General features: G+C 31.1%; 5 protein-coding genes across 12 annotated transcripts; all 5 read right to left on the bottom strand.

Moving 5' to 3' along the window:
• Positions 1-8,212: 8,212 nt before the first annotated feature.
• LOC109808860 (SKP1-interacting partner 15) lies at positions 8,213-9,715 on the bottom strand. Its single transcript, XM_020372021.3, is given in 2 exon segments — positions 8,213-9,403; positions 9,405-9,715. Coding segments are annotated over 2 exon segments (1,131 nt in total). The 5' UTR covers positions 9,561-9,715; the 3' UTR covers positions 8,213-8,428.
• Positions 9,716-20,510: 10,795 nt separating this feature from the next.
• LOC109807229 (putative F-box protein At5g38810) lies at positions 20,511-21,683 on the bottom strand. The gene has a single exon (XM_020369745.2). The coding sequence runs from the start codon at positions 21,681-21,683 to the stop codon at positions 20,511-20,513; it is 1,173 nt and encodes a 390-aa protein (XP_020225334.2).
• A 7,673-nt stretch (positions 21,684-29,356) lies between these two features.
• On the bottom strand, positions 29,357-32,906 carry LOC109807616 (abscisic acid 8'-hydroxylase 3). Its single transcript, XM_020370172.3, has 9 exons — positions 32,325-32,906; positions 31,352-31,670; positions 31,101-31,253; positions 30,611-30,874; positions 30,441-30,527; positions 30,272-30,350; positions 30,063-30,169; positions 29,861-29,979; positions 29,357-29,631 (listed from the first exon to the last, which is right to left on the bottom strand). Exons 1-9 carry the CDS (start codon positions 32,531-32,533, stop codon positions 29,541-29,543), a joined length of 1,428 nt encoding a protein of 475 aa, XP_020225761.1. The 5' UTR covers positions 32,534-32,906; the 3' UTR covers positions 29,357-29,540.
• Positions 32,907-44,980: 12,074 nt separating this feature from the next.
• On the bottom strand, positions 44,981-64,049 carry LOC109813813 (transcription factor VIP1). Of its 7 annotated transcripts, none has more exons than XM_083077271.1 (4): positions 63,358-64,036; positions 61,791-61,946; positions 61,200-61,275; positions 44,981-50,380 (listed from the first exon to the last, which is right to left on the bottom strand). In XM_083077271.1, the coding sequence occupies exon 4, from the start codon at positions 49,511-49,513 to the stop codon at positions 46,619-46,621; it is 2,895 nt and encodes a 964-aa protein (XP_082933397.1). In that variant the 5' UTR covers positions 49,514-50,380; positions 61,200-61,275; positions 61,791-61,946; positions 63,358-64,036; the 3' UTR covers positions 44,981-46,618. The 7 variants fall into 7 exon arrangements, 6 of the variants coding, with proteins under 6 accessions (XP_082933397.1, XP_082933418.1, XP_082933407.1 ...); XR_014434833.1 differs by lacking the exon at positions 44,981-50,380 and adding an exon at positions 50,398-50,586 and having other exon boundaries at positions 63,358-64,012; XM_083077292.1 differs by lacking the exon at positions 61,791-61,946 and having other exon boundaries at positions 63,358-64,049.
• Positions 64,050-67,681: 3,632 nt separating this feature from the next.
• On the bottom strand, positions 67,682-71,185 carry LOC109813797 (transcription factor VIP1). 2 transcript variants are annotated; one of them, XR_014434779.1, is made up of 4 exons: positions 70,637-71,185; positions 69,091-69,269; positions 68,508-68,583; positions 67,682-68,206 (listed from the first exon to the last, which is right to left on the bottom strand). XR_014434779.1 is itself a non-coding variant. In XM_020378050.3 (2 exons), exons 1-2 carry the CDS (start codon positions 71,164-71,166, stop codon positions 69,092-69,094), a joined length of 708 nt encoding a protein of 235 aa, XP_020233639.3. In that variant the 5' UTR covers positions 71,167-71,185; the 3' UTR covers positions 68,908-69,091. The 2 variants fall into 2 exon arrangements, 1 of the variants encoding a protein (XP_020233639.3); XM_020378050.3 differs by lacking the exons at positions 67,682-68,206; positions 68,508-68,583 and having other exon boundaries at positions 68,908-69,269.
• Positions 71,186-72,089: the final 904 nt, after the last annotated feature.

Below are 72,089 nucleotides of genomic sequence, written 5' to 3'. Positions count from 1 at the left end.
TTGATACTTCATTTCATTAATTCAAATTGACGGATAATCATAAAAATATTTTATCCTTCAATTTGAATTAATGAAATTAAGTATTTAACATTTTTTCAATTTTTTTAAAAATTTTACAAACTTGATTTGTGACAAGAACTTTTAATTCAACAGTTAGATCATGCAAATTTAATGTAAAATATAAATCATTAAATAGAATAAATCTAAGTAAATTTACTCTTAGAATAAATAAATCTTTCTCTCCCTCTCTCTCTCTCACTCTCTCTCTCTATATATATACAATAAATTGTTTTCTCTAAAAATTTAAGAATAAGCTTTGGAATGTTCATTTCAAAAGAATCTTCCAAGGAAAATAGACGGCCAATCTAGGACTGGAACATGGTTATCTTTCTTTCTATTTAATGAGAAACTTTGGTACCCATTTATTTGAATTTTAACTTGACTTGGTGTAGAGTTGATAATAAACGAGACAAAATTAGATCAATTAATTAATTTGTTTACATAATATATTAAATGCTAAATATTTTTTTGTGATTTTTATTTTATTAAAAAAATTATTGTGATCTTTTATCTTTTAAAAAATTATATTAAACCTTTAATATTTAATTTTTAGATAATGTCTGTTGTCTATTTGAAGCAACTATCATTTTTTATTTGGGACACAATTTTAAATATTTTTTACCTTATTTAAGACATGAAACTTGTCATGTTAAATACACTTATATGAAAATTATATAACCTAACTAATATTTAAAAGAAAAAAGTCATAAACATGTTAAAAAAACATGTGTAAAGTAAGTCTCCCACATAATCAGAAGAAAAAAAATTGATATTAAATTTTCAATTTTATGGTTATTCGGAACTCACTTATTAGTTATTACACAATATTTAGTATGTATATAACTCTTTTTTAGATAATTATCATAGTAAATTTAATAAGACATATTTCACATCTTGAATTAGTTAAGAAAGTATTTAAAACTATATATTCTATAATAAAAAATATATTATTATTATTTTAAAAAAAATCACATTAACTCAATTGAATTAAAAGATCAAAATAAATTTTTAAAAGATAAAGAATTTAAATGATTTTTTTTGAATAAGATAAAAGATAAAAAAAATAGTATATTTTAGCCCTTGGTATATTATATAAAAAAATAAAACTAAATTGATATGATATTATTATTTCTTTATCAAGTTAAGTTGAAATTTAAATAAATGACTTTCAAAAAAATTTATTAAATAAAAAATAAAGATTAAGAATGGTCTTAAATCCGATCTAATATGATGAATCAATGAATCGAATCTAATTCAAATAAAAAAATAAATTGGTTCAAACTTTAGATCAATTCATGTTTAAAATTTAGAAATTCAATTAGTTTGGATAAGATCTTGAATTTTGATTTCTAGGAACCATATCAAATTGATACATCTGATTAATTTTATTACTATTATTATTATTATTATTATTATTATTATTATTATTATTATTATTATTATTATTATTTTGAGTTATCAAATTTGAGAAACTAGTAACAAATAAAGAAGTGATAAGTAGCTCATTCAACATTTTTTTGTTGTTTGAAACTTCTTCATTCATTTAATATTAAAGGATAAAATTGAAACTCAAACATTTTTGTTTACTTCATTATGAATATCTCTCATTCATGAAACATTAAGGTTTTATGGTGTTAATATTTATTACTTTTTAAAGTTTATAATTTTTAATATTTTAAATAGTACTTTGTAATGTTGATAAACATGTTTATAATATTAAATGTTTTTGTCTGTTAATGACATAAAAATGTAATTTTCAAGTTATCAAAAGTAATTTTTATTTTTTTACGGATAAATCTAATAAATCAATCTAATTCAAACTGAATATGGTTGAATTAGATTGGAGACTGAAAAAAAAATAAAATCAAACCAAACTAGTCTAACATAACTAAAGATGATTGATGGACCAAAATATGCTTCAAATTGAATCCATATAAAAAGATAAATAAGTTCCAGGAATAATCTTAAGGTTTATGATATATACACCTCTTTTTTTTCTATAAGTATACTTCTTTTTTTTAAAAATAATTAAAATTTATTTTTCTTTAATTTTATATTTTGTATTTTTTAATTTTACATCCACAATATTTAATTTAATATTTTTTTTTTCATATTTTCTCTCCTTTTTTTCAATTTTTACATGCACCCCCTTACTTTTCTTTCATCTCACCTATTTTGGTAGCATGTGAAAACTAAAAGAGAAAAAAAAGTATGTGAAAAAAAGAAGAAAGTAGCAAATTAAAAGTTAAAGATATAAAATTAGAATTAAAAAAAAAGTTATAATATTTTATAATTTTTTTTAAAAAAATAAAGAAGATGTACTTATTAAAAAAAGGATATATCATGAGTCTAATCTTAATCATTGATAGGCATAACGGCTTGTAGTATGGAGTGTTTATTTCAACTCACCCGTTGTAAGCCATCTCAGTTTTGGGCTTTTTCTTTTCTTTTGGCACACAATAGTTTTGGGTCTTTGAATAAGCCATTTACTACTACAACCTGATTATATACGGGCTAAAAACATAAGTAATTTAATCAACCCATTAGCCGATTACTTTTAATCATTTTTAGAAAGAAAATTAACAATTGATTTTTTTTTACTTTCACTTTATTTTTATTTTGTATTCCATAGTTTCAGTCCAAAAATTAAAAAAAAAAATCATTTTTTACAATGTAACTTAATCTAAATGATAAAAGTGAAGATAAAACTCCTTACATGTCATATAATCTATTGTACTAATTATATTTGTATTTGCGCTTTTAAGAATGTTTCATTTAAAATATTAAAAAAAAGATATTATTTTAATGCACTTTTAGGACAAAATTATTTTGAGTAAAAAAATTACACTCAATCAGAAATCATATCAGGTATAAAAATCAATACTTTACATAATGTGATTAAGTCATAGTGCATTTAAATTAAATTCTTAATATAATAAAAATACATTTTAATGTTAAATAAAATACATACTTTAATATAATCAAATAATTTTCTTAGGTATAAAATGCTTGTTATAATAATAAAAGTTTAATACAATATTGTAATGATAAATAATATAAAAATAAAATGATTAATAAAAATAAAAATGAGTGACAAATACTTAAATTCTCAATGACGACAATAAGTAATATTATTATAATACAACAAATTATAGCATTATAATATAAATAACTAAATAATTTGTTCAACTGCTAAAAACATTAAAATAAAATATCTAATAAAAATTAAAATTATTGAAAGGTCGTAAAAGTTGGAGATATAATAAACTAATATTATAATAGTAAAATTTGATTAAAATAAACATTAAATACTTAAAAATTAATAAGTATATTGCATTGTTATGCTATTATAATAAATATTGTGATCATTTCTTATATACAATAGTAAAAACTAATTAGAATATATTTTGAACAGTGTCTTTGCTCAATAAATCTGTCATGTAAACATTTATGAAATTATATACATTATTTAATTTTTAAATAAATTATAATTAGTATTATTCTAATTATTAATAAAATAATCCACTGAACCATTAGGTCCAACCCACCATGATAGTCTTCAATGGATAAAAAAAATGATATTTTTTATTGTTTTCATCCACGTGCCACTCATCCAGCTATTTTGACACATTTAAATCACATTTTTCATACAATACCAATCATCACCATCCTCTCACTCCGTTCTCTTTTTATTCATTAAAACCATTTACTTATCACACATCGTGAAATCAAGTGAAAAAGCACAAATTATGATGTGAAACTTAAACTACACAAGTAGCGTAATAATAGCAAGAAAATCAGTGGTATTTTCTCAAACTTGTGGAAGATTTGCGACCGGGGAGTGCAACAGGGAATCATATCCTATATACAGTAAACCTAAGACAAATCAATATCAGATAAACATTCACACATTCCAGATGCTTACAAGAATCATGATAAGAATAAAAAGATAAGTAACATCGTTGTTCAAAGATGCTGTTACTTTCTTTCTTTTTTGCCATCAAAGATGCTGTTTCTAAAATGCCCAATTTGACCGCCAAATGTTCATGCTACCATTCCCATCTCCACCAACCATCCCTTTCCATAACATTGCCAATGCCAACCAGAAATAGACTAGTATAGTATAGCCAATTTCAAATAACCGACGTAATTGGAAAATACTAATGACCGAAAGGTTTTTATTCTGATAAACAGAAACACAAAAGAATGTACACTAGGGTCAAATGCTAAATGTTTATGGGGTAAAATTTGTAAATAGAAGAAAGAAAAAAAAAAGGTGACTCAATACATGAGGCTTTCTCACTTGGTGAAGTTTAGGGAATATGTGCAATCTTATCCTAAAAGTTTGGCTGATAAGTCATAAATGTACACAATCTTATATCCACACGCAAAGAAACAGTTTCTAAGATACAAGCCAACCTCCAACAAAAGCTTTATCATTGTGCATTAATGCTCCTTCTCTAGATATGGAAGTAGAATATAGTTTCAAAAACGACCAAAGGAGTTTGTGAGTGAAAAGGCATTAGAAAAAACTCAAGTTTCATGTCGAGTAGAGGTAAAATAATTAAAGAAGATATAAGAGAATAATAACTCTCACTTTATAAATAAATTTAATAGAGTTAAATTAGGTCCACAATCCACAATCTAAGAAAAGATGCCTTGGCATTTTTCCCAAGTGTAATCAGTGGTTCATCAAAATTATACAAAGAAATTCCTTACGAATTATTTTGCGGTCTTCAAGATAAGCAATTATATAACAATTTGGCCCTACTTTTTCCCAAACGGCTTAAATTCTACAGAAACTCCGCATCACGTTGTACAACCCTAATTTTCCTTCACTATATTAAAAACATTCTCTTTCATGATATTCTTCACTTCTATTAGTCATAGGTTAGACATCATGATTCTATTCCTTTTTCTTGGATAGAAAATACCATCATGATTATACAATACAGTAAATGCAAATCTCCTAATGAACTTTAATTTCATTAGAAGAAAACATACAGATTCTATTTAAAATTCATGTGCAGAATTTTCTTTATAAAATCCTTAATGATGTTCTTTATATTCACTATTCAATGTGTTTATAACGGTACATATCACTAGCAGTAGTGCAAAGAAGTACATACTTTTAAATCTTTATTTTTTAAATCCTTGGTTGGATATACCTGGCTTACAAAATAGACCCTAAAGTTGGAAAGAAAGGTAGTAATCTGCATCCTAGATGTGAAACAAATAGCAAGTAAGCATCCAGACATGGAGGCTAGATTTGTTAAGGAGATTCTCCTGAGCAATATGAGTAAAGCTGTTAAAGAAAGCTGCCAAAAAAATGTCACTTGACAACTGATCTAACTTGGAAGCTTGTTTACAACCACAAAATCAGTGACCTAAACCTAAAGAAAGCAGCTTTCTCCATACTCTGAAGCCTGAAATGAATTTAAGTTAAAGTTCCCACCAGCAATCTCGGTGGGACAGAGGTAAGAAGTCATAACTTCTAAGGAATCTTAGCTCATCAACCCCGTCAGTTTGGATGCGGAGGACCCAACATAATTTAGTAACCATCAAATACTATTCTACCTAACTATCTATATTCCATATTATATAATTATTATGAATTATACATCCTTTGAGATCGTAAACATAGAAGATATACATAATTAATTTATCCAGAGGCTGGAACTAACTAAGATACCATTTCTATGGATTTAAAAGTAAAACAGAACAAGAAACCAAAAAAAAAAAATGAACGAAATGCAAATGTTATTTTATATATAAAAACAAACAGCTTCCTTTTTCTTTATTTTTATTTTTTATTTTTTCCTGTTTGCTCCAGAAATATTTCTCGGTGATTCCCAAAGATAACAATAAAGTAAGACCAAAGAATGAGGCCAAGGAGATAAGGGGAGAACCTTTCTATGCCAGCCTCAGTGGTGCAATCTATGGCCCCTGCATACTGTTAGGTGCATGATTGTAATCTCCGGTCCACCTTTTTTAATATTTAAAATAAAATAAAATAAAATAAAAAAGATATCTGTTCTTGAACATTTGATGGTATTTTTCCTTTTAGGCCAATAATAATGTGGTAACAAATAATAACATATTTTCCAGATATTCCTTCAGTCAAAGGCCCGGATTATAAATATAAGAGTGTCACAAGTTCACATCTAAGGATTTAGATATAAATTTGAGGACAATTGCTTTGGTGTACGACTGTAGGTACAATATGATAGAATTTGACATTTTTTTATTTATTCAGACAACTTCGCAGAAAGAGACAGTGATACAGAGGTTTCTGTGTCACAAATTGCAAGGTTATCAATATGGAAGCAGAAATAAGGACAGGGCAGCAGAATGAAGAAAAAAATCCTTGCCTAACAGTTACACATTGAATCTATTTGGATAAACTTCTCCAAAAACACTTCTAGGAAAGAAAAATATAATAAGTTTCTCTATAAATCAAAACTAATTTATGCATAAACTAATCTGTAGAAACTTTTTCCATATAGTTTCTCCAAAAAATTACAAATCAACTTATACATAAACTAGTTTTAACTTATACAGAAACTTATTTCAATTTTCCTCCATATTTTATTTCTCCCTTAAATGCTTCAAGAGAAGTTTATCCAAATAGGTCCATTATAAGATATGTTCAAGCACATCTTTTGACCACATGTTAAAGACTAACTAAAGTTGAAATTTCTCCACGTATTATAAAAGCTTATATTCAGATTCTCAAAAAGGCTAAGGGCTTGTTTGAGTAAACTCCTCTAGGAACACTTATGGGAGAACAAAATAGTAAGGAAAAATGAAACAAATTTCTCCATAAACTGAAACTAACTCATGCACAAGCTAATTTCTAATTTTTTGGAAAAGCTACATGAGAGAGCTTTTACAAATTAGCTATATCCATAAGCTAATTTAGCTTATGAAAAAACTCCTAGAAGTACTTTTGGAAAAATTTATTCAAACAAATCCTAAATCAAATTCATACTTCTACTGCTAGAAATGTTGTTTACTCTTTGTATTCAACTTCAGCTTTGAAGTTTGAAGAAGTAAACTTAATGGGAAATGCATCAAGTTAAAGAAAATTTATTATGATTACAACAGCTAATCTCTGTCGTATTAACAATCTCATATACATTACACATATGAAACATGTAACCACAAAGACCAAATTGATTCCTACATCAATTTTCTATAAATCCATACCAAACTTCCACAGATTCTTTTATATCTTATGCCAAGACTTCAAATCTCGTGCTGAAATTTAACAGATGGAGGAACAGGCTCAGTTTCTTAAATGCAAACTTCTAGTGTAAGAGAGCTGAAAACTCTTGGGTGCCCAATGCTAGAAAGAAAAATTGTTCATGGCACATATCTAGACTTATAATTGAGTTATTACTGTGGGCAATCATTTTCCCTTAGGTAATTGTCTTTGCAAAATGCGAAAAATTGAAGTGAGCCATAAATTGCCTATAGGAGAATCATGCTTTCAACTATGAACAAGCAATCTAATTTAATTCCATAGTAGAGCTAGCCAATAACTTCAGAATAAGTGGTGCAAAACATGGGGTTGAAAGGGCTTGAACTTTTATTTCAATGATTAGATCATTCTAACAAAGAATAAACCAATAGAAGACTCACATCCAAGGTCATGCCATTCAAAATCCATCAGGAAATGATAAATTAAGTTTGCAGTTAACTTGGAAGGGAATGTGCTTAACTGGTCATTCAAATAATGCAAGATTCTCCTTGTTTACCACAGATCAATGCTAACTTCCTAAAACCTACATAAAATTAGGCTTTTGTGTTCAAGCCATACAACCCTTCCTTCACAAAACTCACCCTTTTCTTATTCATGACCATCCACCTCTGGATCAGTACCAGAGTCCCACCCCATCAAGACTTTCCTGCAGAAACCCACATAAAAAACTAAATCCCTTAAAGTGATAGGAACTACAATGACCCTATAACTCTACCAGTCTTCACTAAATTAAAGCATTCTTTACTATCCCACACTTCTGTTTAAATTACAAATAGTTTACTAGAATGACTAGCTATTGAGGTGTCATTCTGTTCCAGCATTTCAACTTTCAATACAAAAGACACCAATACAAGTATATAACAGCAAAATCTACCAAGATTGAGGAAGGAAACAACAAAACATATAAGAACATCATATATAGGAAGCCAGTATTGGTGTGTGCAGACTCCAGAAACAAAATTCTACAAATCAGTCAAAATTTGCATTGAGAAACAAATGGTACAATACAATTACAACAACATTGATAAAAAAAAACCAGGAACAACATTAATTAAGCTTAAGCACATTATTACCAATTTCGAAGCATAAACCCTAAATCCTGAGTCAGGGCACAGCATTGAGCCTCCCTTCGAACACGAACCCGCGGTAGAGCCCGTCGCCATTCCCAGGGAGGTTATCAATCCAGCGCCACTCAACGCCGTCGGCGGCGTGGCGGTCCCAGAGCGCGAGCTTCCCGATGCGCTTGGCGGAGAAGCAGACGCGGTCGGCGGCGCCGAAGGCCTTGAACTTGGTGGAGTCGCGGAAGCACTTGAACATGTCGTGCGGCATGCGCGCAGCCTCGTCCCAGCGGAGCGTGTCGAGGTCGAGGCGGAGGACGAGGAGCGTGGAGCAGGGGGCGTTGAGGGCGAAGGAGGACTTGAGGCCGCCGACCATGAGGATGCGGTTGCCGAGGCCGCGGACGAGGCGGGGGCGGCGGAGGACGTCGAGGACGTCGCCCCAGTGGGGGCGGTCGAGGCGGTGCCAGGGGGAGGCGGAGGCGGCGGCGAGGCGGCACGTGTAGAGCTTCCAGTGGCTGCGCCAGGGGGAGCCGACGTCGCAGAGGGCGTAGGCGGAGTCGTTCATCAGGAGAGGGCTACGAGGCTTCGAAGGTAGGTTGGAGGAGAATTTGAGCCACTTTGTTGAGTGTGGCTGGCAGTAGAGAGCGGCTAGTTCGGTTAGGACCATCACGCGCTGGTTTGAGTCCACCAGGACGGTGCCGTGGCGCGACCAGGCCGAGCCCAGGTGGGGGAGGAGCCGGAAGGTGCGGGTGAGGGGGTTGCAAGCGAGGAGGGATTTGGTGTTGGTGTTGGTGGGATGGGCTTGGGCTTGGGCTTGGGCTTGGGCCTGGGGTTGGGGTTGGGCCCAGAGGTAGAGGAGGCCCGGGGAGGAGGCGACGGGGAGGGGGGAGTGGAAGGGGAGGAAGTCGAGGGGGAAGTGGAGCCAGGTGTTGTGGTCGGGGTCGAAGAGGGGGAGGGGGGAGTGGTGGTGGTGGTGGTGGTGGCGGTGGCGGAGGGCGAGGAGGCGGAGGGGGGGGGAGGGTGGTGGAGAGGAGGTGGAGGAAGGAGGGGGTGGAGAGGAGGTGGAGGAAGAATTTGGAGAGGGAGCGGCAGAGGATGATCTGGCGGAGGGGGAGGGAGGAGAAGATCTGGTGGAGGGTGTCGTGGGGGAGTCGGTAGATCGGGGGCTCTTCCTCCATCTTCTTCAACTCTAAATTATGCCTCAGCTCCGAATTGGGGAAAAGCCTATGCTTTTACAAGGTTAGTGAAACTCAACCTTGCTTCAACTCTCTTTTTCTTCCTCCATGTACCTCACTTTCTCACACTCTCCACATGACAACAAACATCTTCATACCCTTCTACCTCTTTTTAATTAAGTTTAAATTTATTAAAAAAATATAAGAATTTAGTTGATCTCACCTTTTATTAATAATTATTTCTCTCTTAATTTTATTATTTTTAATAAATTTTAATTGATAAAAGTGAGTTTGTTGAAGAAAATATGTTATTAACACTTTTTATTAGATGAGAAATGTTAACAACACATTTTTATTATACTCTTTTAAACACATATTCTTTCATTAGTTGAATTTATTGAAAAACAAAATATTTAATAGGGCTGACATTTTATTTATTAATTCTTTCAAATTTAAAAAGAAAAAAAGAAACTAATAATAGTGAGTGTGTTAAAAGAAGTATGTTAGAAATTGTGTTCTTAACACTTATCCACTTAGATTTAGTTCTTAATGATTTTAGTGCTGATTTTTTTATTAAAATAGATTGAAATAGATATTGTTTTTACTTTATCCAATCAAAATTTTTAGGTTTCAATACACATTTATTTAAAGTTGTTATACACAAATTAATAAATACAATAAATTTTTCTATTTTTTTATAAAATGATTTTAATATTTTTTTATTATATTATTTTTCATTTTTATTTTTTAATAAATATATTTTAGTTCTCCATATATAAATTAATTAAAAATTAGATAAGATGAGTAGAAAGTAATTAATATGGTTTTAAACTTTGAAAACAATAAATAAATAAAAATAACATTTTACTACACACTAACGAATAAAGGAGATACATACTTTTTATAACATAATAAGTGTGGTACTAGGTTTCTTGTTATAAGATACCAAGAAAATGATGCAATACAATGATAAATTTATAAAGAATAACCTTGTTATTAATTTTATTTATTATAAATGATGTAATACAATGATAATTTTTTAAAACATATTATTAGATATACAAAGAAAAGGATATAATTAATGCAACATCAAAACTTGAAAAGTTGAATGACGCTTATTTTCATACTTAATTTTTCTACTTATATGATACTTATAGTAGGATGAAGAGAGTAATTTTTTTATATAATTTTTAGATAATTATTATTAAAATAAAAATTATAAGTAATTATTATCGAAGTCAACAAAACTTAATATTCATAATATTTTAAGGTTAAATAACATTAAAAAATTTACTATCGGAGCATATATTTTTTTCTTAATTAATTGTTATAAAAGCAACAATATGCGTGATAACAATTTCAAAAAGACATGCATTACTCATGTTTGTCTAATAATCATGTTACAATGATATAATAACATCAATATAGTTTAAGGTCCAAGTGAAATATAATTGTGTTTTCTTGGTCATTTCTTTTTATAATAGATGTGGAGTTTTCAGATTCAAAAATTGAAGGGGGGAAAATCTAATGTCATCCGTCATATAGCTTAAACATAAACAAAGAAGTTATATATTTGTTTAACCACAACAACAATTGCATTGTTGATCATTGTGTGATGCTAATACGTCATCTCCTTTCCAACTATGATCATTGTATGATGTAAATATATAGGCATAACTTCTAGGATTAATTTTAATGACAAGAGAATGAAGGAAGTTTTCAAACATTGTTACAATGCTAATTGGTAGGTTTGTTGAAGTGAAGTTCAAGAATGCAAATGTAGCTTTTATTGTATATGATCAAGTGTAATCTTCTGTTATTAACGGGCTTAGATGAATCAAGTATTATGGTTAGGTAAGATTAAGGGATAAGTCTTGGGTTAGGTTCAATCATGTAAAAATGAAAAAAAAAAAAAAAAAACATGATTTTTGAAGTTGGGTATTTATAATCAAATCTTGCAATTGTGATTAAGTTATGATACTTGATATTGTAAAAAATATATATATAAATAAATGCCCCTTAATTATAATTATAGTTGTAATGACTGAGTCTTTTTCTTTATGGCGGAAAGACAAATTTATAATGACTGAGTCTTTTTCTGGGGATCATTTTATTGGTGTGAAAGCGTTGTGGGGGGAAAATAATCTTGAATGCTCTTTTGTAAACATATATGCTCCCTGCGACCTGCAAAGGAAAAAAGAGCTGTGGCGGTGCCTAGTGGAGGTGATGAGGAGTCGTGGAGGTGATTTATGGTGTGTAGGAGGTGATTTTAATGTTGTAAGGGTTGAGGGGGAGAGGAGAGGGGTGAGTTCCTACTGGAGAGAAGATGATATGAAGTGCTTTGATGAATTTATTACTGAGGCTGAGTTGGTGGATTTACCGCTAGTAGGGAGAAAATATACATGGTACAAAATAGATGGAAAGTGTATGAGCAGATTAGACAGATTCTTAATTTCAAATGCTTGGTTGTCTCATTGGCCACATACAACACAATGGGGCCTTAGTAGAGGTGTGTCAGATCATTGTGCTATCTTGTTGAAAAATGAAGATATCAATTGGGGTCCAAAGCCTTTTAGAGTTCTTGATTGCTGGAGGGGTGATGCGAGGTACGCCGTATTTGTGAGGTCCCAATGGAGGGAATTAAACGTGGAGGGGAGGGCCGCATTTGTACTAAAGGAGAAGCTCAAGCTCTTAAAATGTAGATTGCGTCGGTGGAATCAAGAGACATTTGGTTGTTTAGACAGGAAAATAAATGAGGCTTGGAATATTGTTAACATGCTGGATCTTAAGAGTGAAGATTCTAATCTACAAGAAGATGAAGTTGTACAAAGAAAGGAGTGGAGAGCTCAGTTGTGTGCATCATTGACTCTTAAGGATAATCTGTTGTTTCAAAAGTCGCGTCTTAATTGGTTGCAAGCAGGAGATGCTAACTCAAAATTTTTCCATGCCTGTATCAATCGTAGAAGGTTAAAAAATGAGATCCGAAGCTTGAAGGTGGCCAATGAAAGGTATAATGAGCCTTCGACAATAAAAGAGGCAGTCAAAGGCTTTTTTGAAGGGCACTTTCGGGAGTGTTTGCATGCTAGACCTCGACTTCAAGGTACCAACTTTAAAACATTGTCAGACGAAGATGCTACAACCTTAATCTTGCCATTTTCTGATGAAGAAGTTAAGATTGCAGTGTGGGATTGTGAAGGATCCAAAAGTCCAGGACCTGATGGATTTAATTTCACTTTTATCAAGGATTTTTGGGATGATATTAAAGCTGATTTTTTGGCCTTCTTACATGAGTTTCATGCTAATGGGAAATTAGTTAAAGGATCCAATAGCTCTTTTGTGGTTCTTGTGCCTAAAACTGATAATCCTCAAAAAGTGGAGGAATACCGACCTATTTCCTTAATTGGATGTATGTATAAGGTGTTAGCAAAAGTATTGGAAAATAGAATGAAGAAAGTCGTTGGGAAAGTTATTTCTGAGAGTCAATCAACATTTTTAAAAGGACGGCTAATTCTTGATAGTGTATTGATTGCCAACGAAATTCTAGAAGAGGCAAAAAGAAAGAAAAAACAATGCTTGATGTTGAAGGTTGATTTTGAGAAGGCTTATGATTCTGTCAATTGGGAGTTTATTTTGTTTGTTATGGAAAAAATGAGGTTTCCAATTTTGTCGAGGAGGTGGATAACAGAGTGTTTAGCCATTGCTAGAGTGTCTGTTCTTGTGAATGGAAGTCCATCTAGTGAATTTGGAGTTGGTAGAGGGTTGAGACAAGGAGACCCACTGGCTCCTTTTCTTTATTTGATTGCTGCAGAAGGTTTGTCCTCTTTGATGTCTAAAGCAGTGCAAGAATGTGTCTTTACAAGCTATATGGTTGGTGGGGATGCAGTGCCGGTATCACATCTACAATATGCTGACGATACTATCCTAGTGGGCGATGCTACTCTGAGTAATGGTTGGGCTTTTAAAGCTATTCTACAGCTGTTTGAGTTAATAGCCGGTCTCAAGGTTAATTTCTTCAAAAGTCAGCTCTTGGGTGTTAACGTTGACCAGGTTTGGTTGCAGTCTTTGGCTCAGTTTCTAAATTGCAAAGTTGGGTCCTTCCCGTGCTCTTATCTAGGATTACCACTTGGAGCTAATCCTGCTCACTTGACGACCTGGCAGCCCGTGGTGCGGAAGGTGGAAAAAAAGTTATCAAAATGGAAGAGCAAATTGTTGTCCTTCGGTGGTAGGCTTGTGCTCTTGAAATCTATGCTCCACTCCATCCCGATCTACTTTCTTTCCTTCTTCAAGGCTCCCAAAGGAATCATCTCTCATCTTGAATCTTTGTTCTCAAATTTTCTCTGGGGAGGGGATGATGAACATAGGAAATTAGTTTGGGTCTCTTGGGCTGATGTGTGTCGAGAAAAACAGTATGAGGGACTAGGTTTGAGAGATTTGAGAGCTTTCAATTTTTCTCTATTAGGGAAGTGGAGGTGGAGACTATTAGTTGAGAGAGATAGGTTGTGGAATAAAGTGTTAACATCTTTATATGGAGTGCCATCCTTGACTTTGGAAGGTAGAAGGGGTAGTGTGTCCAGGTGGTGGCTAGATCTGTGGAGTATTGATATGTGTGATGGTATCTCTTGGGATTGGTTTTCTACAATGTGTGTACGAGTTTTGGGTAATGGGCGAAACACCTCTTTTTGGAAGGATTCTTGGTGTACGACAACTCCTTTTTGTGTCCGATATGGTAGGCTTTTTTCTATTACTATCAACTCGGAGGCAACCGTGGCAGACATGTTCTTTGGTAGAGGGGGTGGTGTTGAGTGGAATTGGAGGTGGAGAAGGCCTTTATTTTAGTGGGAATTGGAACAGTTAGATCTATTAGTTTCTGATCTTCGTGGTTTTTAGGTTCAAGAGTATACTCATGATTCTTGGAGATGGAAAGCTGATCCAGATGGCAAGTATTCTGTCAAGTCATCTTATCATGTTATTGTCAATGATTCTCTCTTCGCTGAAATACCATTACACAGGTTTATCTGGTGCCGTTTAGTGCCCCATAAGGTCTCTTGTTTTGTCTGGAGGGTATTGTTAGACAGATTCCCCTCAAAATTTAATCTTGTTAAGCGACATGTTCTTATTAATTCGGATAGTTCCTGTGCATGGTGTCAATATAGGATGGAGACTTCTTCACACCTATTCTTTGAGTGCTATTTTGCATATCATGTTTGGATGCTTTCCTTGGAATGGTGTGGCTTCACTTCTGTGCTGTCAAATAGCTTCACTGCTCATTTTGATCAATTTCTTGGGCTGCCTCTCTATCCTTCCAAAATGAGGTATAGATGGGCTGTGATCTGGTTGACTGTAATCTGGAGTATTTGGCTAGCAAGAAATGCTCTTATTTTTTCTGACAAGGTGCTATCTACTTTAGACGTGCTTGAATTGGTTAAAATGCGCACTTGGAAATGGCTAAAAGCGAGAGATAATTCTTTTTCATACTCATTTTCTTCTTGGGCTGAGTCCCCTGCCGTATGCCTTAATTTTTATTTAGTGATTTTGTTGGTGATTATTGCTATCTGGGTGTGTGATTCCGACTTAGTTGCGGCAATGCTTTTGACAATGCTGACTGGCTTCACTTTGCAGTTGATAATCTTTTTTTGGATTGATAGTTTAGCTGTTCCACCTATTAGTGAATGGTCTTTTATTGTATGATGTTTGCAAAGTGATTTTAGGAGGTATGTAATTATGGGGTTGTTTTCGTTAAACACCTCCTGTTGTCAGAGGTACACTACTTACTCTGGTTCTGTTGTGTATATGGGTTGGAGTACCCCTTGTATTCCTCTTATTTAATTCAATTTTGCTTAGCAAAAAAAAAATAACAAAGATCACCAAAATCTTGACATTACAATCTCAAATGAATTGTAATTTAGAATAATATGTTGATTAGATGTCTAAATGTAAATTATTTGTGCAACTTTAAGTTTCATGTGCCTATGAGACATATGCTTTATATGAGCATTGAGTATGATTTCTCTTATTAGTTCTTTAGTCTTTATTGTATATATCTTGTATAATATTTTGTACATAATAAATATTTGTATAGGTGTATTTTTGTCTTTGTATTTGTAAGATACTTTTATCTTTCTTTGTAGGTCATACCCTTAGGATTTTTTCATATTTTTAGTATGAGTAGTGGGGTACCAAATAGTAAGGGTGTAGGTAAAACTAGTAATTGGGCCTTTAGTGGGCCTAGGACAAAACTTTCATATTAGGCTTGTTTTCTTCTATTTAATCCAAGGAATTTATTTAGCTAGGTTTCACCATCATTTGGTGAACCTAGCTAAACTAATTTCAAGGTTTTTGGATTGGTTTAGATGGAAGGAAACAACCTTGGCCGCCTAGCATCTATCTTAGCCGAAATTCACTTAGCTTCTCCAACAAACTTGGCTCTTGTTAGCCAAGGAGACAAGGTGACACTTGGCACCTCTTGATTGGCGCTTCTAGATCTAGGTCTCTCTTCCTTGTCTTCTTAGGAGACAATGTGACACTTGACACTCTAGGATTGGCTAATCTAGATCTAAGTGTTCCTACTTTATCTCTACCTTGTCTAACTTGCTCTAGAAGCTACTCCACCACTACTATATATAAGTTGTTTCACTTGTAAACTTCACTTTTTGGATGCATTTTATGAGAATTGTCGAGTTATTTCTATGAATTCTCTCTCCCTAAAGGCTCAAATTTTCTTTGATTTGGTTCCAATTAATTATCTTATCCTCTTCCTAAAGAGTGTGGTGATAGTTGAAGTGATTTATCTTCTTCTTAGGAGTAGCACCACCTGAAGGGAGTTCTTCACCACCTAAGGTGAAACCAGAGGTCTATACCTCCATTAGAGACCTTGGAGAAGCTTGAAAAGTGTCAAGAAGCCAAAGGTCTAAGAAGGAACTTGAAAGAGAAGCCAAAGCATTTGATCACTTCTTAAGGTTTTCCATCAACATTACTTCAACTTGGTAGGTGGAGGATTAATTTGGTCTCATGTGTTTCATGAAGCTAATCAAGTAGTTGATAAGATGGTCAATTATGGATTGTCTCTAGAAGATAATATTTGTGTATTTGATAATGTTAGACCTTTCTTTTCTTCGTTTGTAAAAGCTAATATTGTTCATACTTTGTTCCCTCGTGGTTTTTAATTGATTTTGTGGGGTTTCTTTTAACCCTTCATTTCACAAAAAAAAAAACTCACTTTTTATAAAAAAAATATTTTTGTATATTTCATCTAAAGATAATCTAATATTGCTACTTTTATAAGATTTAAAGGCTAAACTGATACTAGTTAGCCTTAGTACACAAGTATAGGCATTTTGATAATTTTTCCAAAATTTTTTAAAAATTCAAGAAAAATTTACAAAATTATATTTTAATATATTGACATGTGTCTAAGCTAAGAAGAATATTTTATTGTCTCCTAAACCTTTTTCTCATGTCATCCCCTTTCATATAGAAAAATAAGGGCAAAATAGTCATTTTAATAATTTTTTGATCTCCGACTCAAAATAATTATTAAAAATTATGATTAAGTAGGACTCAAAATTTAGATCATAATGATATATATATATATATATATATATATATATATATATATATATATATGAATTTTGAGATTCCTTTTAGATAAAATTTAGAAAGAAAAGAAAAATAAATGTCCTAAAATTTGGGGTGTTACAAGAAACCCCACCTAACCAAGCTCAATAATCCCAAAAACTACCAAGCATTCCAAAATTTGTGAGATAACGTCCAATTAAAGGACTACAGATGTGTTCTATGATATTGATATATTGATATCTATTCAAAATTGTTATCACTTTACAGGTGGATGCGTATGCATTTCTATCACTTTCAATAGGGAAAAAGTATTGATCAACATCGAGTCAATGTCAAGTAAGTACAACTATAATGAATTTTATTTTAAACCTTAGAGTATTGGGTGTCTAAAAGTAAATATTGTTGCCTTTGTATTTAACAAAATCAATGTCAAGGGTAAGTATGCTTGCTTACCCTTAGTATGTACATAAGTCGAGATCATTAAATTCTCACTCCTTTGTTTCTATCCTTTGTGCTTGTACTTAATAGATATAAGCAAAGATAATGATCAAACACAATGATTGAGATTATTCACCATTTTAGTTATCAAGAAGATTGTGAAGATTGATAGTGAGATACAATACTTCAAGAATAGTTTCACATATGCTTGTGTATAATTTAGGATTTATGCACTTCTTTGGTGTAAATATAAGTTTTACATTATATAAGTGAGAATAGTTAATATATATTTTACCTATAATTGTTAATCATACGATTTTAAATTCATATTTAAGAAGATCATGGTTCTTTATGTTTTATGATATTAACATATTTTAATAATCACAAAAAATTTAACTTTATTTTGATATCAACAACAAATAAATAGTTAGTAAGAATTGTGTCTAATGTAACAAGGTATTACATTTTTCAACTTTTCATTCAAAATTTATACGATTGTTTTGAGTATGTTAGTTTATGAAGGTAGTTAAATGACTATAAAAGGAATTTATGCTAGTCAAAAAGGATAAAGTAAGAAAAAGTGCAAAATATGTTCAAAGAAAAGGTCCATAAACATAATAATGGGTGGAAAATGAGCAAAGGAACATGTTTTGATTCACGAAGTGCCACACTTACCCAACAATGGTAAATAGGTTTCTTGTCATGTCACTTTTAGGACATGTCCACTTGACATGTCACTTCTAGGACATGCCTTCCCAACACTAGAGGTGTAAAAAATGGTTTGACCCAACCCAACGTAGCACCAACACACGAACATTTTCTAAATAATATGACTCAACCTAGTAGGCCACTAATATTTTGGCTTAAATCGTACAAGGTGTATTTGGTTTTGTATTATTTTTACTTTTCTTTGTTAAACTTAAATAAAAATAGAAAAATGACCCAATTTGGCTCAACTTGATTGGCCAACAAACTAGGCCGAGTCATAAAATAAATGACCTCTAAGAAATTTGAGTCAAGCCAAGTTGACTAATTGATAGCTTTATCCAGTAGTGATGCATAACATTGTTTAAAATATATATCATCCAATGGGTTTTTACCCTCATCAAGGGTGATCAAGTTATGAATTTTTATTTCTTTTAATCCTTGATGAGCCTGGGCTAGTCCAATAATTGATTAAGCATCTTGCACCTTGATTCTGGAGTTGGAATATAAATAGTTGAGAGAAAGCCATAATGGACATAGTTTATGCTTTCATCTTTGATGTAGAGAAGGTTCTTGAATAAATAAGATACATTTGGCAAGACAAAAAGTGGTTCGTTACTATCTCCCTTTTTCTCTACATACTTTTGTAGAAATTTAGTTTCCCTTCTTGTCATGAGTAGCTAAATTCTTTATTAAGGTCATGGTGTACTTTGTGATTGGAGACCTAAATGATTAATTTCACTTAAATTATCATTTTATTTAGCCACTTAGATTGCTTTATTATTCATAATTTGTATTTGAAGTTGATTGCTCCTTGTATGCTTTTAATTAACATATAGAGGTCTATTTCAATTCATGACCAATAATTGACAAAAAAAATTTGTAAGAAAATATTGGTAATTGATGTTTATTAAGGAGTTAAATTAGAAATAGATATGAAGGAATTTAAGAGCGTAAAAGAAACCACAATTTTAAGCTTATTTTTTGTTGATTTTTTCCCACCAACCGTTGCTTATTTTTCAATTTTTATCATATTATTTTTTCTTATCGAAACAACCATACTATCTAAAAGCTTATAATAATCATTTAGCCCTTTGGGTTTGATATTAGGGTGTACATCCTTTGTTATTACATTTGTTCTTAAGCACATTTTTAGTGCATTATATAACATGTATAATTGAGAAAAATAATGAATTCGGTAGGTATAATAGGAACATCTACTTAATCAAATTAATTACTGAAATTATATATTCAAATATATTGTTTTCACATCAAGGTGGTATGTTTTGGTTTGTGCAATATGATAAGATGAAAAATAATCAAAGTTATACAATTTAAAATAAGAAGTTGAAAAAGATAAGATAAAAGCAATTAAAATTACACGATCTAAAATAAAAATTTGTAAACACAATATTTTTCATTTGGTCTTCTTTTTTGCATCTTTATTTTTTCTTCCTTTTCTCTTCGACTATCCATTTTTGTTGTCATCTAATATCATCCTCTCGATTTTTATATCACTTTTTCTTATCATTTTCAATTTCATCATCATCTTTCTCCTCTACCTTTTTTCGTCAACAACTTATTGTATATGGAAGAACTTGAGTCTTTGTTGAACAAGCATAAACAGTTCATCAAACTCTTAAATCCAATGTTGATAAAGATCATTCATACATTGTTTAAAAGTATCCATTGTCATGTATGAAACGAAATCTATTGTTTAGGATCTTATGTGCGGTGTATTTTTACTCTTCAACATAATATTTGACTTCAATATTGAATACATAGGTTGTTAGGTAAGTAAAAGAGATAAGAGATAGAAAATTATATGAAAATGCAAAAGGTTCAATTTCAATAGATGAATAGTCAAATAGATCAAAGAGAGTTTTTCTCTAGGGAACATGGAAACTTTTGGTATAAAATAGTTTTAAAACTACAAAAACCTAAAAACAAAAAAAAAACACAAATGTCTACGAAAACATAAAAAAAAGTAATTAGGAAAAGGTGAAAAAAACACAAGACAAGTTTGGAAAGTGACAATTGGGTTGGGAAGAAAACATTTTCTCATAGCCATTAAGATTGAACAATAAGGCATGTGTTTTTCCAAGTCTCCCTGCAAGAAAAACAATAATAACATAAGTCATTCGTCTCTAAGAAAGTACAATAACATGTTCAAAACATCAAAATAGGCTAAGCATCAAATTGAGGTGGGAGTTTTCAATTACTTATAGAATAACATTAATTGTCTGCAGATGGAATCAGGGGTGGGAGTGGGAGCTCTAGTTGGAAGGGACTAATATCAAGTTTGTCATGACCAGGAATATGCTCAAACTTGTTAGTCCTTAGGTTGGCAACAAGAATCCCATTAGCATAAGAATGCAAATACACAATGTCTCCATCATAGGGATGAAATCCTGCTACACGCTTGAAGTAATTGGCACAAAACATAGCAGGGAGGTGTGTGGAAAGGTTTGTCTTATGCACCAATTGCCATGTTGGGTAAAAGCTTTTTGGGGTGGTGTCCTTCTCTATCTGTATCAATTCCCACACTCTCAAATTATTATCATTGTTAATATCTGCAATCTTCAAAGTCCCACCAGAGCATCCCAGGTATCCAGATCTCACTATATTCATAGCATCAACATCTTCAGGATAATCAATTGTATAATTGACCACAAAAAGGTGATCAATCACAAAAACACCCTTTGTGCCCATGAAATAAAGGTTTCCTTTATGTGCCAAACCAAGCTTCCAATGAGGAGCAAAAGTAAATCCCTTTATGCATCTCACAACCATTTGTCTCCATATACCAGTATGCGAGAAGAAAACCTCCATACTAAAGTTATCTAGGCTTTTTATAAAAGAATTCACAATCACCACCAAAAAACGACGAGTAGAATTTGAGGTTATGGAAAGGAAGCCAATAGCATATATGCGTTCTTTCTTATTTGTGTCAGGAAAGGGAGCTATGTGGGTGCATACCTTGGTGAGTGGATCATACACAAAGTAACCCCTACCTGATGTGGATCTGTTGTTGTAGTACAAAAATAAGCCGTTGGAATAGCCACACACATTCCCTTTTATGAGCATCTGATCTAGTGAAAAAGGAGCCTTGTGGGCTTGAGGATTGGAGTCTAAATCTGGAGGTGGGAAAGTGAGCATGAGTTGGCAAGGTGAAATGAAGGTGAAGATGGCCTTGGAAAGAGAGTATTGGCGAGACACAAATTGTTTCAGAAAATAAGGGATTGAAAGCAATTTCAACCAACGCTTGCACACACACTTGCATTTCACAGTGGATTTGTATGGCATTCGAAAGAATATTTCTACCAATATATCATCTTGTAAATTGTTTATATCACTCAACAAAGAAGAACAGTTCAGAAATGATAAGGCAAATGAGATATTAGCCATGTTTGTTGATTCTAATGTCTCTACACAAACCAAATGATACACTAATCTACAAGACACTGTTGACGAAGGAGGAGTGGAGAAGGAGGTAATTGTTGGTTTGTTTTGGTTTGCTTTTCTCGATCCTCGTATCTTAGCCCAATTTAAATATGATTTAACTTTTTATTTTTTTCTCCATTTTTATAATATGCGTTACGTTTTCCTTCAAAATTTTTAAAACTATTATAAATTTAAAGTTTAATAAATTAATGAATGACGACTTTTATGAGATAGAATAAGATACATTGAAAAAAGTGTCTAGAAAAAATAAATGCTGGAATTCATTACAATTAACATTAAGGAGGGATCAACTTACTTCAAGAGTGTGTCTACTTAAACTTACTCTACTCAATAACTCATGTTTTACATTACATTTTTTAACGATTCAACCATTAAATTAAAAATTCTTAATGTATAGATCAAGTTTGCAAATTTTTTTTAAAAAATTGAAAACTATTTAATACTCCATTTCATTAATTCAAAATGATGAATAATCATAAAAGCATTTTATATGTTGATTTGAATTAATAAAACACAATATGAAATAATTTTTAATTTTTTTTAAAAAAATTTGTAAACTTGATCCATGCATTAAAAACTTTTGATCATATAGTTGCATTGTTGAAATTTGATGTAGAAAAAAATGAGTTATTGAGTGGAGTAAGTTAAAGTAGACTTACTCTTAGGAGACGTTAGGTTGGAGAAAAGTTTTTTCATACTTAAGAATCATGAATCTTGAGAATCTTGATTCTTGGAAATAGGTAAAATCTGTTTAGAAACTCATAAAGGTTCTTGGAAATATTTATATAAGATTTCCACGAATTAAATTTTTTTAAGTTTGGTTACAATAATAACATATTCCTATATAAATATTTTTTACAAAAATATTCTTTATTAAAATAATTTCATTAGATGTTTTTATTTACTCAAATCTTATTACAAATATGACATTAAACTTTTTTATAATTTAATTACATTTTGAAGATAAGGAAAAAATAATTACATATATAAACAAATTTCTTATTTAATAATATTTGCATTTGATAAAACTTAAACTATTTTAAAAAGTTAAAAACTGATAGCAAAAATTATTTAAACACAACATTCAACAAAAGAAGTAAATAAAGAAAGTTGCTACCTTATAATTAAGAAGGATAAAAATATATTATTGCATTTCATTCAAAAAAAATTAAAAATAAAAAATTTGACAAATATCATTAAATTATAGAGACAAAATAAACTTTAATAATATTATTAAAATTGATAAGGTCAAAAAATAATGTGATATAAGAAAGAGACAAATAAAGATATAGGAAGAAGAGAGAAAAAAGGGTGGAGAGGGAGAGAGGGAGGGAGGGAGAGAAAGAGAGAGAGCAAGAGAGAAGGAGAGTATGAGAAAGAGAAAGAGTAGGAGAAAAAGAAATAGAAGGAAAGAGAGAGAAAGTTAGATAAGTTAGATAAGAAAGATGAAACTCAACTATATATTTTTTATTTTAAAAAGGAATATTGTGATTTTTAAATAATTAAAATATTCTCGTTTAGCTAGTAAACTTAAATTTTCAACCCTCCTCATGAAAATATTTTTGTGTAAAAATGGGATAAAAATATTCTTGGGAAACAATATTTTTTGGATTTTTTTTAAATAGATACCAAACATGGAAAACTAACATTTTGCGTCTAAGATTCTCTGAAAACTAAAAGCTTCTCCCTTACCAAACATCTCCTTTTAGAATAAGTGAATTCATCCTTATTAATATTATATTATTTTTGTTTATTTATTAACTTTTTTAGCGTATCAATATCTATAGGAAAAGAATAAAGATAAATTACTATTATGTTGATTCACCAAGTGCATAAGCATGAATAAGTTGTTGGTTTTGAATTTAAGTTTTAGATATACAAATTTCCTATAGATCATAATTGTAAAAAAATATTAAATCAAGCGGCACCGCCATATTTACTTAGCAACTAAGCATTAAAAAATAGTAAAAAAATATTGCACGTAATTTGCTAACTTACCTATTAAGATATGTACCATTCTTAGCCACTAAGTTCTATTATTTTAATAGTTTGTATCACCTATAAAAGGCAACATGCTGCATCATAGTTAAGTATCATATTTTTAGTAAAATCAAAATGAATCAAGATATTGAGTTATAGAAGAAAGATTCTTCCTCCCTTCTTTATTTATTTATATATATATATATATATATATATATATATATATATTTCATTACGTATATTTATTTTTTGAGTGATAATAATTCAAATAAATAAATATACGTAATGGAATATATATATATATATATAGAGAAAGAAAAAGAAAGAAAGAAAGAGTTGTTATATCTTTGAGAGAGATATGACTATCGGTTACAATATTATTTGGTCTAGTCCAAAGTTAGATGAGAAATTAGATTTTAGTTATTAGAAAACTTTAATGGCCAGATACTTGAGAGCTTATAATATTTGTAGCTTTGTTGAATTGAGATTAGTAGAAAGAGTTGGTGATACAATTAGGAGGAGAGACCAATTAGTGTTATCACAAATTCACCAAGGAGTAGATTATTCTACTTTTAACAAAATTGCAAATGCCAAAACTGACAAAGAAGCGTGACGTATTTTGAAGCTATCACATAAAGGAGTAGAGAAAGCTCAAAAATCCAAGTTGCAATCTCTATGAAGGGATTACAAACACTACTAGAATTTCTCTAATTACATGCGATTTTTTATGCGGATTTTGCATAAAAATTCGCAGGAAATGTTGTTCCTACAAGTTTTTCTGTGAAATTTTATCTCTAGGTAATATCTTTGTGAATAATGTAATTTTGTGAATTTTAAAATTTGCAAGAAAGTTTCCTGCGAAAAAAATTCGTAGGAAAGTTTCTTATGAAATTTCCTGCAAATTTTTTTGCAAGAAATTCTAAAGGAAAAATTTTTACGAAAAAAATCAAAGAAATTACTATCTAAAGCATTAAGAAATTCGCTTTCATGCCTCTAACATGTGATAGATAACATTTTAAACTTTTAGATTGTAAATTATAAGTCTAATAGTTAACCATACAAAATCAACTTATAAGGTGAGTATTACCACAACTTATATACTCTTTAATTATTTTATTTCTAATCGATGTGAGTCTTGAGAAAAATATTTTAATTCTTAAACTTATCAATTTATATATATATATATATATATATATATATATATATATATATATATATATATTATTTTTCTTGCAGATTAAAATTGGTATAAAAATCTGCAAGAAAAGTTACCTTTAAATTTTTTACCATTTAGTAAACATTACTTGCGAATTTATTTTTACAAGAAATTTTGTAAGAAACAAGATAAAATCCTTTACAACATTTTCTACTAATTTTTATCATGAAATTTTTTTTCTATGATCATTAAATTGTAACAAAATTTGTAAAAAAACAAATTATAGATTATTTTTCATAAAAAGATTGTAAGAAATTTCTATAAATTATTTTACGCAAATAAATTTGTAAATTTTTTTTATAAAATTATTATTGTAAGAAAATTCGTAAAAAAAATCTGTGAATATTCTTTTGTAAGAAAATTCGTAAGAAAATGACATTTTTTTAATAGTGAAAAGATATGAGATGTCAAGTTCTGAATTTGTGGAACAATGTTTTTCACGTGTTACAAATCTTATCAAAAAAATGAGAGTATATGGAGAAGATGTTCCTGATAGTAAAGTGGTGGAGAAAATTCTTCAAATGATGTTGATGAAGTTTGATCATGTGGTGACTACAATAAATAATAGATCCAGTCAAGATGCAAAAAGAAAAGGTCGTGATAATTATAATAAAGGAGGAAGGGGAAGTTATAGAGTAAGAGATCAAGGAAACTATAAAGGTAGAGGACGTGGAAATTTCTATCAAGGACGAGATAATAAGTTTGTATCATTCAACCAAAGAAGAGGGGAAAATAATTTTGGCGCTACCATATGAGGAAGAAGGCGTGGTAACAATTATCAACAAAAAGAAAATTTTAATTCTTTTTACTATGGAAAGTTTGGGCACAAAGCTACAAATTGTAGATTTAAATAACATATGAATGTGGTAGAAAGTCATCAAAATATTGGTGAGAATTCATACAACCCAAAAAGTTTATTTTTGGCAAGCAATACATTTTTCGAGGATGAAAATATTTGGTATCTAGATATTGAATGTTGAAATCATATGTGTGGGAAAAATGAGTTATTTTCATCTCTAGATAAAATAGTAGAAGCTACCATGAAATTTGGAAACAACACAAATATTCTTATTTTGGGGACTTGTAACGACCGGCCGTGGCTGCTACACTACGAAACAACACTATACACTACTGGAATATATATACTAAAATAGTATAATAAAATATTTACAGCACAAGTTGCTAATCAAGCAACCAACAACAATCAATTATATACAACAAAGTATGCTACTATAAGGTAGCCTACAAAAAAATATCCATCTCCAGGCATCTCTTGTGGCCTCTAGCAGCTATCTCCCTGCCTATCCCTACTCTGCTCCCATACAACGTATGATCATCACAGTCCAAACCACATGGAAACATGCAAAGGGTAAGCTAGAGACAACAAACAACTCATAAATATCAAATATGAAACACAACTATATAATCACCTTCACATCCGACACAAAAGATAAACAACACATATATTATACATCTTAATATCATTTCAACTTGATTCCACATATCAACGTTGTATCAACACCTCAACACAACTTACAACATAACAACAAATCAACTCATTAACATAGATACAACTCTTATCAACAACAAATCAACTCATTAACAACTTATGCGTCGTCACGCATTTCAACTCGAAGATCTCTAACAACTGAGATTGAGCAGTCTAGGTGACATAAACCCTACCGAATCCAGCATTTGACCTATTTCAATCATGTCAAGTATAGAACAGCGTTAGGAACTCCGAAGAGAACTAAGTATAGACAATAATAGGCGATTTCTCAGGTGTGCTACTTAGACTCGGAGGTCCAGTACTACTCCCACTTGCAGTTGTTTAATCTGCCTTGAACAACTCCCTTGGTTTGCCACTATCAATCTCAAACAGTCAACGAACAATGATCATCCTCACTGATGAAATGGTGAGCATCAAGTTCACTCATCATGTTCAAAACTATGATAATTCCTCCCCCTGGATGCTAGTCATGGATGAATCAGCCAATGTGTGGTACGTGGGCATTGGCAATATAGCAGATTACCCGAATCATCAAATTAAGATTGTCAGGTTCCAAATTAAGGAGGATAATTTTGATTACAACTTAGTCTCTTGTGGTGATGACAACACCACATCTTGTGAAGATGTTGGAATATATGTTGATGGTGATGAAAATTAGACGTTTTGCTCTCTTTGGAGTAGAAGTTGTTGTTAAGTTCAAGAATGCAGATAAATCTCTTGTAGCATTTGATTGAGTGTTATTTTCTGTTATTAATAAGGTTAGATCAATCAAGTAATTAATAAGATTCAGATCAACATAGGAATAAGTCTGGGGTTCACAAGGACTACAAGAAAACTCAAAAAGAAAAATGTATATATATTTTAACTGTAAATTAAATACTGAAGCCTTAAATTAAATATTGAGCTATATATTATCATATTTAAAAATTCAAAAAATGGTGTAACTAAGTGATAATATTAATATTGTGGATGAAAAGAATCATGCAAAGTCTGAAATTTGAACACTATGAATCCGAGTTAGTGACGAGGGAAGCTTTGAGATTAACGCAGAGGAGAAGCTTACGGAGAGATTCCAGATTCAAGACATGTCCATCAATTACTTCATCTTAGAGTTGTACTCATCGCCGTTTCTGCGTTCTTGTTTTTTTGCTGCAGTGTTGCCTGCTGTGACGTGCGATCTTGATTCTTCTTGCTGCAATGTTGCTATGACGTGTGATCTTGGTTCTTCGTTGTCCTAGTGTTGTTGTCACGTGCGATCATGGGAAACCAAGTTTGTAATTTGGTTTGGGCTTTGGTCTTATTGGGCCACATTTTTTTTGGTCAATTTTCTTATATATTTTGTAAAAAAAATATTAGAATTTTTTTCATTTTTATGTTTTTTGTTGTACATAATTCAAGGTGATTGTGGTAATACCACTTATCGCTTTTTGAGGGGTGTTAAGAGTAGTTAATTAGTTTGTAAGAAAAATCAATTAATTGTTATTAGTGTTGTATAATATGTTTGTAATGTTGTTTCCTTTTAATTCAAGTGCTTCTTGCAAATTCTCTCGGATAACAGTTCTAAAGCAATATATTAGCATCCCTTGTGTTACAGCCATATCGATACAAATACAATTATGCTTTGCCAAAAATTCCAAGCATGTTATTTAAACTAGATATTCACGCCTTGAGTGGATTTATAAATAAATGTATAATTGAATGGTTTGAGTTTTCATCTATCAAATTTAGAGTTTCTATACATATCTTCACTTATTATGTCAAACGGTCATTTCATTTTCTTCCTCCTCTGTAACATTATATTACGGTTGTTCCCAACGCTGCTATTGGAATTGACAGGAGTTTCATAGCTGTAAAAAAATGAGACTTGGCTTTTAATTTGAGTTAATAGTAATTTTGGACATTCCAATATGATGAACAACCTCAGAAAAATCAGTTTATTTGAACTACAATTGAGTGAACTTAATGATGGAAAAGATACCATACATAATAATCTTATATAAGACAATTAATAATTACACGATCAGACTTTTCTCATATCATGTATAATTACAACAAGATAATAAATATATCTTCCATTATAAATTAATGGGATTACAAAAGTTGTAATAATAATCTCACTAAAATATTGGTGACTAAACTCTCTTTGGATTTTTCTCTCAAAAGAATTTTTCTCATCTACAAACAATGAGATTCTCTTTTTCTCAAAACCTTCTATGTTTTGATTTCTCTTGCAGCATATGTACATAGAAATGAAAACATGGATGATTTTTATAGTCAAAGTGTGTAACAAAATAGATAACCGTAGTTTAAGAAGAGTTTTTCTCCTTCTCTCTTTCTTTGAGTTCCTTACAAATGTCTCATACTATCTTTCTTTCTATTTGTTATTTTATTTTTATTTATCTCTTCTTTTTCTCTCATCCTAAAAAGGAAAACCCATCACTTAAACCATTCCAATCTTGTGTTCATCAGCCTAATCTTCTTGTTTTGAAGCTTCAATCACGAATTGACTTGCAAAGACTTTAACAGGACCAGGATATATACAACAATGTGTATATTGAGCATCAATATAATCAACTTTTGAAATAGCTAACAATATACATTACAAAACAAGGCCTCAAAATCCTTGATGGGTGGGTTGAAACCGCAGTTGTGATTGCGGACTGTGATTTAAAACAATGTGTATTGTGTGTGTTAGTGAAATTTGAATATGCCACTTTCAGTTTCTTGTACCAATTTTTAGAATTATTAACCGCGCTTATACGGTCTGTTAAATTATGTAGTGTCTAATGACTAATGATGAGTAAATATTAATGACAAGGGGAGAGAAATAGAATCAACAGGCATTTTGTCAATTTGAAAATGATCATAATTATTTTTAGTTGCTCTCCATACTAGCATTACCAACATACGGAAAAAGGAAATGCAAAATTATTCATTGAGAATTAGTTTCTTTCTTTACAAGTGACAAAACACAATTCAGTTCATTCTCTCTGTGATGTAACATTAATGGGACAATGATTCTGTTCATATACAAGAGATTTTGCTTTGCTATCACTTCTTCCGTTATTTGTATGTAGTTCCTGGAGGAGTGTTCTTATAGTGCCTCAACTATAATAGGATACTTATTCTTTGGCATCCTTACAAGCGTTGGTTGGACAGAATTTTCTTTCTCCAGAGTTCTCCACCTGCAGCAAATGTTTTTGTTACTTGCAATGGAATATTTAGTTTAAACAAGCAAAATGATTTCAGAAGAGAAGATGGTGAAGAAAAACAGAAAAATAAAATATAATGGAACAAGTGTTATTTTGGAAAATCCAGCAAAAAAATAATATAAAATTAAGCCATTGTGTGATTATTCTTTTTTCTGGATGCAACATGATTCTCTACATTATTCAGAATTTGTTCTCATCTTACTTGTATCTGTTAACAAGGTGATGGATGAAGACACAGATTTCAATCTTGGCAAGGTTCATTCCAGGACACATACGTGGTCCACTACCAAATCCAAGAAAGCTGAAAGGCCTCAAGGGTCCCTGCAATTGAATTAATGAAATATCAGTATTGGATCCTTAGCAAAAGAAATGTTTATTTGGAGTCTCGTGAGGATAAAACTTACATCAAATCTAGAGGGATCAAACTTTTCAGGATCTGGGAAAACTTCTGGGTCATGATGTATAGAAACAACATCTAGGTTGATAGACCAACCTTTCTGAATTTTACAACCTGTCATTTTAACAAAATCATTGTCAAAAAAAGAACAACATTTTCAATAGGCACACACTCACACATTGTACAATCATGTTTGGCCATTTTGTATTGTCATACCATCAATTTCAAAATCCTGGGATGCCTTTCTTGAAAACCAAGGTAGTATTGTGGCTCTCCGGAGAGTTTCACTAATCACCTGAAATTTTATTAAATGACCAATAATCTTGGTGAGCTGTGAAAACTTGAAGATGCAATCAAACTAAAACATTGTCAAATTGATGCTTACTTTGGTTGTGTAAGGCATATTATTAACTTCGGACCATGTAAGATCTGTTCCACTCTTTCTGTTTGCAACAATTTGTCTATGTTCCTCCTGCAAAACATCATAATTCATGAAGCTATAACTCATAATCTTAACCATGGAAAGAAGAAGAATACAGGATCATTAATATTTACTCTCAATTGTTCCAGAACAGATGGATTTTCATCAAGAAATTTGATAAGCCATGTAAGAGCAGCAGTTGTGGTATCATGGCCAGCAACCAACAAAGTCAATATATTATCCTTCAGTTGTTTATCAGTGAGTCTATTTTCATCTTGTCCTCCATCTTCTCTGCTGTGTTTCATAACTAAGGATCCTAAGAAATCCTGTTGAAAGTCTTGGCCACTTCTCCGCCGCGAAATTATAGAATCCAACATCTCATACATACTATCCCGAGCCTGCACACATGCATAGCACAACATCAGTGTAAAGAAGAGTTCAGTTTTCTTCATAATTGAATCAGTACACCTACTTAGTTGTGTGTGGCTGATTATGAACATGTTCGAATACAATTTATAATGACTTAAAATTCTCTACCGAAAATAAATAGTATTTTTCAGTAAAAAAATCTTAAAAGTCCTTTTAAACTTATATCCAAATATACCATAAGTATTACTTTATTACCTTGATACCACGATGAAAAGCTGTTCCTGGAAGTTTAAAAGGCAATGAGGCAAATGAGGAAGAAATGATCTTAAAATTTGACCTAAACTTTTCTTGTTCCTCCCCATAAGGCTCTAAACTCATGATCATATGTCCAATCACTTTTAGAGTAAACTGTACAAAGTTCACAATTTCAAGTACTTAGTATGCAATAATAATGTGTATAACCAAATATGAAATTTTCTTTATTTGATAGCTTAGTGTAACTCAACTGTAGAAGCCTCCTCAAGAACCAGGACTTTCCTTCCTTGCCATTGATCTAATGTTTCCATTGCCTGAGTATTGATGAAATGGAAATATTTTTTGAGGCCATCAATTGATAAAGGTTCAGCTATCAGTCTTCTTAGCCTTTTGTGTGCCTCTCCGGTGGTTTGCAGCAAGCTGGTGGGGCCAAGAACTTGTTGGCCAGTGTAAAACAGATTCAAACTCACAATCCCATCCTTGCCCGTTAACAATATCTTACTTGCTTCTCTTCCAGTCATGAAGACTGTGAACCTCCCCAGCACAAAGCTCTTGAAAATCTTTCCATATCTGTGAGAAAATAAAAGTGATCAAAGAAAAAGAAAATTCTTCAAATTCTTTAGCACCCAGCACATAATTATGAATTTAATTGAAATACATTGATATTTTTTATACTGTGATGCAATCATGAATTGATATATAAAATTAAATATGATTTTAGTCTTTAACTTTTGTTGATTTTTATTTTTAGTCTTCGAATATTTTTTTTTTCTATAACTTATAGTCTTTTAACTTATAAAGATTTTCACTATTAGTCCCCTAAACTTTTCTTATATAACATTTTTATTCTTGACGTCAAGATTTTTACTCATTGGAGAAAAACTTTATAAACTAAAATCAAATAAAATTTGTTTAAAGATTAAAAGTCTATTTAAATATAAGTTTAGAAGTATTTTTAACAATTTTTCTACTAAAAAATTAGTTGTCTACTAAAAAAACTCTAAAAAACAATTCTAACTTATATCAAATTCTAAAAGTGAAAATTGACAAAAATTCAAAAATTACAATATTTAATCATAGATATAGTTAAATATTTGTAGACTTTTGTAAATAAACTTTTAAAAGTCATATCAAGCATGATTCTTAATTGGTTTACACAAACAGTATATCAAAATTAAACTTTATAGTCACACAAGGTTCTGAGTTTTGGTGTTAATTTGCTACCTCTTTTGCCTCTTGTTCATAAAGCTAAAGATCCCAGAAGGACTTGAAAAGTCAGAGAGAAATGAGAAACTCTCTCCCACAATAGGCCAACCAAGGTTGCCAGGGATGCCTTCCATTGCTTTAGGAGAACGAGTAAGATACATCAAAAAGAGAACTGATAACACTAATAAGCAAAGGATCAATGAAAGCAGCACATTGATAAGCTCCATTCCCACTTACAGCCACCACCAAATAGCACTAGTAGTTGATTAAAGTGTATCTCTTTCTTGAGCACCTTGTGCTTAGGACATCTATGATATGTTTATATTTATATTTATAACCAATTAAAATGCAGGCCTTTGTTACTTAGAAAAGGTGACGACATGTATTGTGAACATTTTGAAGGGTTAAATCCAAAAAAAATCTTTGGTTGAATCTCATGGCATTCTTTGTTCTTGTTGATGGTGTTATGATGTTGAGTGGTGGGTTGACACATGTAGTGCATTTAGACATTTTGAAACAAACAAAATGTTAATTTGCCGTCCTTGGGCTACCTTGTCTGCCTTTAACTGCATAGTTATCTGAATTTTGTATTAGGATAAGAGACGAAAGCAATGTATTTTAATATAAAATTTCAAGATTCGTTTGTCATAAGTATTTTAGCACCTTTTCTATATATACCCTCGATGAATTCCTTCTAATACAATCTCGTTTAGAGAGTGTATTTTACATGAATCTCACTAAAATATCCTAGCTTATCTCATTTTGGTGAAAATTTCTAATAGTGTGTTTGGATGAGGAATTTTGATAGGGTAATTCATTTATTTGAAGAATTTCAAATTCCTTGAGGTGAAATGCTTTGTTTGGATGAGAAATTTACAAAGAATTTGAAATTCAAGCATTTGTGAAATTTCTTAAAATAGTAAAATTTCAAATTCTTCCAAAAATGAGAGAATTTGAAATTCCTCATATTTATTTTTCTTATTTCACCTATATATTTTATCTTATCTCTTTATTCTTTCAATTATTGGATATTCAAAAATATTTTTAAAATTATTAAATATTATCTTATATTAATTTTTAAAATTATTAAATATTATCTAATATTAATTTTTAAAATTATTAAATATTTAAAAATGAATTAATATTTATTTTTATAAAATTTAATTTAAAAATCTCAACATATAAATATATTTTTAAAATTAGTTTTACTATGATGGAATCAAATTATCATATTCAACCTAACAATTTAAAATTTAAGAAATTTGAATTGACTCATCCAAATAAAATATTTTAAGAATGATAGAAATTGAAATCAAAGTAATTCAAATACCAAGAATTTAAAATTTCTTAAATTTGTAAAATTCATCATCCAAACACACCATAAAGATTTGCTTGATAATAATAGGATGCGTTGAAAAGTGAGTTTTAAAATGTTACTAACATATTTGGATACAATTTTAGAAAAAATTGTAACAAATTTTTTATTAAAAAATATATTTTTATTTTTAGTAAAAAATCTTCAAAAAAATTTCTAAACTATATCTAAACAGGTTCTAAATTTATTTATCTAACGATTGTATAAGCATTCAAGTTGGATTTAGATATAAGTATTGTTGGGTAGAAATGTACTATCTATTCTTTTAAGACCCTCGATGTCTAGAAATCACTTGGGTGTCGATCACTTCAAGTTGAGTAAAATGAATTCGTTAAATACTTTCCAACACGTTTTTGTAAATTCAGAAGATCAAGCAATCCACTTCACTCATACACTTTAATAATCATTAATTAGATTTCAAATTATAAAGACAAATAAAGAACTTAATAAAATATATATATATATATATATATATATATATATATATATATATATATATATAAAAGACAAATAAAGAAAAACGTACTTTGTCTTTTAAATAATGATTAAAATTGAAAATTCTATTCATTTTGAATTGGTTTAAATTGAATTGAATCAAATAAATCAAAAATCTATTTAGACAAAATTAACATTATTTTCAGAATCAATTCAATTTATAAGCACCCTTTTTCCAATTTGTCAATAAGTTGCAGCCCCCAAATTTCTCTGCGTATATAAATTAAAATTGTTATCTTCAACAAGAATGTTTCAAGATATTATTTTTCAACTAAAAAACATTTTTGGTAGATTTTCTTTAACAGACAAAACAAATTAAGTTAAACACGACCCATTCATTGATGATAGGGATTAGCAAATTTTGAATCCCCCTCAAATTCATTTGTTCTATTTTATTTTCCACCAATTAAGTGTTGAGGTTTGATATCCTCAAAAAAAAAAAAAAAAATTGACCCCAAAGTACTAGAAGCTACTGTATGCTTATCTAAAAGATTTTGTACAAGATCAATATGCCCGTCTTAGATTGTATGATTGGTGTTTTCTTTCTTTTGGAATCGAAGAACATTAGGTAGCATAGAATCCAACGTCAATGAAAAATCGAAGGATAAAGTTTAACGTACGTGCATTTATATAAGCCCACCACAATAACAAGGCCATTAATTTTTTATTTTTTTTATTTATGATTACCTTCCCTTCTAATTTTCTATACGATTCTCTCACTATATCAAAGTTCATTTTTTAAGATCATTATTTTGTCTTTCAAGAATTATATAAAAGTTATTATTATTTTTCTACCAACAATTAAATAATGACCAATATATTCAAATTTACTAATATTATTATTGACATTTATATAGAATGTTGGTAAACATCATTAAATTATATATATAAAAAAATAATTAAATTGATTACATATATAAAATAATGACTAATAAATAATAAATTTTAATAGTTAATATTTATTGATCACAAAAATCATATAATTTATAATTAACTTAGTTACAATTACATTTTTGTTACCATAATATCGTCACTAAAAATTGTTATGGTGTACCGGTTGAAAATCAGTTTTTTTTTTTTTCCTTCTTATTGTAAGATAATACCACAGCTCATTAATTTTATTAACTTATAATTTCGGTTTATTGTGTTTTTATGTTGAAATAGCATCATTCAGTTTACGAACAACTTATCACTTCGGTTTATTGTGTTTTTCTGCTTAAATAGCACCCTTCAATTTACGAACAATTGTTTTTTGATATTTTAGAGTGTTTCAGAAAAATAATTAAACCAACTTATGAATTTTATATTTTTTAGTTCCCTAAACAATGGATATTTGGGAACTCCTATCTTACCCATGATAATTGAAGGGTTTTGGTACCTTAAATTATGTGAATAAATAAATTTTAAAAAATAAATTCAAAATAACATAAATTTTAGATTAAAAATTTGTAGAAGATGAATCAATCAAAAAGACTAATTCAAAAAAATAATTAAAAGATCAATTTTCATAACAAATTTTATTTATATGTGACAGAATTAAAAAATTCAAAACAAAAAGAATAATAATACTATAAAAATATTAAAATAAGAAAGAAAAATAATAAATAATACAACTGAAAAACTAATTTATATTATAAATTCAAAAAATTAATATAAAAGAAAAATTAAAATGTATTAATAAAATATTAATATTAAATTATTTAATTATAATAAATACTACATTAAGATAAAAGTTAAAAAATATAAAAATTTAGAAAATTTATAAAGATAAATTATTAAAAATATTAAATTAAAATATATAAAAGAATTACAATAAAAATAAATAAATAAACGACTATTCCAGTACCCACAATTATAACGAGTACCGTAAAATTTTCCACATATACAATCCAAGAACCAAAATAAACTTCAGAAGATAAACAACACACTAAAAACACATAACTGCATATATAATATCATTTCACAACTCAAAAGTCTCACATTTCCAAACATTTACTGCTGCAATTATAAGCTACATATGCTCATTAAAATTCATGAAAAGGGAAAAGGAAAGACATGCCAACATGAGGCTTGTGTTGTGCTTGCTCAGGTGCATAATCAGATCATGTTTGGATAAGAGTTTATAAGAATTTTTAAGAACTTCTTTACTGAAAAAATAGTCTTTGTTTTCAGTATAAAAAACTCTCAAAAATCTTTCTAAACTATATCCAAACATGCTCTTACTAACCATTCCACCACTAATTGTGAAGCCATTTTAAAAACATTAATAATAAAACATCCAAAATCCTATTTTCTTCCCCAAGGCCCTGCGCTTCTTCCTTCAGTGCCTCGCTAATGTCTACAATCATATAGTGTAGCCATCTTGATATTCATGTTTTAAAGTTAAAACAAGCAAATGGAAACACATTCAACATTTTAAGGCATAAACAAATATTAAATGATGTATACCGTTTCTATGTTGTAGTTCTTGTCTCAGCATTTGCAAGCATTTTGAGCAGCATACACATTGCAGCCAATTCTTCATTCTCTCTCTGCATCATGAGATATTAATCAATAAGTTTGCTGTTTTTTTTTTTCTTCATCATTCCCTTACTATACACAATACTACAGTTTCATTAAATTTAACCAAACTTTGTTAAGCTTCATGATAGGCCATAGCAGTAGGTCAACAAAGCTTTTACTTTATGTCTCTTTCAAAAAAAATTGTTTCATTTTAATATTTATATAATTTTTAAAGGTTTTATAAAAGTCATTTTTTTTACATTCTTAAAAATTCATTTTAAAAGATCAATTTCTAAAATATATAAAAAAAATAGTTATTTTTTTTGAATGCACATCTTTAAAATATTTATATTTTTTTAAAGTATATTATTATTAATTTTAAGAAGCATCATTTTAAAATTTATTTTAAATCTAATAATATGTTAGTTGGATCATCTTGATTATGTTCATGTGGTTATGGGTACACCCATTTATGCAAGAGTCACATGCAAAAGCACCATATGACAAAACTAAAGATATAGGATGCATGCAACTAGTTTGGTTCTATAATTATGTATGCATAAACAATTATACCCAACCCACTCGTACTAAAAGCTCATGCAGATTTTTTAAAACGCTATTAACAAAAAAAATACAAATGAAGGAAAAGTAAATGTTATACCTTAAGCATGGTAATCTCGTCTATTCGAGCCACTGAACCTTCTTCTTCAACTCAATTATGCGAAAACACATCCTCTCATCAACATATTTCCTAGCAAGTATATTAATTCAAAATCCAAACCAACATCAGTGCATCAATCCAAACACCACTTCTGCAAAAGTTGAAGGAAGTATTGGCATTAGAGGTGCGTGACGGCAATATGCCCGATGACTATGTTCAATTTGATTTTTTTTTTAAAAAAAATCATACTTTTATAATTTTTAATTGAAATAACAAGGATACTTTCTTTATCTAATTTTTTCTTTATCAAATTTTATTTGAATTTTAAAGTTTTAATGTAGAAATTAAGATATTATATATATATATATATATATATAACTTTAGCGTGTTGAAAACAAAATCAATTGTTTATCTTTTCCTCAACTAGTTGAAGGGTGGATTTTCATCTAAATTTAATATTAAATAGGCTTAATTACATTTTTGATCTCTCAAGTATTGTAATTGTGCAATTTTAATCCCCAAAGTTTTAATTGAGTAATTTTAGTCCCTTAAAGATCAATAATATTATTAGTATATTTATAGATAAACTAATAATTTGATAAATATAAATTATTATATATTAATATACTTTTACAAAAATATAAATATATAAGATAAGTTATATTAATTTATCAGAAATATATATCTTATCTTATATATTTATATTTTTGTAAAGTATATTAATATATACTAAGCTATATTTATATAATTATTAATTTATCTATAAATATACTAAAAATATTACTGATATTAATTTATCAGTAATATTAAAATATTAATAATATATAAATTTTATTTATTTAGTAATAATAAATATATATCATTTGATACATTAACAAAAATTATAATATATGTTAACTTAAATAAGTAAAAAATTGTATAATTTTAAAACATTATATATATATATATAAATTTTAAAATTATTAAATTTTTAATATGAAAGACTAAAATCACATAATTATGATATTTGAGGGACTAAAATTGTTCAATTAAAAATCGAGGGACTAAAATCACACAATTATAATCTTTTAAGGACTAAAATTACTCAATTAAAATCTTGGGGACCAAAATTGCATAATTATTGTTATACTTAAAGGATCAAAAATGAAATTAAGCCTATTAAATATAAAAATAGTGAGAGAAAAAAATACTTTTATAAGTAATCAAACTAATCTGGTTATTTTTCTTTTACAAATGTAGTTTGTTATGAATAAAAGAAATAAATCAAAAGGAAACAAAGATGAATATGGAAATAAAAGACTGAAGAATATTGTCTTTGCTTTTACAAAATCAACAATAACAATAGAGAAAATAGGTAATGCACATACAATGTAAAAGAATTTTACAATATTCTCATTTGATCACAAACTATTGTTTATAAAAAGTTGTTAAAATTTATTATAAATAAGAAAAAATTCATACCAATAATAATATATAATTATTTAATAATGTGAAATTACCTAATCTTGATAGTGCGTCACAACAATAATAATAATAATATATGTAACCACATTTTTTTTATAGCAAAATCAACTTGTTCAAAAACTATCAATTAACAAAAACCAATAAATAAAAATTAAATCAAGTTTATGACAAGATTTAGGACACAAAATCACAAATAATTTAATTAAAACTTAGGTTTATTACTATTAGTTTCCTTTTTAAAAAAGGAAAAGAAAAAAAAGAATCTCTGAGCTCTTTTTGATCAATAAGAGCAAGCTTAGGAAGTATGTTAAGGGTCATAACTATGATAAAACTAGCCCTCATTGCCATCACCAAGTTTTCGTTAAATGATGTCATATAGGATGTGTCCATTGAGTTGCTTTGCTGGTAGTGCCTCAATACTCACTCATCATCACTTTTCTTGATGTCTCTCTCGACATGATTGTCATCAAACTGAGTTGCTTTGAATGTGCTCTATAGAAAGCGCTCCCACTTGCCATGGCCACCCACTAAACTTGTATGAATCAAGGGTTGGGGAAACGATGTTGAGGAATAATTCAAAGATCAATATCCATTCTTGTTCCTAAGTAAATTTATTTTTGAGGACAAAAATTCTTATTTGTTGAGGGAAATTGTAACACAATACATTTTCGTCAATTATTGTGTTTTATCAATACATGTGAGTTGTGTTAATTATGTGGTGTGTATTATTTTTGGAGTAGCTGTTAAGGAACTCTAGGAGTTAAGAAACTCTTGAAGAGTTTTTAAGTGTTTAAAGGGTTTCTCTAACCAGAGGTATAGTTTGATCATAAGGGGAGGAGTACATAAGGTTTCTATTAAGAATTGAGTTTCACAAGTTCAGTTCTTCATAAACTTAGAGACAACTAGAGATAGAATCTCTAGATATCTAACTTCCTATTCTTCTACTATTGTAGATATCCTTAATAAGGAGAAGAAAGGATTCACACTAGTACTTGAATAATAGCTGCTCACAACATATGACAAGAGAAAGTCTATGTTCCTAGACCTCTAACCAAATGAAGGATCAATCTCCTTTGGAAATGGAAAAGGAAAAATCAGAGGTATGGGTAAGATAGGTAAAGACTTTATACCTACTGTAAATAATATTTTATATGTTGAAGGTCTAAAGTACAACCTACTTAGCATAAGTAAATTTTGTGATAATGGGTATATAGTAGTCTTTGACAAAGATGCATGTATAGTCAAACAAGATGATAGATCTGTAGTTTTTACTACTCAAAAAGAATAATCTATATAAGATCAATCTGACTAGTTTAGACAAATAGAATGTAACATGTCTAATATCCAAAAAAGATGAAAAATGGATTTGGCACAAAAAGCTTAGGCATGTCAATATGAAACACATTTAAAAAGTAACCAAAAAGGGTTTAGTAAATGGACTGCTTGAAATTTCTTGGAAAACCCATATTCTTTGTGAAGCATGTCACAAGGGGAAATAGATTAAAACATCTTTCAAAGCCAAGAAAATTTTTTCCACTTCTAGACCACTAGAGTTGTTACATATAGATTTGTTTGATTCAACTAGGACACTCAATATAGCATGTAAGAATTATAGACTTTTCATTGTAGATGACTATTCTATATATACATGGGTATATTTCCTAGGCCACAAACATGAGTCAATTAAGGTCTTTGAAATATTTTGTAAATGTGTTCAAATTGAAAAGGGATTTTGTATTGCTAGCATCAGAAGTGATCATAGAAATGAATTTGAAAATTCTTATTTCAAAAGCTTTTGTGAAAAACATGGTACCTTGCACAATTTCTCCTTATCGAGAACACCTCAACAAAACAAGGTAGTTGAAAGAAAGAACCAAACTTTATAAGAATAGGTAAGAACACTCCTTTCCAAAAATAATTTGCTAAAACACTTCTAGGCAGAAGCAATGAACAGAACATCTTATATTTAAAATAGAATATTGATAAGACCATTACTAAACAAGACTCCCTATGAATTCTTGAAAGGAAGAAGACCCAACATATCATATTTCCATCTTTTTGGATATGAATGCTAAATCTTGAATACTAAGGATCAACTAAGCAAGTTTTCTTCCAAAGTAGACAAGGGTATCTTGGTTGGATATTTGGACACCTAAAAGACCCGTGAAGTCTACAACTCTAGAACCTTTGTGGTAGAAGAATCTATTCATGTAAAATTTAATTATGTATTGAAGATTGGTCACAAACTATCAGATCTAGAAAAATACTTTGTAGATTTATAGATTAAAAAAGATTAGACAAAAGAACCAAACGATACAAATCAGATGATAGACCCTTCAGAAGAATATATGAATCAGTCAAACGAATCCACATAATCTCAAAGAAATTAGAAGTTCGTCAACTATCATCCTTAAGATCAGATCTTAGGAGATAAGACTAAAGACATCAAGATCATATCTACTCTCTGAGATAATGCTTCATGTGCTCTGGTTTCTAAAATAGAATCAAAGAACATAGAGATGAAGCATTAGGATACACTGATTGGATTATAGCCATGGAGTAGGAGCTCCATCAATTTGAAAGAAATGATGCATAGACTCTTTTACCAAAGCCGGAACACCAAAGTGTGACTGGAACTAGATGGGTATTCAGAAACAAGTTAAATGAACAAGGTAAAGTGGTAAGGAATAAGATTAGATTGGTAGCTCAAGGCTACAATTAGCAAGAAGGTATTGATTTCACTGAAACATTTATTACTATTGCTAGAGTTGAAGTTATTATAATCATGTTAGTTTTTGTTGCTCACAAAAACATAAAGCTTGTTCAAATGGATATAAAGAGTTCCTTTTTGAATGGAATAATTAAAGAGGAAGTGTATGTCAAACAACCTCCAAGTTTTGAAAATCCAAATTTTAGATAACATGTTTTCAAACTCAAAGTTAGTTATGGTTTTGTGAGAGGTAAAGTTGACACGACCCTTTTTAGAAAAGCATTTGGAATATATTTTATTGTTGTTCGGATATATGTAGACGATATAATTTTAGGTGCTACTAATAAATCTCTATGTGAGTACTTTTCCAAGTTAATACAGATAGAATTTGAGATGAGCCTGATGGGTGTTGGAATCCAAAAAAATTTGATCTTTCTCACAGATGGTTTAGACCTCCGTTTTGAAAATCTCATCGGTTAGGGAATGCTTGAAAACCAAACTAATCTCTAATCAATGATTTTTGAAAAGGTTCGAAGAAGTCGTCACCGATGTTTTACTTAAAACATTGGAAAAAGAAAAGGTTTTTTTAAAACACCATAATGGTCTTCATAGCCAGAATTGGGCTCGGGGTCGGTTACATATAGGGAAGGTATTAGGCACCCTACAACGCCCTAAATTGGTACCCTATGATGAAATTAGCCTAATAAAGAATAATAGTTTGAATATATTATTCCCTTTTTTAGTGATTATTTACATGTTATTTTAAATTACAATTACTTATAAAATAGGGTTTTAAACCCCCATATGTTTAAAAATAGTACTTTTACATGATTTATTGTTCGTGACAACGGTATTTGAATGAAACAAAGAGAGAGAGAGTCAATAGTAATACCTCTGAAGTGAGCTTTATAAAATTCCTCTTCAAATGTGGGGTCTAGGTACTGTTTGGCAGCCTTTCACACTACAAATATCCTTAGAATACTCAATAAATACAAAAGATAGAGGGAGAAGAGATTTGTGAACTAGAACTACTAAAAACAAGTTAAAGATAACAACTTTTCTCTGATTTTTCAGTCAGAATTCTGTCTCTTTTGCATTGTGGACAAGACACCTATTTATAGGTGTTAGAACCAACTAGAACGGTCATTTTGATCAGTGGAACCAGCCGTTCCAAACTGGTTTGTTATGGCAAAATTTTGAATTTGGAACGACCTGTTTCAAAATCGAAACGGCTCGTTCCAAATTACTATTTTGCTCAAACCTAGGTCAAAACGAATCGTTCTAGATTAAGAATGGCTCATTTTGACCTAGGGTTTTTAGGCCTTTTTGGTGGTTTGGAACGGCCCGTTCCTAGCTCCTAATTCATCCTTTTTGAGCTTCTGGGCCTCCTGATGTTATTATGGTCCATTCTCAAAAGCCTTCTGTCTTGTTTTATTAGTCCCTTGCCATGTTTGGATATCCCAAATGAAATTGGGTGTCTACAATGGGCGAATTGAAGTTCTTCTTGGAACTTCAGTTCAAGTAAATAGATGAAGGCATTTTCATCCATCAATAAAAGAATACTAAAAAACTTCTTCTAAAGTTTAGAATGAATGACTGCAAGCCAATCCCCACACCCATGCATTCGTATGTATGTCTAGTAAAAGACAGATCAGGTAAACCAGTAGATCAGACGAACTATAGAGGTTGATTAGATTCTTACTCTACTTGATTGCAAGTAGACCTGATATCATGTTCAACGTTTGTCTCTATGCTAAATTTCAATCTAATCCTAGAGATTCACATCTAAAAGTTTTTAAACGAATATTTAGATATCTTACAAGTTCTACTAACCTTTGTTTGTTCTATAAAAAAGAATAATAATTTCAGGTTAGAAGGATTCTGTGATGTTGAATATGCTGAAGATAGGATTGAAAGAAAGAGTATAAGTAGTGCTTGTCAATTCTTAAGAAGTTGTCTTATTTCTTAAGAAAGCAAGAAACAAAACTCCATAGCTCTTTTAATTGTAGAGGCAGAGTATATCTCAACAATTGAATATTTTTCACAATCTTATGGATCAAGGATTAACTGAAAGACTACTCGGGTCTTAAAAACAATATACTTGTATTCTGTGACAACACCAGTGCCATTAATATGTTTAAAAGTCCCATACAACATTCCATGGCAAAGCACACTGAGATAAGATATCATTTCATTTGTGATGGAGGACCATCCTTGGTGCTTCAAGTGACACCTATCACATATGGTTCATGGCTAGGAGAATGGAGGAAGATAAAAGAGATACCATGTATGGATCCATCTCCTAGGCCCAATTTGAGTAATATAGAATTCTATTGATTTATTCCAATTTTACCCTTGTACTTTGGGGTATTTTAGTCATAGCATTCATTTTATTTGTATTTCCAATTTTACCCTTGTATTTTGGGGTATCTTAGTCATAGGACTTATTTTCTTTTGTATTTTCCATTTTACCCTTGTATTATAAGGTGCTTTAGATAATAGGATTTTAATTTTTTGGGCTAGGGTTTTAATTAGGGGGGTGACGCATTTTTGGTAGCTTTGGACCTATTTTTGGACTTAGAAAGGCTTAGGGTAAAGTGGAGGGCAAAGGTTGCATGGTCTTATCATGCACTTAGATGTAACCTAACTAAACCCAAAGATTCCATACTTGGCCACCAAGTTGCATCTAAGGTTAATTTAGGTTTCATTTGGTGTGCATTTGGCAAGGTGAATTTCGGCCAAGGCACCCTAAATGCAACCCTAGATGCCTCCCACTCCTATAAATACCCTAGGCACCACACCTTGTAAATACTTTAGATTATATGAATTTGAGAGAGCATTTCTTTGCCTCAAATCCTATCCTTAGTCCCTAGGTTAACTTCAGCTAACCTTCTTCATTCTCCACCCTTGGAGAGTGAAACCCTAGAGTGGCCTCCATCTTCATCTTGGAGTGAGCCAACCTACTTGAGCACCAAACACTTCCACCTACCCCTTCACCTATCTTCACGCCTAAAACTTCCTCCACCTTAACACCTCCATTTCTTGTCCTTTGGTGAGCCTAGATCCTTAGGCAAGGTGACCCTCTTCAAGACGCCAAAAGCATCCATGGAAGGGAGGTCTCCATCAATTTGTGATTATGTGCAAAAAGGAGTTTTTGATATAAAATTTATTGACATTGGTCTTCAATGGGTTGATATCTTTGCAAAGACTTTAGCTGAAGAATGTTTTAGATTCGTTAGAAATCATTTGCATTTAAAAAAAAATGTATGTCAGACTAAACTCGCATCATCTTACTATGTATTATCTAACTCATATCATCTTATTCTTACATGTCATCTCATTAATCTAACCTAATATCTACACTATGTGACACCCTCTACCCCAACATATATATATAATAATAAAAAGAAATATCTTATTGGATAAAAAAAATATTTAAAAATTGAAACAAAAATTATAATAATCATGTGAGTAGAGAATTTACATTCATGTACTTAATCTAAATAGCAAATAAAATTACAAAGAATAAAAATTGAATTTTCCAAAATATATGCTTTAATAAAACATAAACAACATCGTATTCTAATTCTATTTATGTCCCGATGTCACATGTCCTATCATAGCAAAATCCCACATAGAAGCCTAAGCTTCATCGTCCACATCCTCAGCCTCATGCTGCTGATGGCCTCCTGTATATCAAACAAGAGAAACAACACAAAAGAAGGGAGTGAGAAACATCTCACTCTGGCTCACGGTGTAGGAACGTACACCGGATAGCCAAACACAAGCAATACAGTTACCTCATAGACCAATCAACAACAATAGCTTATCCAATCATCCAAGTCATACAAATAGTAATTTATCATCATTTAATAATAAGAATGCACATGCATGGACACGGACTTCACATTATCATGCATGTGGCGCCAGTAAAACATCACATGGCATATTGCCGCTAGCAATACACGAAGAGTAGTCTAGGAGTACATGCCGGGTCACACCCTCTGCTGATGGAAAACTTGTAGGAGGATCCGGATTGATGTGAATCCTCTTCAAGTTCCTCCCTAGACCTTTGGCTCCTTGATTCTTCTTAAGCTTCTCTAAGGTCTCCAATGGAGGAAGAGACCTTAGAACCACCACGGTTTGGTGGGGAACTCTCTCAAGAGACGCCGCTCCTTGGTGAAGAGATAAGTCTCTTCAATTCTCACCACACTCTTCTATGGAATGGATAAGAGAATTGAATGAATATCAAAGAGGTTAAAGACTTTTGGAAGAGAGAATTTTCGTGCAAATTCTGATCTCACTCAAAAATATCATCCAAAAGTGTTTTACAATGAAGGAAAAATGAAAATATAGGAGTAGGAAGCTTGGAGAGCAAGCTAGCCTTAACCATGGTTCACTAGGAACCATGGTAAGGTCTAGCTAACCATCCATGGTCTAGAGGCTTGGAGAGCAAGCTACTCACTTAGCTTTCTTGGTAAGCAAGCTAAGTAGAAGCTTGTGCTTCATTCAAGCTTCTAAGCTTGAGTGTGAACAAGCAATGTGAACACAAATCAAGGTGGGCGGCTCATGGACTTTTTTCTACTCCAACCGGTTTTGAAAAATGTTGATTTGCTTTAGTTAGGTTCATCCAATGTGAATGGAACCTAGCTAAATCAAATCTATGAAAAATTAGGAGTAAAATGAATCTAATATAAAAAATTTAGCCTAGGTCCATCTCTTTGTCCAATTGCTAGTAACACTCTCTAACTTGCTAGTCACACTCTCTAGCTTGCTAATGCCACTCCCAATCCTACTACTAGAAAAATAAGAAAATAGTATATTTCTAGATTAGGTTAAATGGAGTTAAAGTGCCCAAGTAACCTTCCCTAGAAACAATATACAATAGCTAATAAAAGGAAATAAAGTGCCTCACAAATACAAAGGCAAAAATACACCTATACAAGTATCTACTATATACAAGGTACAAGAAATCAAACTATACAACATATGTACAATAGAGACTATGAGACTAAAAAGAGGAATCATACTCAATATTGATATTGAGCATAGGTCTAAGAAGCATCTCCTCTCTAGAAGCCTCCTCTAGCCTCCTAACCATGGACCTAGTTAAAGGCCCAATGGTCTTCAAGTGTGAGCCTCCTTGGATCAACCTTCACCCTTCTTGGTCTTACCTCTCCAAAGGGATCCTTGGGGATTAGATTTCCATCATACCCTCCCCCTTCGAAAGGATTTGTCCTCAAATCCCGTGGTCCTTCCACAAGGATAGGATCACCTACAAAAATAAGAAACAAAGTTTTAGTAATGATATATGCATATAATACATGTGGAAAGTGCACCCTATGAGGAATCCTTTCTACAGTCCTAACAAGGGTTCTTATTCTAGGAAGGATGGGTTCTTTAAGTATAAGAATAGGATCCTCACTATAGTGTACTCTAAGTGTAAAACTAAATCCTATAAATGATAAAGTACTAAAACTATAAGAAACTAGTGAAGTACTCCTATATACTAAGGTATCTTGCCTAAAGTACCATATGTAGTAACCTCGGCTTCTACAAGAAAACAAAGTGAATATGATAAGGAAACTACCTAGACAACCCTTGATCATATTATATGTTAGATACATCATGGAAGAAGGTGTAAGGAGTTTAGAAAAGTCATAGAATCTAATTTGGTCTTGAAGGAAAGTAGTAAAGTTAAGTTCAAAGAAGTTTGAACTTCCCTTAAGATCAAAAATAGAAAATAAGACACAATGAGATGTATCTAGTAAACAATATAAATCAAAGGTTGGGTGCTTTATTAGAACAACTAAAGTAAGAGAAGTCCTAAATAGACAATGGTTGTCTACTTTGGGCACCACCAAAGTAGTAGCATAAGAAGTAGAACTAGGTGAAGTCCACTCCTTCTTCACAAGACTAAGAACTTGAGATCCTTTATTTTCAAAAATGTTTAGGTTGTGGATCTTAAGCTCTAAGGTTGTGGCAGCAGTAGAAAAAGAGTTAAAATCTTTGTGAAGAAGAAAAGTCTTTTTGCAATCATTTTGAATTAAAAAGTGACTTTCCTTTTGCACAAGATTTTTGGAGGAGACACTATCCTCCTTACTTTTTTCCAAGAGTAGTGTCTTTTTAGTATTAAGAAGGTGAAGAGGTTGTTCAACTAGAAGACATTTCTTGATAGAATGTTTTATTAAAAATTGACTTCTAGGAACAACTTCCTTGGAGGAAATACTACCCTCCAACTCTAGAACCTTCTTTTTCTCCTCTTTTCTTTTTTTTGATTTCATAAATACTTGATCCTCCAACACTTGTGAAGGTGAAAGAGGAGTCAAGGTGTGTTTCTTGCCTAGGTGGACTAGGCAAATTTTGTTTGTAACACCATCATGAATGGCCTTCCTATCATGTTTCCAAGGCCTTCCAAGTAAAATGTGGCTTGCATCCATTGGAATTATATCACATAAAATTTCATCTTTATATTTTCCAATGGAGAAAGGAACATTTACTTGGTCCTTAACTTCTATAGGTCCATCCTCATTAAGCCATTGAAGTTTATAAGATTTAGGATGGGCTATAGTAGTTAGGTTAAGCTTATCAACCAACCTTTGGCTTACAAAGTTATTACAAGATCCACTATCAACAATAAGAGAACAAGTTTTCTTAAAAATTTTGCATCTAGAATGGAAAAGGTTCTCTCTTTGTGATTGGTCATTGGGTTGGTTGGTAAGTAACCTTTGAGCAATGAATAGGTCACCTTCACATGGTGCTTCCTCACTAGAACTAAGACTAGCATCTTCTTCACTTGAGGATGATGAAGAAGATGAAGTGCTTTCCTCACTTAGGATCTCATTGCCCCTAATGATCATGGTATTTTTTGTTGGGCATTGGGAAGCTATGTGTCCCCCCCCTAAGCACTTAAAGCACTTAATGGAACTAGTTCTAGGTTCATCAGAAGGTTTTTGTTTTTCTTTTTCTTTTTCTAGTGGTCTATCCTTTGAATAAGAGGAGTAACCCTCCTTCTTGAAGTCCTTTTTAGGGTAGGGGGTAGTTTCTTTCCTAAAGCTAGGCTTTCTTCTAAGTTGTTGCTCTACCCTCACACAAAGTTGAACTAGTTCATTAAGGTCTCTATAGGGTAATAGTTCAACCTTGTCCCTAATTTCTAGGTTAAGACCACTTTGGAACCTAGCAATGGTAGTTCTCTCTTCTTCCCTAATTCCAGCCCTTAGCATAAGCAACTCCATTTGTTGCCTATATTCCTCCACACTAAGGTTCCTTTGTTGGAGTCTTTGGAGCTTGTCCATTAACTCCCTCTCAAAATAAGGGGGAATGTGCCTTATCCTTAAGGCACTCCTAAGTTCATTCCAATATTTAATGGAAGGCTCTCTCATAATTTGTTTTTCTCTCATTAGGGAAGTCCACCAATGCATGGCACTCCCTTGAAAACTAAGGGTGGCCATAGGAACTCTTTTCTCTTCACTCACATTGTGGCAAGTGAAGAGTTGTTCAACCTTCATCTCCCAATCCAAGTAATCATCCACATTGTCTTTTCCATAGAAGGGAGGAAGGTCAAACCTAGGTTCTCTAGAAGAGGTTGTTTCATGCCTAGGCCTATGTTGCCTAGTGGGTCTTTGATAGTAGCCATCATCATGGTGACTACTATAAAACCCTTCACTTGAGGATGAGTGAGTGTGTGAATGGTGACTATTGGACCTAGATGTTTCTTCTTCATGTTTAGGCCTATGGGACCTAGAAGGCCCTTCACCATCATGTCTTTTGGGCCTAGTAGGCCCATGACCCTCATTGTCATGGGGTTTGCTAGTCTCACCCCCCACCACAAGCTTATTCAACAACTCTCTTATAGTTTCATTATTTTTTTCATTTTCTATCTCTTTTTTCCTAATATAATTCCTAAGTTCTCTAAGTTCTCTAAGTTCATCTTTAGTGCTTTTATGACTTCTAGGAGAATGATGACCATGCACACTACTTTCATGAGAATGATCACTCATTTTTGCAAGAGAAAGGTTTTCACAAATCTTAAAGAATTTTGCAAAGTGAGTGATAAAGATTTTCACAAAAGATTTTCTCTTTTTGGTGTAATACTAAGTACTTGGAGGTCTAAGTATACAAGTTGCACTATCAAGGGAGGTGAGCTACAAGGAGCCACTTAATAACCAAGCCTTTTCAAGTGGAAATTACTAAACCCCCTTATACCTTTCTTACAAAACAAATTTTTCACACAAGTAAGTCAAGTAGTTGTGTGCGTGTGCACGAAACCCCTAGTAGGCAAAGGAAGCCTTCTAAACGAACTTAAAAATTAAACAAGTAAAAGGAAAGCAAGTAGAGCATATACTAGTCGTAGGGTCCTAGGGTGGAAGTCCAAGTGACACTTGAAGTCTTTTGGGACACTTCCACAAGTTCTAAACGTAGTATGAAAGCTAGTAAAACTAGGCGTGTCCTAGTGGAAGCCCAAATGGCACTTGAAGCCTTTGGGGACCCTTCCACAAGTACTAAACGTGTCTAGGAAGATTTATTTAATACTATTTAGGAAGTGTTGAGACTTAATCAATTTCCCCAAACAACCACTCCTAAATGTAGGTTTGTTTTAACAAAGGAAACTAAAAGATTAACCCAAGGTAGGGTTAAGAAGTTACAAACAATGGAAACAAAACTAATCAAGAATGCTTGAAGAACTTCCACCAAGGGTGTTTGGAGGCAAGCTTGGACAGCCTTGGAGTCAAGTGAAACGTCCCAAATTGGTCTCCACCAATCCTTCTCTAAGTGTCCAAATCCGTCACCAAGTTCTTCAAATCCGTCACTAATTTGCTTCCAAAATCCGTCTCTAACTTTTACCTAAAAATCAAAACAAGTCTTGGCTGCAAAAAGAACAAACAAGTGAGCCTTTCCAAGGTGTTTCACTCAAGTAATTTGTACCTCAATCTCCTTCAAGTGTAGACCCTTTTGAGATTAATCCAATATGCCTCAATTAGCCCTTCCTTCCAAGTGTAATGGCTTGAAAAGTATTATATCTCACCAAGGCTTAACAATCAATCAAGAGAGAGTAGAGGCCAAGAAATGAAAACTGAAAAGCACAATTATAAAAAGGCTACAATCTTGTAGGAATTTATGTGACAAAACAAAGAGAGCCCAGAAGACACAAAGCAACAAATAAAGGCTAATTTCAAAAGCTAGCACACAAAGGATTAGTCCTAGGAATGGCACTAGAATGGATTACAAAAACCAAAACAAAATTTGTGCAATTGTTTTGAGTGTTTCAAAGTCTTTTTCCAACCACTGGACAACAAGCAAACCTCAAGGAAAAATCATACAAAATTTCAGGGCCAAGTGCTACTAAAAATGTTTTGTTTTACTTTGCTTTTTCTAGGCTTTTCTCTTTTGTTTTCTTTTCTTTTTCTTATATTTTTGTCTCTTTTCTTTCTTTCTTTTCTTTGAATACAGAGAGTAAGCACTTAAAACAGAGGCCACACAATTAATAAAGAGGTGTCCAAGTGGTGGAGAAAAGAGAAGTAAGAAGAGTAGAAGTGTAAGTGTACTAGTCAAAATTTTCAACACAAAAAAGTTACTAGTTTTGATACTAGTTTGTTCTTATCTTTTGTACACTTTGATTTTCGTTTTTAATACACTTCTAACTCTATTTTTTTTTTCAAAACAAGCACAAGACACACAAGGAATTGCTGGTCACAAATTGCTAAGAAACAAATAGCAATTGAAGTTCACAAAAAATTGACTCTAGAACATGTTAGGTCTAATAACATGCATTGGAATCATTTTATGAGCACACTAAGATTTAATAATGTTCAACCAGAAATGACACCATATATGAACAGAGGTTAACACATTTAGATTCAAATATAAAAAGGCACAACAAGGATTTAATGACAAGTAAAACAACTACACATGACTCTAAGACAAAACTAGTAGATTAAGAAATGTAAAATGCTTGTATTCTTGTTTCTTTTTAGGAGTTTCTTTTTGTCCAAAATTTTTAGGAGTCCAAAGGAAGATAAAAGAAATCCTAAAACATTTAAAAAGACATACAAAGAATACCTAAGGCACACACAAATATTGATTCACAAGAATTTAGAAGATGAACCAAAAACAAGCAAGACAAAGTGAGTGTGTTCTATAGATTTATAGTTATGACACAAGAACCACTCAAGGCACACAAACACAAGACAATAAAAGGAAATACATGTAGGAACAGTTTAGACACATATTAACATGATTTGAACCGAACAAAAAAAGACAAGACAAGAAGCTTAGGAACGAATTTACCAAGGAGACCTAGTTCTTGATACCAAATGATGGAAAACTTGTAGGAGGATCCGGATTGATGTGAATCCTCTTCAAGTTCCTCCCTAGACCTTTGGCTCCTTGATTCTTCTTAAGCTTCTCTAAGGTCTCCAATGGAGGAAGAGACCTTAGAACCACCACGGTTTGGTGGGGAACTCTCTCAAGAGACGCCGCTCCTTGGTGAAGAGATAAGTCTCTTCAATTCTCACCACACTCTTCTATGGAAGGGATAAGAGAATTGGATGAATATCAAAGAGGTTAAAGAATTTTGGAAGAGAAAATTTTCGTGCAAATTCTGATCTCACTCAAAAATATCATCCAAAAGTGTTTTACAATGAAGGAAAAACGAAAATATAGGAGTAGGAAGCTTGGAGAGCAAGCTAGCCTTAACCATGGTTCACTAGGAACCATGGTAAGGTCTAGCTAACCATCCATGGTCTAGAGGCTTGGAGAGCAAGCTACTCACTTAGCTTGCTTGGTAAGCAAGCTAAGGAGAAGCTTGTGTTTCAAGCTTCTAAGCTTGAGTGTGAACAAGCAATGTGAACACAAATGAAGGTGGGCGGCTCATGGACTTTATTTTACTCCAACCAGTTTTGAAAAATGTTGATTTGGTTTAGTTAGGTTCATCCAATGTGAATGGAACCTAGCTAAATCAAATCTATGAAAAATTAGAAGTAAAATGAGTCTAATATAAAAAATTTAGCCTAGGTCCATCTCTTTGTCCAATTGCTAGTAACACTCTCTAGCTTGCTAGTCACACTCTCTAGCTTGCTAATGTCACTCCCAATCCTACTACTAGAAAAATAAGAAAATAGTATATTTCTAGATTAGGTTAAATGGAGTTAAAGTGCCCAAGTAACCTTCCCTAGAAACAATATACAATAGCTTATCCAATCATCCAAGTCATACAAATAGTAATTTATCATCATTTAATAATAAGAATGCACATGCATGGACACGGACTTCACATTATCATGCATGTGGCGCCAGTAAAACATCACATGGCATATTGCCGCTAGCAATACACGAAGAGTAGTCTAGGAGTACATGCCGGGTCACACCCTCTGCTGATGGAAAACTTGTAGGAGGATCCGGATTGATGTGAATCCTCTTCAAGTTCCTCCCTAGACCTTTGGCTCCTTGATTCTTCTTAAGCTTCTCTAAGGTCTCCAATGGAGGAAGAGACCTTAGAACCACCACGGTTTGGTGGGGAACTCTCTCAAGAGACGCCGCTCCTTGGTGAAGAGATAAGTCTCTTCAATTCTCACCACACTCTTCTATGGAATGGATAAGAGAATTGAATGAATATCAAAGAGGTTAAAGACTTTTGGAAGAGAGAATTTTCGTGCAAATTCTGATCTCACTCAAAAATATCATCCAAAAGTGTTTTACAATGAAGGAAAAATGAAAATATAGGAGTAGGAAGCTTGGAGAGCAAGCTAGCCTTAACCATGGTTCACTAGGAACCATGGTAAGGTCTAGCTAACCATCCATGGTCTAGAGGCTTGGAGAGCAAGCTACTCACTTAGCTTTCTTGGTAAGCAAGCTAAGTAGAAGCTTGTGCTTCATTCAAGCTTCTAAGCTTGAGTGTGAACAAGCAATGTGAACACAAATCAAGGTGGGCGGCTCATGGACTTTTTTCTACTCCAACCGGTTTTGAAAAATGTTGATTTGCTTTAGTTAGGTTCATCCAATGTGAATGGAACCTAGCTAAATCAAATCTATGAAAAATTAGGAGTAAAATGAATCTAATATAAAAAATTTAGCCTAGGTCCATCTCTTTGTCCAATTGCTAGTAACACTCTCTAACTTGCTAGTCACACTCTCTAGCTTGCTAATGCCACTCCCAATCCTACTACTAGAAAAATAAGAAAATAGTATATTTCTAGATTAGGTTAAATGGAGTTAAAGTGCCCAAGTAACCTTCCCTAGAAACAATATACAATAGCTAATAAAAGGAAATAAAGTGCCTCACAAATACAAAGGCAAAAATACACCTATACAAGTATCTACTATATACAAGGTACAAGAAATCAAACTATACAACGTATGTACAATAGAGACTATGAGACTAAAAAGAGGAATCATACTCAATACTCATATTGAGCATAGGGCTAAGAAGCATCTCCTCTCTAGAAGCCTCCTCTAGCCTCCTAACCATGGACCTAGTTAAAGGCCCAATGGTCTTCTAGTGTGAGCCTCCTTGGATCAACCTTCACCCTTCTTGGTCTTACCTCTTCCAAAGGGATCCTTGGGGATTAGATTTCCATCATTTGCGCACTCTCACTAGAAGGATATACTACCAGAATCTCGTCGGGATAGCTAAGTTGCGCAAGATACATCCCATGCACACAATGGGCGAGACTGGGACTTCCAAACTGAGCTATCCCCAAGGACTAATCCCCAAAGCTTTTACACTAGGGGGCCTTCTCTGGCGGTGTATTCCATATTGTACCCTTAAAAAAATTTATGCATATGATGCATGTCAATCAAGACTCCATGCTTTTCTCATATCACATTTTCATGCCTCATTCCCATATCACATTATCATGTCTCAACACATCTCATCATCACATCTCCTCGTTACATTTCATCATCACATTCGCATTATCACATTATTTCATTCACAATTTTCGCAGAGCACTTTATTCCGTATTAAAACTCATCTATTTGTATAATTAAATACACATTTATACATCTTATACAACAAGGAGTACAACAGAACAATCAGAAGGTAAAACAGAAATATTCTTATTTTTCCTACTGCTCATAGGGTTCTCTCAAGAACTCATAGAGCGTTTCAATTTATGCAATAAACATTTAAAATAAGACAATTCACGTATATAATTATTATCACAATTAATTTACTCATACAAGCACCAATGCACTCCCTTAGGGTTTCCCGTAGGAACTCATAGGAGCACCAAATTCCATAATCATAGCCTAAACAAAGTTTTTATTCATACATGCCTATTAATTAAGTAATTGGAACATACAAGAAAAATATGACATACAACAAACACAGGATTGGGGGCCAATCCCACTACCTAGCATACAATCCCACACCTAGAGCGAGGTTTCTCACTCCCCCCTTACCTCGATAAATAGGGGTTGAAACTGAAGCAGGATCTCCTCCTCCGGGTTCCCCTTGGTCTCCAGAAAGTGTAGAAGAAAAAGGTCAAAAGTGAAAAAATGCGTTTTTCTGGAGTGTCGAAACGCATTTATAGGCATCAGGATTTGGCCAGAACGGCCCGTTCCGAATCTGGAACGGCCCGTTCAGGGCACATAGAACATGTACAAAAGCCTCTCCCAGAATGGGCCGTTCCAAAACCAGAACGGCCCGTTCTGAGTCAATACTTTTTTCTTTAAAACCACATCCGGAACGACCCGTTCTCAAAGTGGAACGGCCCGTTCTGGGTTGAAATTTTACTCATGCATGCTTGAGTTGGAACGGCTCGTTCCCAAAGTGGAACGGCCCATTTCGGGGCTATGAAAATCCAGAATTGCTAATTAATAAATAAATAAATAACACACACACACACACACACACACACATATATATATATATATATCAAATTAAAATAAAATATCAATACAATTTAAAACATGATTTTCTTCAAATAACAATTATAACAAAATATCATAATTAATAATATTATACAAAAATAATTTTCATAAATGATTATTACTAAAAGCCTTTAAAAATTCAATCAAACCCATTTAATTAATCAAAATAATTATAAGAAAATAATCTTCATAAATTCAAAAATAAATAATAATTATTCGTAGTATTAGTAGAAAAATTCGGGGTGTTACACACTAACCTATCGTCTGAGATTTTGAAAGAAGTTTCAGGTGCATTTAAAGCATATTAATGTGAGTAATCATGAGATGCATTGGTTTTTGGGAAAGTAACATATGGAGTAGTGGAAAACCTAAGACTTATCAGTGACAACTTTTCTTTCATTAGTCTTATCATCGTACCAAACTCATGACTAACTTTATTCTCTTCCCACGTCTTTAAAACTCAAATCATTTCACTTTTTTTTTCAATATCAATTATAAACCTCTCGTGGACCCAAACACAAGTTTCTCCTCCACCACCAAAATCGAAAACAAACATGTACTCAAACTACTCCTTCTTCATTGTCATGAACCTTATTCCAACTTAAAATACAAGTCCTTCCTCTTCAACATGTCTCGCTCTACCTTTTTTGGGATAAATTTTTATCTCAATAGATCCATTTAAATGGGTCAGACGGAGACTCTAGTTTCCATTTGCACAGTTATTATCACCAACTTATGAAGCCAACTCAGGTCTTCGACCAACTCTATCTAATGAATCTGTTGTCAAATCATTGTTATCCATTATCCTCTACTTCATCTACTTCTTCACCACCACCCACTCCACCTCTCCCTCCACTCACAACTGAAAAGGATTATGACAACATGATCGTTGACCTTTACCAAACTTTGCGTTACACACTAAGAAGACAAACACATACTTAAAGGAAGTTCAAATAGTTGTTTTTGTTATGATTGATTCTATTTTCTTCTAAACAACATGCTCTAAATAGTTTACATTGTATTAATTTGCTCTATATTATACAAGTTATATTTATCAAATCATGCATGTTTTCAGGAGGAGTCTCATATGCATTACATAAAGCATCTAGAGTAGATTCACATAATCTAATCATATATGCTTTGTTTGCTAAAATAGAAATACATGCTCTTCTTGGTAGCATATGCTTTGATATATCTCAACATATTTTTGTTCTTAATGAAGAGATAAAAACAAGCATTCTATGTTATAATGATCCCATATGTTATGATATGTTTTAATATGCTTTGATATAATTCAATATATTATGCTCTAATACACTCTGATATGCTTAATAAAAAGATAAAACAAGTATGCCTTGCTATATTTATACTATATGCTCTATTTTAGCTCTGAAATATGAAGACTATTTCACATAAAGTTTATATGCTTTATTTTAGCATTAAAATGTGAAGACTAGATCTCATAGAATATGTATGGTTACTACATTTGATATAATGGCTTAGTTTTTCTCATATGTTTTTTCAAATGATGATAGATCTAAGTTAATGCGAGATGAAACATGTCTTCAAAAAGATTATACTAATGAAAATCAAGTTGCTTGAATTATCTTTCAACGTCCTTGATAGTGTCTTACATGAGTCTAATAAAAACTTTTTTAAAAATTGCTTTTACACTTTTGTTAAAAAATATGTCTTAGGAATATTGAAAAAGTTTTTCTCTCTTTCAAGGTTGGAAAGGTCAAAATTTCTAAGAAAAATACATTTTGAAAGATGAAAAATCCTCTGAACTCAGGAAAACATTTTAAAAATTCCTTCGTCTTACTAAAGCAAATTTTTTTTCAAGAATAAAGGAAAATGAACATTTCATAAATACAAAAATGTGTTTGCCACCATCAAAAAGGGGGATATTGTTAAATCAAAAGGTGGTCTCCTAAACTCAAAGTTTTAATGCTAACAAACAAAGTGTTTTTACTTAAAAGAAATTTCTGGAAAAACATCTTTGAAACATATCTTTGAAAGGCTTATCAGATGAAGTATAAGATGCAAATCGTCTGTAAGATGTTGTTAATCTAACGAAGCATACGACCTATGTCATATACATTGAATATTTATCATTTATTGAGACTAACGGCAAAGTTTACTTTGAATGCTTCATTCCTTAATAGATCAAATCAAAACACCATCTCAGAACTCAAAAATCTGTTAAAGAGAAAAATCATGTTTTCCATCAAAACCAAATCCCTAAAATCACAAAGAAAAGTAAATAAAGTCACTACTATAGCTACTTTGCACTAACATTACTTCTGCAAGCTCCATTTATTGTGGAAAGTTGATAAGTAGCTTCCTTGATCAAATAAAAGATACCATTTGGTGAAATACATTTAATGCTAACATTACATAAGCCAAATAATCACCTATCATCACAAGGAAAGATGATGAAGATAGACGAAGCAAACTTTTAAGCTAGACTCAAAATGTTGCAATGGTTATCTTCTCTAAACTATTATATAAGAAGTTTCAAGCATAAGAGAGACAAAGATGCTAATTTTACATAGATACACTTGTATAGAAACCCATTATCTATAAATCTATTCCTTCTTGTAAACATTCATTGCTTTGTAATTGGTTGTATAACGTCTTAGTGAGACAAACACAACTTCTTTGTAACCTTCATAACCATTGTTATAAGATTGAGCCTAGAGAGGCTAGTCTGGAAAAGAATACTTGTTCATGAGCTTAGAGATGCTTGACTATAAAAGAATACTTGGTTGTTAAGCCCTGAGAGGCTTGTTATTAAAGAATACTATGGTAGTTGCTTGCAGAGGCATGCCAAAGAATACTTAGGGTTGAGCTAGAAATGGTTTTTTAAAACAATACTTGTATCTTTATTTAAAGATAACAAAACTTAATATGGTTGGATAGAGAACTAAACTTACCAATATAAAAATACTCAGTGTTCTATCTAACTACTTTTTTTTTTTTTGCTTCATCTAATTAGTGTTACTACTTCACTATAGAAAATGTACAAGTTTTTTTATACATTATTCAACTCCCTTCTAGTATTTATCTTTTCTCCACGATATGTGTAAGACCATTTCAATGAACCTCCCTTTTGCGTGTGAAATGAGCTTAAAGACAATCATACCTTACTATAGTAGTAACCATGGATAGAGTCCAAATATGGAACTCAACCATGTGATTATGCTTAAGCAATTACCAACCTAATTATGGTGTTTGGCAGTTTGAACAGATGAAATTTGATTTGTAAGATAACAATTAATTTAAAGCAGAAAACAAAACAAAAATTGAGATTTAAATATTAAAATCCCTTGGATTGTGACTTATTGTCCCTGATCCCCAAAGTTAAATTTCATGAACTATAAAACATTGTCACCAATTTACTTCTAACATTGTTGAAAACATTTTAGCTCCGAGAATTCAACAGTTTTTACTTTGAAAAAAAAACCCAAAATGATCTAAAAAGATTTATACTAAAAACAAATAAACACACAGAAGTAAATTAATAAATTAATTCAATTAGAAATTAAGAAAACAACTTGATCATGAAAATTTCTAGAATTCAATTATTTTAGAGTTCAGTTAATAAAAGAGTTTGATCATGGACTTTCAATTAATTAGGATAAAAATTAAAAACAATAAAATAATATGAAAATTAACAAAAAGGAATTAATTTAATTCATCATTGGGGTTTCACAAGAAATAATTACATCACAATCCTAAAATAGGAGAAAGAGTGAAAATATAAAACTACAACACAAAACTCAATCTTACAATGTGCTCTAGACATCCTTATTTGCATTCAAAATTAAGTTAAACTTTTAAGCATGACTATACATCTTAACAAGCATGACCGTGCCCAACAACATGGACGTGCTTCATCAAAATAGGAAGTACAAGCATTCTTTGTCGTCCAAGGGTGATCTAAAACAAGTTGGCAAGCACGATTGGCTTTGTGACATGGTTGAGCTTCTACTTGAAGCATGGTCGTGCATTAGACAATCACGGTCATGCATGACTTTAACCTTCATATTTGTTACATTTTATCCTTTAATTGTACTAATTTCATCTCTTTTTTTTTCTTGTTTGTTCCACACTTAATAAAAGAAGTGAAGTATTTTCAAAGACTTAACATTAAATTAAGGAAAAATTACAATGAATATTAGGTTATTATGTAACATTTTGATGGTTTAACACCCACCTTGATAATATAACCATGTGTTAAGTGGTTTAACCCATTTCGCGCACCTTATAACTAATTTTAACAACATTAAATACATATTCAAGACCTATAGATATTGTACTAAAATCACTAGCTAACTTGAGCATTGGAATGTCTTTTGTAGGTCCATCTTCATTGCAACTCAATCAACCAGAAGGGATAACCTCAACTAGCTCTCATTAAGCCTTGGTCAAAGTCCAACCCAAACATCTTTCAAAGGCAATTTTAAACACCTCAAAGAGCACATTGACAATGTCTTTATTAATTTGATAAAATTATTTCTCATTGTTAGACATGATTCATGACAAGTATGACAAACATACAAATAACAAACAATAATAGGTACATATATCATTCTCACAAATTTAGATGCCAAATCACCTTGGACCTCAATTAAAATCCAACTTCATATTGTAGTGCTATAAGATTTTACCATAACCCATAGGTCTCATTAACAAGACATTTCAGTTTAGTTGACTTATATATTGAAATTGGATCAGTTAATTCATAAAATAATGGATATTTTGGAGTAATTGGGCAAATAATTAAAATAATTTGTGAATATTATTTATTTTAATTCCAAAAAAAAATATTTTTTAATAAAAATAATAAAATTCAATGTTGACATTAATTTTTCTCGGTAGACACATGAAAACAAAAAGCTTTAACCTAGTCGTGGAAACTAAGGCATATTGAGAAGATGTTTTATGCTCCAAGATTTAACTTATATCACCTAATATTTAATTCCAAAAATGCTAACTAATGATCTTCATTCACCATTATCATAAACTAGTCTTTCTATATGTAACACCATTCATCCAAGAGCTACAAAATATATTTCAAAAAAGTACAACATAGAACTACGGAAAGTAAAAATAATAGGGTATGATTCAATCCTAAACCAAGAAAAGATAAACAAAACAAAACAAAAAAAAACACTAAATTGCATAATATAGCCTTCATAAGTATCACCTATTACGAATATATATATATATGAACAATAGTTTCTTTATGATGAGTATCACATGTAAAGAATCATATATCGTTGCTATTATTGGCTATTTCTACTATCGAAGCCCATGAAGTCACAAAGATTCTTCCTAGAAGAGGAGGCATGCCAACTTGTAGCTGGTGTTGTGCCTATTGGAGTGCAGAATTAGTCAATCGTTGCAAGGCTAAATAGGTAGCCCAAATAATGGTTACCAGAAATAGCACTAAAGGAGTACTTCGTGCCCTAAGGCGTTGATGTTCTTCCATGAATAAATTCATGAGTTCTACAATCACATAGTGTAGCCATGTAAATATTCGCGAGTTAAATTTGAAATGAATAGTCTACCAGGTTCACAAATTTCAAGAAATATTTTGTTTTGAAAAGTATGCATTAGGATTCTCCGATTTTATCATGGATGATTAAAAAAAAGGTAAAATTGGCATGCTTGAAGATTGATGATGCAATGTTCATAAGTGTAACCATTGAAGCTTGTTTATTAATTGAATGCAATAGTAAATGATTGATAAAGGGGGAATAACACATTCATTTTTAAAGGCATAAACAAATATGAAACTAGACATACCTTCATTAAGTTGATCTTGTTGGTCCAAAGCTTCTGAATACAATTGGTGCTCGACAAACAAATTTGCATATTCTCTCTGCACCATATTAGACCGATAACTTATAAACAAAAATTAAAAGGCTTCAAATTATATTTATATCACATGACTATTTTTAAACCTTAAATATCTTTTGTAGTTCACTTTACAAATCCCTGACACTGAGTAATCGATTAAGACTTTTCATGTGCATCTAGTGCCAATGAGGTACACACGCATATCAAGCAATGACTAATTAGTATTGAGGACTACACTTTGGTAATTTTGTTCTTATTTGTGTGATCAAAGTAAAATGCAGCTATAAATTTCCATGAATAACCTTTGTTTATTTTAAATTTACGTAAACATCCTTGAGAATTTTGAAAATTTACTCAAACTTCCTCTGTTTCATTTTGTTTTATTTACCATGATACCAAAGAAAAGAAAAAGGTAAATCTATACAACTACACATTAATATAATGCTGGGGAGCTCCATCAAACATCAACAAGAAAGTGAAAGTTAGCAAAAGTTAGGACTCATGATCGTAAAACAAAAAGAAAAGGAAAGGACATACGTTAAGCATGGTAATTTGGGTAGAGAGGATAGTTTCTTGAGTTCTAAGAGATTGCATCTCCCTCTTCAACTTAGTTGCATAACGAATCTTCCTCTTCAACATAGTTGTGTAAAGAATCTTCCTCTTCAACATAGTTGCATAACGAATATTCCTCGACTTTGATCGAATAGTTGATTTATTAGTAAAAATCCGGTAAACACATAACATTCAAAATCCAAAAAATAAAACGAAGGAAGAAAGGTTATTATGAATAGTTTATATATTTATAAATGAAATAAGGTAGCAATTTAGGGAAGAAAAAAAAGGTGGATGAGGTCTATAACATATAAAAAATGTTAAGGGCACTAATTAAGGAACCAAAAAAAGAAAGTTATTTATATAACTTTAGTATTGTTTTCAATGAACATTTTCAACATATTGATTCCTTAACTAATGCCATAAAGACATTGGTCAGCACTACCCATAAGATATTTGGTCTTATCACTTTCTTTTAAAGGGTTAAAATAATGAGGTAAATGGGTTCTTACAACAACACCAATAACAACAATAATAATAGTAATAATAATCTATAATTAATTATAACAAAAATGATATCATTACCCATTTGGTTTACATTTTTTAAGATGTTTTATTCTTCAACTCAAATTGTACCAATCATCTTACTACTTTTGTAAATGTAAGTTAATTATTTCTCATTAAATAAATAAAATAATTTTACATTGTTAAAAAAAAAGCATTTGATATTTTAAATATTTTTTTATATTTTGAAAAGGCACAATCAATTAATGCCTTATCAAAAAAAAAACATATAGGTAGGGAGACAATCACTATAGTGTTTAACTATCTAATTGTAATTAGAAATACTAACATACAAAAGGCACTCCATGCCTTTGTAAATTATTATTTTTTAAATAATAAATAATAAAAAAAATATAATAGTGGATGATTATTAAAAATATATGTGATTTTGGAGTGAAATTTACAAAAAAGAAAAAAAAAACACTTTTATTTGTAAAAGAGTATTTATAAGCCTAAAATTGGATAAAAATCATGTACACCAAAAAGTTCAATCCCTTTATTATAACTAGTGAGATCGGAGTACTTCATGCCTCTGTTAAAAATAAAATAAAAATAAAAATTAAGTAATAAAAATATATTAGTCTAACTAGTGTTATAATTAGTCTATTAGTTTCAAATTTTTGAATTTGATTAAAAATATTATTTTTTCTAATTTTTAAAATAGAAGAGTATAACAGTCAATAAAATGTGGAAATCAAGATGGTTACTAAAAAAAAGTATCTCTTTTATATATTTGTAGAGATTATAGATTCTAGATAACTTCATATAATTTATAACTCACATTATTTTCAACAAAAACAACATATTTAAAATCATCCATGTATTACAAAATTGAAAAGATATAAATAATATTAAATCAAGATTATAACAAGATTAAGCACATAAACTAAAAAATAATTTAAACTACTCACAAATTTATTATTTTTAATCGTTTAAGACAAGAGAAAAGAAAAAAAAAAGAAAAAAGAAAATAAATAAAATAAAAAACCTGTTAGATCTAGCTTTCTTTGGATCAACAAGAGCTAATTCAGGGAGTTTGTCAAGGATCAGATCTTTCCTCTTACAATCCATCATCTCCATTCCTGAGTCTACCTTAAACAACTTAGTCGAGGGTTCACCCGTTGAGTTATGTCGTTGGTGCTCCATCCTTTGCTCACTGCCACTTTTCCCAATGATTCTCTCATTTTCACCATTAGTGAACCCAAAATTGTAGAAAAAGTTAGAGTCCACCGACAAGCTTCGAAGGTGCTTGGCATGGGGAATTCCTGTGAACCTCTTCCGCTTATTAGACTTGTTCAAATCAATAACCATAGGAATGATGTCATTAGTGTCCAAAGATGGAAATGAGAGTGACAAAGGGAAGTTGGAGTTGACAAGATTAGAAGTGTTGAAGGGGGGAATGTTTGTGATGAAGCGAAAACAATTGTCGGAGTGAGAACGATGGTGGTGGGACCCGCACTTTAACATTTTCTTTGTGTCCATTGTTGGCAACGAGTTTCCAATGAACTTCTAATCCATGGAAAAACTATAATCAAAAGTTTCTCTTTTCTTTAAAATTTTTCTTTCTTTTTACTATTTTCTCTTCTGAGCTTTTAAGGTTTAAGAGAGAGAGGGGAAGAGAGAGAGAGATAAAGAGAAGTTACTCAAGTGTTTGATTGAGGTGTGGTTGGGTCTTTAAATATTTTCAAACACTACTAGAAAAGTGTCATTTTCTTGCGAATTTTTCTACAAAAAAATATTCGCAGAAATTTTTTGCGAATTTATTTGTGAAAAATAATTTATAGATATTTCTTACAAATTTTGCTACAATTTTAATAATCATAGAATTTTTTTTCATGGTAAAAATTTGTAGAAAATATTGTAAGAATTTTATTTTGTTTCTTGCAAATTTTCTTGTAAAAATAAATTCGCAAGTAATGTTTACTAAATGGTAGAAAAATTTTGTAGGTAACTTTTCCTATGGATTTTCCTGCAAATTTTAATCCGCAGGAAATATAAAAAATATTTAAATTTATAAGTTTAATATTAAAAAAAAACTTCAAGTCTCACATTGATTGAAAATAAAATAATTAAAGAGTATAAAAGTTGGGGCAACACTTACCTTACAAGTTGATTTGTATGCTTGAGTGTTAGGCTTATAATCTACAATCTTAGAATTTAAAAGATTATGTATCACATGTTGGAGGCATAAAAACAAATGCTTCGGATGAATTCATTGTGAGTATTTAAAAGTTGAAGATTTATTGATAGAATTTATAGAAATTTCTTTAATTTTTTTCGTAAGAAATATTCCTGCAGAATTTCTTGCGAAAAAATTCGCAGGAAACTTTCTTGCGAATTTTTCTGCAAATTTTTTTTTGCAAGAAATTTTCCTGCAAATTGTTTTTTGCAAGAAACTTTCTTACGAATTTTTTTCGCAAGAAATTGTGCTGAAAAATTTCCTGTGAATTTTAAAATTCGCAAAAATATATTATTCACGAAGGTATTACCTGTAGATAAAATTTCGCAGAAAAATTTGTAAGAATAACGTTTCCTGCGAATTTTCAAGAAAAATTCGCAGAAAAAGTCGCATGTAATAAGAGAAATTCTAGTAGTGAAAAGATCAAATTCCTTTAGCATTTTCATTAAATAGTTTTATTTAAAAGAAAAATAAATTACCATATAAATGTTATTAAGTACTCTTTTTAAAAGCATTTAAAAGTATTAATAATAACGTTAATTGTTTGTGATTTAATTGTAACTAATGAAACCAATAAACTCTTGTTGTTCGATTCAAAGTAACGTTTAAAGAAACCATTAATAAGATAAGAATAAAAAGATAGAGACAAAAAAGACAGAGCAGCAAGAAGGTTAACATGCAAGATTTATGTATTCAATGATAAAAAAAATATTAAAAAAATATAAAAAAAGGCTAGTTGTATTGGAAAACTAGGGGTAAAGCTTTAATAAACTAAATAGATGGAGAGAAAAAAAACCAAGAGGAAAAAAGGTTAGCTGGCATAATATATTTAATGGAAAAAAATGGTAGACGTTTTCGAAAAAGGTGGGGAGGTTCTTATTATGCCAATTAACACAGGAAATATGCAGAAATAGAGACAATTTGACATAGAGGAAAGTGTTGAGTTTGAAACCCTCTCCAAGAAGTAGTTTTAATTTTGATGTAGCTTTGTTTAAATTTGCTTCATTTTATATTTTTGACCTATATTAAAAGGATATTGTATTGATTGTTTTATAAAACTTAGGCTTGTATGTGTTTGCTTGTTATGATTGTTATGATTTCAAAAACTTATCTTGTTTTAGCAAACATAACTCAATGTTTCTCATTTTATGTGAAAACATAATGTAATAGATTATCAAGAGTTGGTAATAGATTACAAAGTGTTTTAACATTAAATGAAACTTGATTCATTCAAAAGAATTTAATATTAAGTCATGTAATAGATTATCATTTCAGATAATAGATTACTGAAACTTAGTTTTGAAGCAGAATTCGAAGTCCTCTTTGTGATAATCGATTACTAATTGAGGTAATAGATTATCATGGTGACTTTTGAGTGAAAACAGGTGATTTTGGCATCGAGTTAATCGATTACCCTCCTTAGTAATCGATTACCTCTGCATAAAATTGAGTTTTATGTTTGCTAAAGCTCGTGATAATTGATTACCATTCTTGGTAACAGATTACCTCTGTTTTATAATCAATCTAATTTTAGTTTTTAAAAGTCTGGTAATAGATTACCTTCACAGGTAATAGATTATAGTTGTTACAAACTTTTTAAATACTAAAATCCTCTTTGCACTATAAATATAACTCTTTTCGAAAACTTAAAAAAATGATCAAATATATTTTGGAAAACATTTTTAGAACAAGAAAATATCACATACTTTTCAAAAAGAATACAAGTGCTAAAGATTGATTAAAGAACATGAGTTCTTGAAAAATTTCAAGAAGTTTATGACCTAATCTTTGAACAATATCATTCTACACATTTTAACGAGGAATAATTATACATCACAATCGTAGAATAGGAGAAAGAGTGAAAATATAAAACTACAACACAAAAATCAATCTTACAATGTGCTCTAAACATCCTTATTTATATTCAAAATTAAGACAAACTTTTAAGTATGACTATACATCTCAACAAGCACGACCGTGCTCAACAACATGGGCGTGCTTCATCAAAACAAGAAGTATAAGCGTGCTTTGTCGTCCAAGGGTGCTCTAAAATAAGTTGGCAAGCATGATTGTGCTTCATGACATGTTATGCTTTTACTTGAAGCATGGACGTCGTGCATTAGACAATCATGGTCATGCATGACTTTAACCTTCATATTTGTTACATTTTATCCTTTAATTGAACTTACTTCATCTCTTTTTTGTATTTTTCTTGTTTGTTGCACACTTAATAAAAGAAGTGAAGTATTGCCAAAAAAATTGGCATTAAATTAAGGCAAAATTACAATGAATATTCGATTATTATGTAACATTTTGATGGTTTAACACCCACCTTGATAATAGAACCTTGGTTAAGTGGTTTAACCCATTTCATGCACCTTATAATACTAATTTTAACAACATTAAATACATATTCAAGACCTATAGTTATTGTACTAAAATCACTAGCTAACATAAGCATTGGAATGTCTTCTGTAGATATCTTGCTCATCTTCATTGCAACTCAATCAACTAGAAGAGATAACCTCAACTAGCTCTCCTTAAGCCTTGGTCAAAGTCCAACCCAAACATCTTTCAAAGAAAATTTTAAACACCTCAAAGAGAACATTGACAGTGTCTTTATTAATTTGATAAAATCATTTCTCATTGTTAGACATGATTCATGACAAGTATGACAAACATACAAATAACAAACAATAATAGATATATATATCATTCTCACAAAGTCGGATGCCAAATCACCTTGGGCCTCAGTTAAAATACAACTTCATATTGTAGTGCTATAAGATTTTACCATAACCCATAGGCCTCATTAACAAGACATTTCAGTTTAGTTGACTTATATTTTGAAATTGGATCACTTAATTCATAAACTAATGGATATTTTGGAGTAATTCGGCAAATAATTAAAATAATTTGTGAATATTATTTATTTTAATTCCAAAAAACTATTTTTGAATAAAAATAATAAAATTCAATGTTGACATTAATTTTCATCTCAGTAGACTCATGAAAACAAAAAACTTTAACCCAATCGTGGAAACAAAGGCATATTGAGAAGATGTTTCATGCTCCAACATTTAACTTATATCACCTAATATTTAATTCCAAAAATGCTAACTAATGATCTTCATTCACCATCAATCATAAACTAGTCTTTCTATATGTAACATCATTCATCCAAGAGCTACAAAATATATTTCAAAAAAGTACAACATAGAACTACGTAAAGTAAAAATAATAGGGTATGATTCAATCCTAAAGCAAGAAAAGATAAAAAAAAACAAAAAACAAAAACAAAAACAAAAAATAAAAAATAAAAAACACTAAATTGCATAATATAGCCTTCATAAGTGTCACCTATTATGAATATATATATGAACAATAGTTTCTTTATGATGAGTATCGCATGTAAGGAATCATATATCGTTGCTATTATTGGCTACTTTTGCTATCGAAGTCCATGAAGTCACAATGATTCTTCCTAGAAGAGGAAGCATTCCAACTTGTAGCTGGTGTTGTGCCTATTGGAGTGTAGAATTAGTCAACCATTGCAAGGCTAAATAGGAAGCCCAAATAATGGTTACCCAAAATAGCGCTAAAGGAGTACTCCATGCCCTAAGGCGTTGATGTTCTTCCATGAATAAATTCATGAGTTCTACAATCACATAGTGTAGCCATGTAAATATTCGTGAGTTAAATTTGAAATGAATAGTCTACCAGGTTTACAAATTTCAAGAAATATTTTGTTTTGAAAAGTATGCATTAGGATTCTCCAATTTTATCATGGATGATTAAAAAAAAAGGTTAAATTGTCATGCTTGAAGATTGATGATGTAATGTTCATAAGTGTAACCATTGAAGCTTGTTTATTAATTGAATCCAATAGTAAATGATTGATAAAGGGGGAATAACACATTCATTTTTAAAGGCATAAACAAATATGAAACTAGACATACCTTCATTAAGTTGATCTTGTTTGTCCAAAGCTTCTAAATACAATTGGTGTTTGACAAACAAATTTGCATATTCTCTCTGCACCATATTAGATAACTTATAAACAAAAATTAAAAGGCTTCAAATTATATTTAATATCCCATGACTATTTTTAAACCTTAAATATCTTTAGTAGTTCACTTTACAAATCCCTGACACTATGTAATCGATTATGACTTTTCATGTGCATCTAGAGCCAATGAGGTACACACGCATATCAAGCAAAGACCAATTAGTATTGAGGACTACACTTTGGTAATTTTGTTCTTATTTGTGAGATCAAAGTAAAATGCAACTATAAATTTCCATGAATAACCTTTGTTTATTTTAAATTTATGTAAACATCCTTGAGAATTTTGAAAATTTACCCAAACTTCCTCTGTTTCATTTTGTTTTATTTACCATGGTTCCAAAGAAAAAAAAAAGGTAAATCCATACAACTATAAATTGATGTAATGCTAGGGAGCTCCATTAAACATTGACAAGAAAGTGCAAGTTACCAAAAGTTAAAAGTCATGATCATAAAACAAAAAGGAAATGACATACGTCAAGCATGGTAATTTGGGAAGAGAGGATAGTTTCTTAAGTTCCTAAGAGATTGCATCTTCCTCTTTAACTTAGTTGCATGACGAATCTTCCTCTTCAACATAGTTGTGTAAAGAATCTTCCTCTTCAACATAGTTGCATAACGAATATTCCTCGACTTTGATCGAATGGTTGATTTCCTATTAGTAAAAATCTTGTAAACACATAACATTCAAAATCCAAAAATTAAATGGAAGGAAGAAAGGTTAATATGAATAGTTTATATATTTATAGTCAATGAAATAAGGTAGCAATTTTGGGGAAAAAAAAGGTGGATGAGGTCTATAACATATAAAAAATGTTAAGGGCACTAATTAAGGAACCGAAAAAAGAAAGTTATTTATATAACTTTATTATTGTTTTCAATGAATATTTTCAACATATTGATTCCTTAACTAATGTCATAAGGACATTAGTCAGCAATACCCATAAGATATTTGGTCTTATCACTATCTTTTAAAGGGTTAAAATAATGAGGTAAATGGGTTCTTACAACAACACCAATAACAACAATAATAATAGTAATAATAATCTATAATTATAACAAAAATGATATCATTACCCATTTGGTTTACATTTTTTAAGATGTTTTATTCTTCAACTCAAATTGTACCAATCATCTTACTACTTTCGTAAATGTAAGTTACTTATTTCTCATTAAATAAATAAAATAATTTTACATTCTTAAAAAAAATAGGATTTGGTATTTTAAATATTTTTTTATATTTTGAAAAGGCACAATCAATTAATGCCTTCTCCAAAAAATAAAAAACATATAGGTAGACAGATAATCACTATAGTGTTTAACTATCTAATTGTAATAACAAATACTAAAATACAAAAGGCACTCCATGCCTTTGTAAATTACTTTTTTAAAATAATAAATAATAAAAAAATATATATTAATGGATGATTATTAAAAATATATGTGATTATGGAGTGAAATTTACAAAAAAAAAAAAACACTTTTATTTGTAAAAGAGTATTTATAAGTCTAAAATTGGATAAAAATTATGTACACCAAAAAGTTCAATCCCTTTATTATAACTAGTGAGGTCGAAGCACTTCATGCCTCTGTTAAAAATAAAATAAAAATAAAAATTAAGTAATAAAAGTATATTAGTCTAACTAGTGTTATAATTAGTCCATTAGTTTCAAATTCTTGAATTTGATTAAAAATATTATTTTTTCTAATTTTTAAAATAGAAGGGTATAACAATCAATAAAATGTGGAAATCAAGGTGATTACTAAAAAGAGTATCCCCTTTATATATTAGTAGAGATTATAGATTCTAGATAACTTCATATAATTTGTAACTCACATTATTTTCAACAAAAACAACATATTTAAAATCATCCATGTATTACAAAATTGAAAAGATATAAATAATATTACATCAAGATTATGACAAGATTAAGCACATAAACTAAAAAATAATTTAAACTACTCAAAAATTTATTATTTTTAATCGTTTAAGACAAGAGAAAGAAAAGAAGAAAAAAAAACCTGTTAGATCGAGCTTGTTTTGGATCAACAAGAGCTAGTTTAGGGAGTTTATCAAGGGTCAGATCTTTCCTCTTATAATCCATCATCTCCATCCCTGAGTCTACCTTAAATAACTTAGTCGAGGGTCTGTCCACTGAGTTATGTCGTTGATGCTCCACCCTTTGCTCACTTCCACTTTTCCCAATGATTCTCTCATTTTCACCATTAGTGAACCCAAAATTGTAGAAAAAGTTAGAGTCCACGGACAAGCTTCGAAGGTGTCTGGCATGGGGAATTCCTGTGAACCTCTTCTGCTTTTTAGACTTGTTCAAATCAACAACCATAGGAATGATGTCATTAGTGTCCAAAGATAGAAATGTGAGTGACAAAGGGAAGTTAGAGTTGACAAGATTAGAAGTGTTGAAGGGGGGAATGTTTGTGATGAAGCGAAAGCAATTGTCAGAGTGAGAATGATGGTGGTGGGACCCACACTTTAACATTCGCTTTGTGTCCATCACCGACAACGAGTTTCCAATGAACTTCTGATCCATGGAAAAACTAAAATCCAAAAGTTTCTTTTCTCTTTAAAAATTTTTCTTTCCTTTTACTATTTTCTCTTCTATGTTTTTAAGGTTTAAAAGAGAGAGGGGAAGAGTGAAAGAGATAGAGATAAGTTATTCAAGTGTTTTTTTTAAAGATAGGAAACATTACAAAGACGGTCGCAATGAAAATTGAACCTAGGTCCTCATGTTTTTAGCTACCCCTCCCCTCCCAATCACTAGGTTAACCCTAATGGTTATTCAAGTGTTTGATTGAGTATGGTTGGGTATTTAAATATTTTTAAAAGATCAAGCTCCTTGAGCCATTTTCATTAAATAGTTTTATTTAAAAGAAAAATAAATTACCATATAAATGTTATTAAGTACTCTTTTTAAAAGCATTTAAAAGTATTAATAATAACGTGAATTGTTTGTGATTTAATTGTAACTAATGAAACCAATAAACTCTTATTGTTCGATTCAAAGTAACGTTTAAAGAAACCATTAATAAGATAAGAATAAAAAGATAGAGACAAAAAAGACAAAGCAGCAAGAAGGTTAACATGCAAGATTTATGTATTCAATGAAAAAATAAATAAAAATAAAAAAAGGCTAGCTGTATTGGAAAACTAGGTGTAAAGCTTTAATAAACTAAATAGATGGAGAGAAAAAAAACCAAGAGGAAAAAAGGTTAGCTAGCATAATATATTTAATGGCAAAAAATGGTAGACGTTTTCGAAAAAGGTGGGGAGGTTCTTATTATGCCAATTAACATAGAAAATATGCAAATATAAAGACAATTTGACATAGAGGAAAGTGTTGAGTTTGAAACCCTCTCGAAGAAGTAGTTTTAGTTTTGATGTAGCTTTGTTTAAATTTTCATTTATATTTTTGACCTATGTTAAAAGGATATTGTATTGATTGTTTCATAAAAC

This window comes from Cajanus cajan, chromosome 1 (assembly GCF_000230855.2).
Source record: "Cajanus cajan strain Asha chromosome 1, NIPB_CcT2T_4, whole genome shotgun sequence".
Classification (NCBI taxonomy): Eukaryota; Viridiplantae; Streptophyta; class Magnoliopsida; order Fabales; family Fabaceae; genus Cajanus; species Cajanus cajan.
Note: the sequence above shows the minus strand (reverse complement) of the source record. Positions and strands in the feature narration are given on the sequence as shown.

Coding starts and splice junctions, on each gene's coding strand:
- LOC109807229 (XM_020369745.2), bottom strand. CDS start 21,683: ATGGCTAATATCTCATTTGCCTTATCATTTCTGAACTGTTCTTCTTTG.
- LOC109813813 (XM_083077292.1), bottom strand. CDS start 49,513: ATGAGTGATCATTCTCATGAAAGTAGTGTGCATGGTCATCATTCTCCT.
- LOC109813797 (XM_020378050.3), bottom strand. CDS start 71,166: ATGGATCAGAAGTTCATTGGAAACTCGTTGTCGGTGATGGACACAAAG. Junction 69,270..70,636: donor AAACAAGCTCGATCTAACAG/GTTTTTTTTTCT, acceptor TTTTACTAATAG/GAAATCAACCATTCGATCAA.
- LOC109807616 (XM_020370172.3), bottom strand. CDS start 32,533: ATGGAGCTTATCAATGTGCTGCTTTCATTGATCCTTTGCTTATTAGTG. Junction 31,671..32,324: donor ATGAACAAGAGGCAAAAGAG/GTAGCAAATTAA, acceptor ATTTTCTCACAG/ATATGGAAAGATTTTCAAGA. Junction 31,254..31,351: donor TTCTTGAGGAGGCTTCTACA/GTTGAGTTACAC, acceptor AACTTTGTACAG/TTTACTCTAAAAGTGATTGG.